Source organism: Zeugodacus cucurbitae, chromosome 5 (genome assembly GCF_028554725.1).
Source record: "Zeugodacus cucurbitae isolate PBARC_wt_2022May chromosome 5, idZeuCucr1.2, whole genome shotgun sequence".
Taxonomy (NCBI): domain Eukaryota; kingdom Metazoa; phylum Arthropoda; class Insecta; order Diptera; family Tephritidae; genus Zeugodacus; species Zeugodacus cucurbitae.
Window position 1 is genome coordinate 31,904,307 of NC_071670.1, and position 72,089 is coordinate 31,976,395.

A 72,089-nucleotide genomic window follows, 5' to 3' on the forward strand; every position below is an offset into this window, starting at 1 on the left:
AAGAACACCATATACATACATATGTATATTATATCGCTTGAATTCGCAGTTTCATATTTTACAACAATATTTTGACGCATGTCAAGCGAGCAGCAGCAACTCGACGGGCGATGCAGCAGTCACAAATTCCACCACACACAACTAAAAGCACGCCTGCTGCTTATGCGTTTAGGTAATAGAAAATCAACGGTGTTTTCGGTACTTTTTCTATGGCATCAACCGACAGCATCGTTCCAAAAGTTTCGGTATTTCATTCCTTTTCCAGCTGTATTTTTTCACCCGTGGCATGCCACATACCATAATAGCGTGTGCACTACAGCAGATTAGCTACAACAGCATTCAACAGCGAGTACGAGAACAAATCAGCATAGGCATAGCAAAACATAGCATATACATACATATGTATGTATATAACAGTCACTGCGGGGAATTCTAGCGGACACGCAAACTACGCCCACTCGGCCAACCTCGCAACCTGTAGGTTCTGTGGGAGCGAACGCGCACACGCGCTTCAAAGCACATACTATAGTGTATACGATTATATGTAAGTACGTAAATAAATATATATGTAGAAAAATGTGGCATTTCGCTCTGGGGGCGGCTGTGGCCTTGCCACGCATTTTCATCCCAGCTCAGCGGCCAATTCAATTCGTCTGAGTTGAGCAGTCAGGCGTTGGTAGCCGCGTTGGAGATGGTGTAGACGATGGCAGCGACCGCGACCATGGTGATGATGATGACGGCAATTTTGCTGGAGGTGGAGGCAAAGGAGTGCCATTTGGGCGTAGTTGTGTTGGTTTGAGGGTTCTGTGCTGGCGCTACACTTCTAACCTGACGTGCCCGAGCATTTTATTCGTTTATTCCCCCGCCATTGCTGTCGCGCATTCTGAGTGAGTGGGGAGTAAATGAGTTACTCAACTGACAATTGCCTCGCTTTCGATTGTGTGGTTGCGGGGAGTTGAATTGAATGAGGTGCTGCTTAATGCCGTTCACACTGGTTCACGGGATTGATTGGCGTGATTTGCCCTGAAAACACTTTTCTTTTACTATTTTGCGTTATATATATATTACAGGTTTTTTTATTATCAACACAGCGATCAAATATTTTTTGTCAATTTATGGCGTTTATTTTTATAATTTTTTAGTGCGTAGAATTTTTATGAAAATAAAATATGAATAATAAGAAAGAACAGTTAACCGCGCTTCATAAGTTGTATGTGCTAACTTTTAATATATATATATAATAAATATATATTTTGCAGCTAAAATTCCTCTGAAATAAATGCTAATGTGTTGAAGAAAGAAAATATAAAGAACTTAATTTTCTACTTAAACTTGAAAATTTTCTTTAAACATTTTTTTAAAGTTCCATAAAGTAAAATAACAAAAATGCAGAAATCAGAAAGTTATGGATTCAAATAATTATTTCGAATTAAATTGGCAATATTCATATTTTAAAATAATATAAGCACTCTCCGATAGAAAAATTAAGTTGATTTATTGTGGTAGTAAAATACCTACATATCTGTTGTATAAAAATGATCTTGGAGAATAAAATCTTCATATAAATATAAATATATTTCACACCAATGTATTGATTCCTTTACTCAACACCGGAAGTGTTCTCATAAATATTTTATTACTCCGACCAGAACGTTTTTATGTAAACAAATTTTGGAATTTACAGGATACTACAGTGTGTAGTAAGTTTTTTAATAAACGCAGCTAATACGAAGAAAATAATTTATTTTTGAATTAAAAAAAATGTGCTAGTGCACACGAAACTTTGTTGCTGCTGCTTTATTTTCTCCCTCAAATGCGTTGAAGTGAAATATCGCATTAGGTTACGACATTTGCTTTCTCTTTCACGCAGCGGCCATCGCACTAATTATAGGTTATCGCTTGGTTTGGAATAAAACAAGCAGCCAATTGGCGGATGCTTGGCACAATGGGACGTTGCAGCATGTAAATATGTTGAAGTGAGAAGGCAAGCAGTTAAGCAGGCGACAAGTTTCAAACTCAGCCGAGAGCGTAGAGCGAGCAAGTGAGATAGCTTGATGCGCCTGAAAACTGCTACTAATTAATTGACGTAGCCTGTTTTCGCACCACTACAACGACAATTTGCGGCACCAACACGCTTGCACTCAAAAGAGTGTATTTTGGAGGGGAAATGAACGAAGTGAGCTACTCAATTTTATGAATGAATGGTTGCTTGCGCAATTTCTCTGAGTATTGTTGTGGAAAATCTATAGTTAGCATGAAGGATGTCGTTTGAAAAACTGGTTGAGAGAGTTTGAGCGGCAAATGTTGATTTATATTTGCAAGAATTAAAAGTTTACCAAATTGAAAAATGTATGTTTGTAGGTTTTTATCTAAATTTTTTAGCTGAAATGTATGTACATATAAATATGTAAACAATTTTTTTTTTGCAAATGATAAATAATTTAAAATTATGGTTGTCTCCTTAAATCATGCAATATAAATATCAGTAATTCCGTAATATAAATTTTATATAACATATGTATATATTTTTTTCTAATATAAATATAAAAAATTTACATAAATATTTTTCTAAAATATCTTGCAGATGTACTTTCAAGTATAGATACGTTGTAAATTTTTTAGAAATATATTTTACTATTTGGTATGCAACGGCAACAAAACACAATTCTTTGTTTTGAATTTTTTAGATGAAACATTAAAAAAATTAGACGCATTTACTTAATTTCAAATTTGAGATAAAAATTAAAAAACAAAAAAAAACGATTTTAAAGAACAGTTTTAAAAATATCAGTCAGTTACTTTTGCAATCACTCCGCGAGTGCGCTCTCTCAAACACTACATCAGCAGAGGCGCTACTGCGGTATAACTACTCAAGCACGTGTGTATACATACTTATATCAAGCGAAAAATACAACACACATTCATTTGATTTAACTGCATATACACATATGCAAGTATTTGCCTTTGTGTGCTGATGAATGGATAGACGCGTCCCAACCACGTTTGCCAACCAGCCAGCCGCCTGCTGCCATGCTTCATCGAACGCCACCACCACCACCAGCTATCTCCTGCACGACCCCTCTTGTGTTTGCGTGTGTGAGCCTTGCTTGACTGGTCGCCGTGTATGTTGCGCTCGGCAGTAGCGAGCACCGGTTTCTTGGCACTGCAACGCCGTATTCAAATCCGATACGCGCCGACACAATACATTGTAGAGCGCCGGAGCGCAGCATAGCGAGTGAACGACAAGCGTAACCATCAACAATGACTGTTTGTTGTGCGCTTAAGCTGTAGATACAACGAACAGCAGCAACAGCAATAAAAAATAACAACAAATATACATATAATACTACGCCTATGTATCTGCTGTTTGTGTAGTTTTGTTTTCCTCCCTGTTGCTTAGCCGTTCGGTTGGTTGGCTCATTGGTGTGTTGGCTGTGTGGCATTTGCTGTTTCATTTGCGCAACATTCATTCGTTGGGGTGCTGGCTGGCGTCAACCACGTTATTGCTACAAAGTGTACGCGTGTGCGCTTGTGTGTGTTTATTTATGTGCATTACATTGTTAGTTTATGTGTTGCCTTTGTGTTTGTGACTGTGGAGAGCTTTTTTCGCTTGTGTCGCAGCGGGCAGAACAGTCACCAGCATTTGTACGTACAGCAACGACGCCCGTCTATATTTGCGCGGATTCTTTTTGCGAATTAACAACGCGCAAGTGTATTTCCAACAACTGACAGCTCAGCCAAAGGCGTAAACAAAAACAACAACAGTTAAAAGTAAAAGAGAAATAGTAAAAAATAGCATAATTAAAAAAAACAAGCAAGCGCCCTACGTTCACAGTGGGCCGGCCGGTGTAGCTAGTTGGTATACGCGTTCGAATGGCAGCCGCAGCAGTGCTAGTGACAGTTGTTGGGACGGCTTGAGCACACCAAGCAAATAGCGAGCTGCGTATGAATTTTGCGAAAAACTAGTGATCGCTAACTAACGCGTCTAAGGAACTAAAATTTTAACAAAAATTAAAAACGTAGTGAATGCGGGATTTTTTTTCGAAAAATTGCAAAAATTTAAATTTTATCAACAATTCATACTATGTGTATGTATGCCTCATCTGATTGCGCGTGGCTATTGGAAGTCGTCAACAAATCGCCTGTAAAGATCCTGCGTCGATAAGCCAAGACAATCGGTATTCACACGCATCAAGCCGTTTCGCTTTTGAGCAGAAGGCGCCACGCTGCGCACCACAATTCAACTACCTGTCAACGGTTTGGCACTTTTTGTCGGATTAGCAGACGGACAAGGGGCACAACAGCGGCACTAAAAGGCAATAAGCGAGGTTCCACCAACACAATAAGGATTTTTAAAGTAGGAAAACGTATTATTAGAAGAATATAATTGAAAAAAGTGCCCAGTTCACTGGCAAAAACACAAAAATTAAAAAATTACGAAAAGGACAATAAAAATTACAATTCAAAATCGGATGCGTTTCTTGTTTGGCATTGTTAAAAGTTGTATTTGAAAAGAAATTCTATTTGTACTGTTTGTGCGCCGGTGTTGCAAGTAGTGAAAGGACGCAGAACCAAAATTTGACGGATAGTTGTGTAAAAGAAATGGTATGTATAATAAAACTGTGCGATAAGTAAAAAAAAACAACAAAACAAAACAAAAGAAACATATAACTTAGTGCAGAAAGAAATCTCAAACAATCATATAACAAAGTAAAAAGTGCAACAACAAATACTGCATATTCAAATCAGCACAAATCGTAATAAACAAAATTTCACCTAACTCGTGAACAACCGATAAAGTAAAGTGATAATGTGAGAAATTTGGCAATTACTAAAAGAAAAGAAAAACAAAAGCGCGTATTCCCTTGTTAGTGCAGAATTGTGATTGATGATTGATCACTCATGACATGTGACAACTTCCTCAAGTTCTCGATAAATAAAAAGAAAAAATAACAAACACGTCAAGGCATACGCATAATCCTCCGCAACTGTAGTGCAACTCAAACAAATTTGTCATAATTAATTCGGCATTTAAGTGTATATTTCAAAGCGGATGTTTTAAATAACAGCTAGTAAATAATCAAACAAAATCAATTGTTGTCAGTTATCGCTGCACTCAGCAGAACGCTACGCAAAAATGTTAACGGACATGACACCGACGGCCGGACAGTTGTACGGCTCACAAATACCCGCCATGGGTATGAACATCGGCAATATCGCAACGCATCTGCAAAAACCGCAAGTTAATCCGGTAAGTCATTTAAGTTGTTTAGATAAGATTTTTTGAGGTTTATACCTCTGTTATAGAGATGTGTGAAATTGAGACCTAGTTAAATAGGGAGAAGTGGTAGATTTGGTACTTGCTGTTGTTTTTCGAAAGACTATTAAATATCTACAAATAATTCTGAAAACAAAAAGTTTCTTAAGTCCACTTTCACACAGGCAACTTCTGTTGCTAATTCTCGGGCGATTCTCTTTTGCTGTCGCCCCTTGCGTTCACACGAGCAATTCTTGTTCGACAACTCTGTTCGTGTATTTCTCTCATTCTCTTTCATATAATATTCTCAACTTCTTGTACGCATCGTTTCCAAGCAAAAAATATATATTTCATTAACTAATTTGTATCGTTATTCTCAATTTTCTAGCACATTTTAGTTATATTATGCATATTTCTATATGTATTTGCAAATTACATACAAAATTAAATGATTAAATTCAAATTTTCAAATATATTGTAAACATTAATTTTAAAATGTGTGCAAATGCAACACTGTTACGTAGCAGCGAACTGTTACGAATAAGAACACAAAGCGTGTTGCCTGAACACAGCAGACTCGGCACGATTCTCCTCTCCTCGTCGCCCCCTCTCCTATAAAACTAAGAATTGCCGCGACAAAAATTGCCCGTGTGAAAGGGGTCTAAGAAAATCCATGAATCAAGAAGAGAACCACTAATTTGTTGGGAAATAATTTTTATAACTCTAAATCATTCTCATTTAATGTATCATATTATTGATTTAAACATATATTGCGTATTTCTGTAATATTATCAGCCTTATGAATTAAAACAAAGGGCCTCCTTGAGACCAACTGTACAATTCACCTTTAGGTTTGGTTAGTTCACTAAGTCACGCATAGACCAGTTTTGGTCCTTACCGATAGCAGATGGAGTTCCGACACATGGTCTATGAGTAGTAATCATCCTTTAGAATGCTAGTGCTTAACTCGAATTTTAGATAACTTGGCTTCACTACCGATACCTCTTTCTCTCATACTTTGAGGTCCCAATTGCTTGCAGCGTCGTGCCTTGATTTTGACATCTCATGCAATTAATTAATTAATTTCTATATAAATATATGAAAAATGCTTTTGCTCCGACTTAGAAATTGTTCAATTGTTTTGATGAGATCGCGATCAGACTTCAGAACATGTTCAAAGAGATCACTGTAATGTTATGTGCCTAAATAGTAAAGTCATGTAATTTTTCGATTAGGTAAAATACAAAATGAAAATAAGGTACTCGTATTATGAAGTAGTTCATAACAGACCTTATTTATGTTCATATTTGTATTTTACAAAAAAGAATAATACCTAAAAAAAGTTAAAGTTATGTTCTTTTGCAATGGTTCTTAAAAGGTTTGGAAATTTAACTTTGTCTTTGCATATTGGCTCAATTTTAAGCACTTTTCTTAGCAATTTGGTGATATGATATAATATCAATATAGAATTTTCTTCCGCCATATTCCATATTTTTTAAGGATAATACTGATAGTGAAGAATTAAGTCAACCATTTTTTTTCTAATCACAGAATGACTGGGGGTAAATGTTGTTCCCTTTTGAACCATTAAATTGTTGCTTTGAGAACGGAACTAACAACAAGCTTTTCATGTTTCCGCTAAAGATTTCGAAATCATACCTTTGTAAAGAAGTCATTAAATTTTGGTATAGCTCGAAGCATTTCACTGAAATGTAGACCACTTCGCTAATGCTAGGTTTCGAAGCGGTATGCTCTGATTTTCAGTAAAATTCATCACTCATAGTGTTGTAAGGTTTTTTGTAACTATTTTAATTACATAATGAAAGTATGCGTGCTGAAATAACGAAAAATATTTTTTACTATAAATATAGATCCCACACTTGCCGAACGCGCTAATTAATGTGTTGAGCATGTATTTAAAAAAATCGTTTAGCAAATTGCAGTTTATGAGAGTTTTCGGAAAATATTAATAAGAAGGTAGTGTGAAAATATATGTATATATGGAGGTATGTAAATTCGGCAAGCGTTTATTATAGGCTGTAAGCCGCCAACTGGCTAACATAATGTAAAGTATAGGAAACAGAAACAGAAACACTGAAATAATTTATCTTAGTGCTACGGAGGTTATGTGGGGAATGAAAATAACTAATCGGAGAAACTATAACACCAATAAGTCATGATTAGCTTTGAAGTCGTAACATATAGGCTAGCTTAGACGCAACCACAGCGGCTAAAAGTAATATTAATAGCATTTATGACAACGGACTAATTAAATTTTAAATATAACTTGAATGCAAAGAAGGTTAATAATTTAAGAAATAGAGCTAAGTAACAATATTGAGTTCGAAAATGCCACAACAGTGAAAAAAGTAACATTAACATATGTATGTGTATATGTACATACAGCGGTATAGCCGCCAGATGCTCTAACGCTAACACGCAGGTATCGGGTATGCAAATTAGTAGTAAGCAGCCAGTTGCCACTTCAGGGAATCAGTAGTGAATAGAACATACCAGTATCTGTTACCATGTACTTACATACACATGTATGCACAGAATCGTTTGTAAACGGCCCGCTGGCGCTTTACACGCTACTAAAAGACTTGTAAGCTTCCAGCCAAATTGTGGCGAAAATACATTTAACAAGAAATATTTCACAAAATCTGGCCTATAAGCTTACACACATGTACAAACCAATACCTTAGATTAACATACTAGTAAAGCGTTACAACAGGCATGCCGGCGCTGTGGCATACATACCATATATTAAAATTAATACCACATCAATCATTTAGCAATCGAGGCGGTCAAGTTCAAAGCAACGCAAGCTTTGACTAGGATCAAGCCACCTATAACAGAGACAACAACGCATATTAGCACTGGGAAAAAATATGAAAATGTGAAAACGTGCACATACATACATACATACTCGTACATACAAATGGATTTTAGCTCGCAGGCACAAAAATTAAACGTAGCTTATAACGAGTGAAGTTACACATGCGCATTGGTTTTAATTAAAGCGTTTAACCGCGCCAACAAAACAAAGCGGCTCAGGCTCAGCCAGTAAGTAGATACACTTAAAACAACAACAGAAAGCATATGTGTGTGTTTATATGTGGTATGGGTCAATTCGAATTCGAAGTTAAAGATTTAGTAATTTTTTGGTGGCGTGTTTTGATGATTTAATTTTTTCTCATCATTTATCTTGCGTGTGTGCTTATGTTTAAAGCCTTTTAAGCAGTTAGTTGGCGGTGCGAGCATGAACGCAGCCGCACCGAAATGATAAATTACCAAGACAAACTGAAATTAACATTTTAGCTTTACACTCTACGGACTTTATTAAGCGCTTTATATATAAGCGCTTTTCTTGCAATTTCTTATAAAGACAGTGGTGTTTAAGATTACATGAGGTGCAAATCTGAATATTTTATTGGTGTATAGCGTTTAGTGACTTTTCCTTATGCCTTAATATTGTAAATCTTTCTAAAGAGTGCTTTCTCCATTGACGCAATTGTAACGCAATTCAAGGAATTTGAACTGATCTTGGAAAAGTTTTCGTTGTTCTCATTGTAAATCTAGCTTCTTAAGCTATTTTCTGTATATACTACCAACTTTCTAAGTGTGAATCGGTTTCCTTTCTTTTACAGTTATCTCCAAAATTCAAAAAAAAATTTATCAAAAATCTCAAAAAAACAAAAAAATTAACGAAAGTCGAACTATGAAAACTTCTATTGTGAGACAAGGATTTTCCAATTACATATTTGTTGTTGTTTTAAAGAAAACACAATTTTTCAAACCGAGTAGTAAATTTTATATATTTTAGACAAATATTATGAATACATTTAGAATTATTTTCACTGATAATCTTAATGCGACGTTAATATATGTATAAATACTCAAGAGAAGTCGAACCTCTATTTGAGGATAAAATATTATTTTTATTGAGGATAAAATTATTTATAATGTGTGAGAGAATGTAATTTCCAAAAAAAATGTTGTCTAACTTTATCTCCCTTTTTTGAACAAATCATTAAAAAGCCTTTGGGAGGTATATATCTATATCTATATAATTAATCATTCGTTAGATTTCATGTACTCTTTATATTTAAAATATTTTTTTAAGAAACGCCGTTTAGTTTGTTATGAGGTATAATGCAAAATATGATAATGGCGCCACAATATTATGAGATGCGCTGAATTATTTTCACAAGAGCTGGATAACAAAAAAAAAAATGAAAATTGAAAAAGAACAAATCGAAATTAACAATTACCTAACGGCTCGTTTGTATTTCCCATCGAAGCGGCATATAGAGTTTAACAAAAGAAATTAAGAAATAATATTTACATACGAGTACCTTACCATACCTTATACTATATGTAAATATATGTGCGAGCAGCGAGCACAAAATGCGGAAAGCATTTTATGAGGCGCATTCATTGATCGCGCCACAAACGCCAACTAAGCGATCGGTGTGTATTTACCGCTGTGCGGCTTTATAACAAAGGCAAAACCGCCGTGTCATTTATTAATTTTGTAATTAATCGTATTAAAAAGTCGAAGATTATTAAAGTAAATATGAAAATGAAAATCATGTAAATTATCGAAAAAGAGGACGAGTTGAGAATTGTGCTTGTGCACTAAATTGGGAGCCACCGGTGCGCCCACTACAACAGCACAACAACAAAAAATCTAAGCGCGGTGGTCAGGTGTGCGCTGCTGGAGATAGTGTAAGCGCCGGCAAGCGCTAAATATTTCCTTCAAACGCCGGACTGATTTTGAAGTCGCGCTCTCGCGCATTCACAACCGCGCGCAGACGCGTTAACCGCAGGTGGTGGCCCGGTGCTGCGCGATGCCACAGTGGCGACTCGTTGTCAGCGGTGTCTTTGTTATCAAACTATTATTTAATAACTTTTAATGAGTTTTCTATCCATTTAATGTAGCCGAAAATATGAATAAACTGCCGTGCGCGGCATAAGGCAGGGTTAAGCGGCAGCAGCCATTTGCAGCGGCGCGTTCAATGATTTTTTTCTTTTCACTTAAGTGTATAGCGCCACATAGCGTTGTATACGCCATTAACAAATGAAATTAGTCGCCATGACTTTGCTAAAAAGCGGGCAATTGTCGAGCTTAATTGAAAAGAGATGCAGCGCGACTCACTGAACATAACAAAAGTCAAATGCGCTATACGCATTGGTCTCGACATTAACATGGTTTCCTATGTTTTTATTACATTTTGTTTTTTTTTTTCGCTTATCTTGTCTGCTAAAAGTCAGCAGTCAGACAGCCAGTCAGCCAGTCATTCAGTTAGTTTTTCGTACGCATTCAACCACCAACGACTACAGCAATATATATATGTGTGTGTGTAGCTAAAAAATTGTATTAACTATAAGCGCTCGCAAGTAGATGATCGGCGCATCGGTCTGCTTGGTGCGCATGCACATCACTTCGACGCGTTCGAAATACGCCGCTGACTTGCAAGTTCCTTTGAGTTGCGTGGCAGCAGCGCAGCACATTGGTTATTGCGCGGGAAATTGTGGCACCAGAAAAGTCATAAATAGACCTATAAGGGAAGAAATGCGTTGGAAATTGCTTAATGCCGCTTGTGACTTTAGCGAGCGTTGATACTCTCTGATTTTTACATATCCACAAATGTCATGTAGAAAAAGTTGTTTTGCATGTTTTTGTATTGCTTGTATTATGGGCATCATTATGAATGGTTATTACGATATATTAAGGTGTTTTTATTATGAGTTTTACAGTCTGTTTTTTTCATGACTTTTTTCTTGTTGTTGTATGTTTTCTTGCTGCAACGCTAAATTTTATGACTGGTCATTGTTTAATTACTGCAATCGTGCTACTGATTGTCGTGATTATTGTTTTATTTTACTTACTTTAACACTTTTTACAATGCTCAAGTGGGCATGGAAAATCAAATAACTATAATTTTAATCTTGAGTGAGAACTTAGATAATCTAACTGATAACAGTAAATAATTTAATAAAGATAATTTGTTTGTTTTTTCTGTTATCACTGTGTTCTGATATCACAATAGATTACATATTAGCAATAAAAAAATAGGTTCCCTTCTTAATGATTTTTTTATAATATTGATTTTTTTTTTGTAATTTTGGTTTTTCGAAAGGCCTGTGTAAACTGTGAAATGTCATTAAATTTTTCGACTCTCAAATATGCTATATATCCCTCATATAAGAAAGAAGTTCCTGTCATATAATGGTCTCTATATAGGCATGAGCTAAAAAATTTGAGTATATTAAAGAAATTTGTGTACAGATTCCGCATTTTAGAATAGTAAAATACAAAAAAAAATAGTACATCAAACGCTAACCGTTAGAAATTAAATATTGTTTTTCATATTTCGTTGCGCATATTAACTCATACTTCAATAAATACAGCTTATATAAATTCTCAAACACTTCTAAATCTATAAAATATATATATACATGTATATCTACATCTATACAATATATATATAAATATATACAAAATTGAATCGTGAATTCCACACTTCTCAACGTTGAATATAAAATAAATTAAAAACATAAAATCATTTTAAATCGCAATATGCGGATTTGGCCAGAGACTCACAGAACAAGCTTTCAAAGCGCACACAGAAATATCGATTGCAATTTCAGAAATTAAATTTCTTTGCACGTTGCGCGATCTTTTGGTATGATTATCACAATTATCTGCAATTCAGACGATAAATCATTTTACTCTTTGTTGTTGTACTTGTTGCAGTTGTTATTTTTATTGTTGTTGTCGGCTTTGAGTGTGCGTGCGTTCGTTTTAAGTGCAATTTTTCTGTTATTTTTATTATTATATCATTTTTTATTTGTATATGTTACTTATGCTTGGATATACGGACGCTTATGGTATAGTAGTTGTTAAACAGAAAGCAAGAAATCAAAAGTGCTTTGGCATGTAGACAGCTGTATAGTTGTAGGAGGATGCCTTAGAATACATATAATATGCCTTTAATAAAATCAATTCAAGCTAACTGTAGAATTCTGTGATCTTATTCCTAAAATAGTTTCGAATCTAAAATTGTTGGATTCAGAATAAGTGCTTTCGTTTATTCGTTGTAGATTTGAAAAATATCGGATTTCCAATTTTGTAATAAATTTAGAGAGCTCGAGTTCCGCTAACAATTCAGACCGTCTTCAATATTTAATATTGATAACCACCTTAACTTGGAATAGGAGAAACAATAGAAGATTTAGAAGGACGGGTAGCCTGGGAACCAAGCGGTTTACTTATATTAGAATTTACTTTTTTCAATAATTCCATAATATTTATATATATAATCTTAAACGGTTACTTAATTTATGTATTTAATTATAAAGCAACTCAATTCATATGTTACAAGTTTAAAAATTTAATGTATTTTGACGTTTTGTCTTCGAAAAATCGCAGGAATTCTCTCTAGATGTCGAATAAAGAATTCGAAAAGACAAACTATTTCTAATTAATTTTAAAGAATGCTGTCGGGTTTCAAAGCCTTGGCGGTTACGCAGATCTGAAAGTCTTGGCATTTTTCGAAGGGAATAAACTTTAGATCTCCAGCATTTGTATAGTAAATGTGAGTTGAAGCAACTTCGAAAATATGTGTTTTCGTTTACGATATACGCCAATAAACGACCTACTTTTAAATAGTATCCTGGCTATTGAGTAGAGACATCTATCGGTCAAGCTATATTAGTCAAAATGTCTGCCGAACCAGCAACTATTTCGGAAAAGATTTATAGACAAAGATAAATACCAGTCAGTGGAATAAGAAGAGGTCTATGATAATCTTCTGCTTAAAATATTCTACGTAGAAATATTAACTACGAAAAGGAAAATGAGAGTAGAAATATAATTCATTAGATTTGGATCGAAAGTGCAACCATAGAACTCTAACTGTATGTATGTCTGTGCTTATAATTACTGAGCAATTTAAGTATTATTTTTCTTTATGACTTTTTCAAAACAAATACACGTTTCTATAATTTGTCCACTTAGTTCGCATTTGTTTTTGTTGTAAACAATGCTGCACTTTGCATTGCGCGCAATTTACCACTTTTAAAGAAAATTATTTATGAGCAGTGCTTACTCTTAATTACAATACTCAATGCGAAATAATAGCTATAATAATATTGACTACCTTTCAACACTCGGGCATGATTTTTTAGTTATGCAACAGCTATAAATAATTTTAATCAAGTCGTTTAATTAAAATACTCGTAATACTCGCATGCGTATATTCTCATGCTATGCCAGGCAGTTAAAGTGTCATGTTTATCTTTTACAACTGTGTAGCATACATAAGTCGTCAATTGCCTGTAGTAGAAATAATGTTCAATGGTGTCGCTTAATTTTCTTTACTCACATTATGTCTGTTTGTGTATAATTCTGATTCTCTTAAATTCTTTTTTGTCCTTAGGAAGTGTATTGTTTATTCTGCTTACTGTTGTTAGCATATCGACTTTTAACACATCGCTTTGCCAACCAATCCAAACCAATTTGTCGTTAGCAGTTACTCGTTCCTTCACTCGGCATCGTCAGTTTACACACTTTGTCCCAGTTTGTGTATTGAATTTCACTCGGCTGCCGCCACACAATTCTCCTTTTGGGTCGCTAATGAGCGTAATTACACTCTGAAATTAGGTTTTTTCAGCTCTTCTCGTTTAGCTGATTTTCACTGCCATTCCATAGCATGCTTCTACTACATACTGCAGACCCTTGCTGTCGAACTTTGGCAAATTATGCCTCATGAGCTCATACTCGGAGTTCATACAAAGGTTACTATGGTTGTACGAGTATGTGTGCTCTGGTAGTTAGGCTCATTGCTGTGTCAATCCTCATTTGAGCAGCTCTTCATTAGTGGACACATGTACATCAACGCTCGGAATGTCGAAGCACATATACGTATGTATGTAATGCTCCCAAATTAGCTGAAAATTCGTATACATTCACATGCATACAGGTCTATGTGCCCACATATGGTTTTCATAATTTTCATTTGCTTGCTCATATGTACAATGTTAAACTAATTTGACGTGTTTGTATTAACCTTGGCTAGCAATAACAAAAACAATAAATAAAATATTAACAAGGTGACAAGCGCTGACGTACGCCAATCGGGTGTGGCGATTAGTTAATGCGAGCAACTACTTGTCTACTTATATACATATGTACATACATATGTATATATAAGGGTATATCAGCAGTGAAGCGGTTTATGGGTTTGTGGTTTATGGGCTTATATTAGATCACGTAAATGGGAATTGCTGCCATTGAAGTAATAAATATATAATAAAGCACTGAGTGACTTTATTTACATATTTTCTATACGTAAATGTATATATGTATGTATATATATATGGAATATGTGATAGAATTAATAATTCTATTAATGATTTCAAAATAATTTTATTTTCTAAGATTATGAACCAAATAGGTTTTTGAAACGAACCTCCTATTATTAAGGAGTTCTAACTGAACCAAACATACCGTTTTTATTTAAAAGGTTATATTGTTAAACGCGGCTGGAGTTCAACCTTGTCTATGTATGGCTGATAACCAGCCCACAAAGAGATGTAGCGCAAAGAGATGATTTTCTAAAATATCCTTCGAAACAGTAATTTTTAAATATATTTAGGAACAAATATAAATAAATTATTGATAACTTTTGTTCTTTAAAAAATGTTTAATAAAACAATTTAATCTGTAAAAGATCTTCAAGATTTACCGATAATGTTTCTTGTACATATTTTCTAATACTAATAATTTTATATCAACAGCATCTAAAATTTCTATATAATTTTGAAAAAGTTGATTAGGTGAGGAATGACCATTTTGCTTGTTGTAGATCTAAAGTGTTTTTCAATAGGAATGCTACAAAAGTAGACCGATGGAACCAGCAAACGTCGCCTTATTTTTTCCCGCTTTTTTGACATTTATAATCAGTAAGGTTTGGCATTTTAGCATGAAAGGATATACGATCCAACAACGAGTCAACATTATTAAAATTTACTTCCGAAATTGAGCGTCCTGTCTTGTAAGATCAACAATTGAGCGTCTAGTGAATCCACAGGCACAGTACAAAATGTTCCCCTGCCAGTGAGACAAAGAAGTGACCGTATTGTGGAGAATATTACTGACGAATATCGAACGTGAAATTGCAGCAGTATCGGCCGACTTTTGTCTTATTGAAAAACGTTTTATTAATTTTCACTATCTTGTTGGTGTCACCACTACCCTCTTCGGTGACAGGGAACATAGATATTCTAAGACGCTCTTTAAAATAAAAATTTTGTATAATTTTAAGATATCAAATCAATTACATAAATGAAATCCAATAAGAAAGTAAAAAAAACTGAAGATAAAATATTTAAAAATTGTGATTCGAATATGTACATATGTCTATGTGCAATCTTTGACAACTTGATAAAAGAACTGTATGGTATGCATTTGCCAATTTAGCATGGCATAACGCATCCTTTTGCCATTTCTCCAACGACACAGATAAAAAGCCAGAAGCCGCTCGAAGACCACATTATGCTAAATAAGTGCTGCTGTGGCAACTAGCTGTTGGTAAATAATGCATAAATGTGTTTGTGTGCATTTGCGATTAACGAGCGCATCATTAAACACACTTGCAACGACTTCATTTATTGCTTTAACAGCTTATGCGCCACATAGAGCTGATTATGGGGCAATAAAAGTGGTTGGAGGGCAATAAAAAAATGTTGAAACTGAAAAGCAAATAAATTCAAAAATGAAGCGCGCACTTACATATGTGCATGTATGTATGTATATATTCATGATGCGTTGACAGCTACAAGTGTTGCACAAGTGTACATATGTTTGCCGAAAACCAAATGCAGCACTGCCTCTGTGGTACGCATATTGTATATTGGGGCAGCAATCAGGCAAGCATAACGCTCTTCGGTATCAAAGTAAAAATAAATCACTGCCTAAAGGGCGTAAATGAGCAGACGTAAATCATTTCACAGTCCGTGGATATTTATGAAACAGCGTTTCCCAAATTGTCAACGCATTTGGATTCAAAGGCTGGGGAGTTGGAAAAATAGCTGTGTCGTAAAAGTGTGTACTTGTTGCAGCTTTGTTGACAGTTTTAGTTCCTTTAATTTTTTTGCTTTTAATATATGCTTTGATTACGAGCTTGCGAAGTTTGTTTTATTTTTGAATTTTATGCCCCCAAATATTGACAGACACTCATCACCTACGGGTTTTTAAATTTTTTATTAGTTTATTTTTAATGCTGTGTTGAATGCGGGTGGCAACTTGTGAAAATAAACAGACGGTGTAAGTATTTAACAACCTGTAAACCAAGCTGTTTAAAAGATTTTTTTACAACCCGTTACAAATATTTCCGTTTCCTTTGACGACTCACTACCTTTATATTATTTTACAGTAGTGATGGTAGTGGACAGACCAAAAGACTTATACTTTGAGTAAAGAAGAAGTATAGTAGTATTACTGGTAGGGAGAGCTCTTAGCCCAGAGGAGAATCCTTTAGAATGACCAGAATGTAGAGCTTACGCCGAGGATAACACTAAGGCTGGGGTTACAAAAATTCCAATTTAAAAGAAATTGGTGGTCTAGGCTGGTGAAAACTCAGAAGTTCTAACTCATCGAGTGAGTTGCCTAGGATCATAAAGAGCCCTTTGAAGGCTTTTATGTGCAGCAGCTTGAGACGCTCTAAATCCCATCAAATTGTCGAAATATACAAAATCATAATCGCAATAAAATTTTTAATTACAACAACATAGCGTAATATTTATTGCCACATAAAGATGCATTTAAAAGATATACCGTTAAGCAAATGAACCTAGCTACTTAACGGTAACGTGGGTTTACTCTCAACCACGCGAGTATAGTCCCTCACACTCACATACATACATATTTATATCTCTGGATACTTTTGAACGCATTCGCTACGGTACTAGAAATTTTAACCCCTCACACATCATGGTCCTAAGTAGCCGTAACGAAAACAAATCCACTGACATGTCAGTTCAGGACCGTTGCACGTTTGTCTTTTGATATTTCATATATTTAAGTATATAAGTGTGTAAGTGAGCGGCGCATATGGCAGACCAGCGTGTATTAACTTCTAAATGATAACAACAACAACACCAGAAACAAATACATTTTGTGGCCGCCTGTAGCGTGCAACACAAAAGACTAGCGCTATGTCCTTTGCTGCCGCTTCAGCATCATCCATCCTTCGTGTGTGTAAAATGTCCTTTGCATGCACGCGCTGTACCACTTTTCTGCGCTCTGCTCTGCTATACCTTCATCACACGCTATTGTGGTTGCCTTTTGTTGCAAAGCTACTGTGCCGTTGTGCCTTTATGCTGCATTGCCTCAGCATTTGCCTCAGTCTCAGTCACACAGCAGCGTTCAACTCATCGCTGACCTTCTGTGCTCTTTTGCTTCTCTGCCATTCTGTGCAATTGTGATTTAGTGCTACACTTCGGTTTGTATGTATGTACATTGCAGCCCAGCTGACTAGCTGTCCTGATGGCATGAAGTAATTTCGAAAATAGCAACGTTTCGCAGACAATAGCTCAAGTACTTGAGATTATTGTTTATGTTGTGTCCTTTGACGCTTGTTGTGTGTGTTTTTTTCACATTCACTCTTCTTTGCTCTGTTTACTTTGCTTTTGTTCAGCTAGCTTAATTTGTTCAACAAAATTGTTTTAAGTTCGAGTTAACAATGTGCGAAATCCGCTTATCCGCTTTGTTCGAGTTTTGCTGTGTTTTGCTTTTGTCGGAAAAATGGCTTCCACCCGAAATTATTTGCTAATGCTTTGATTTTTTTTTGTAAATTATGGAAATCAAAACAAAAATTTATACTTTTTTATTCACGCTGTGACAAAAGCGGATTTACAAGCATTAAAGGTATAGGTATTATCTAGGTATCTTACCTTACAGGTTTATCAGTTTGTAAAAAAATGTGTACGACTCCATAATTATTGTGGAGATTAGTTGATATTTTGGCTAGATGATATCTTGAGCCTATGTTTCTATCTCTTGACCACCCTTGAAAACGATGGTTAATTCGCTTTGATGAATCACTATGTTGGCGATTTACACTTTACACTTAGAAATTTCCATAAATAGTAGGAGAAATGTTAAGAAGATGTTCACCAATTTAATATTAGCTGGTGATTCAAGGACCTTTATTTATTTTATGTGTATTTATGGATTTATGGCAAGACATGGATCGGAGACCGTTACTTATCGTCGAAACGTTTGAGCCTATCACAGCGATGTGTCAATCTCAGTCTTGCGAACGTTGAATATTGGCAAAAAAAAAACTTAATATTTCCACCTCCCATTCCTTCAGGATTCCTAAGTTCAATGCATGTAGCCTTTCACAGTCTTTAGAGAGTACTCCCTCTTTTGTGTTAAGTTGAGCTTTGTTAAAAGAAAGTACTTCAGTCGACTCCTTGCTTTCCGCTCAGAACCAAAAAGATTTCGTCCGAGCCAATCGAGCTGGTTCTGCTTGTTAACTAATGTTTCTCGAGAGATCGAGCGCTTAAACGCAATAAGACCGAAATAGCTTGTTGGCGGAAGGTCTCAATAACGGATTTTAAGACTTCAGCTTAAATCTGCAGGGCTGGCGAAGTAGGTTCTAAGGTCAAAGTATTAATGGTTGGTATCTGGTAAATCTTGTATCTAACGCAAGTCGTGTAGAGTTGTAGAACAACATTATATTACTAATTCACTTCAATTCTTTTTCTTCTGTAAAAGTTTATCATTTTTAACCATCTGTTGCAAGCATGATTTTACATCGATTTCTGAACGCATATTCCTAGCTTTCTTTTCTCTCTTTAATATTATTTTTAATAAATATCAAATAAATGCAAAATAACGCTGCATAATTCGTTGTCGCTGTGTAAGAGCAAAGAGCTCACAGGCGACGCAGGACTCGCGAAACAACCAATGTTGTTGCTGCTTCTTTAACATGAATAAATTTCGCTCCGAGCGCCGCAGTGTTTGTCTATGAATATAAAATATACAAAAGATAAATGCGCTGAAAACAGGTACAACAATTCAAAAATTTTGAGAAAAAATATGCAAAAGTAAAAATGGCTAAATAAAATAAAAGACTTGTTTGAATATGAAAAATAAAGTGGCAAGTGAATGCCTTTGCATTGGCGCACAATGCCACGTAATGTTTATGAAATTGTGTTGCAACGGTGTGCACGGCCATTGGTGGCTGTGGAACGTCAAAATTGCCTGGAAGGCGCCCAAAATGCAAAACGTACGCTCACACAGATTAGCGATTTCGCCGCGCTTCATCCCAACTCGTCGCAACCGCTATGTGGCTATGTTTGTACGCTGGTAATGGTGGTGTGCTTAAGCATTTTGCATGGTTGGTCGTTCCACCGGTCGTTTGCTGGTGGCATGATCATGTTGCGCAGACGCAGTGAGTTTTTGGTCGTTTTTTTGTACGCTTAGTGCCTTACTGTTCATACTGTGATCTTGTCAGTCGTCGACTCATGGACTTATGTATGCATGTGGCTGGCGCTTCGCGGACGTGTTGTCTTTTTCGAAATTGCCCGATTGACATTCTAATGCGATTCGTTTGGGATTTATTTACATGCAATATGCAACATTAAGAAATTCTTATGGCATTCGCCGGAGAAAAGCATCTGGCATGCTTGGCGTTAGTGTTGCACGCTGTGTTTATCTTCCTTTTTTATGTTTTTTTTTTTTACTGTATTTTGGGTTCATGTTTTCAACTTCCACAACTTGGTTCAAAAGCTTAAAAAATTTTAAACTTTCTGTCAAATTTCGAGTAGTTTTGTGTGTGTGTTGCGTTTCACTGCTGGCAGTTAGTTGTGTGCATATTACTTGCTATCATCGGCTGATCAGCATCGGTTTAGCTTTCAACAATCTTTTGTTGACGTTACCTTGTCTTACTTGCCATTATTACCGCTGTTGCCGTGCGTTAATGTTGATTATCCTGCAGCTCTGGCGCAGCAAAATGATTGATTTTCCATGGTCTCATGTTTTCACTGCAAGATTTTTGCAGGCGATTCAAAGTGATTCAACGCTTTAACAAATATAGCCAGCAGTATGAGAGCCACCACAAATTTCAAAAAATTGATTTTTTTTTATTTCATTTTCTTAATGTACGTATATTTAAGAATACACACAGAAAATTTCATAACGTTCCGGTGAATATTTTCAAAGTTACAAGCAAATCAAAAATTTGAAAAGGCGTTTCAGAGTGCTTGGAAGTAAGGTCCAAACTTTAAACGCGTTTTTCTCAAAATGGTGTTTTCAAAGCCGGTGACCAACATTACTCAAAAACGGCTAGACCGATTAGTCTCAAATTTTAACACGACCTTCTTAAATATATTTTTTAGTAATTAATCGAAGATTTTTTCTCTCCGATAAATATTTCTTTTTATAAACAATTTAAGGCCGAAATTTCGGTGAAGAATCGATTTTTTTTTTGAGAAATCGCCATTTTGTCAAAAAATTTTATTTTGCTTATTCCTTCGATTAATTATTAGATTTAACATTATTTTAACGAAATCCGTTTGGTTTTTTAATTTCGGATGATCCAGTTCCGAGATATAGTGGTCACCGCAAAACGTCTTTTTTGAGAGGAGCTCCTGGAGATCAGCTGTAGTTCTTTTTCAAATAAATATTTTTACTAGTACTAAGTCTTAAAATACAGTTAAAAGATACCATAATATGTGTATAAATTTTTGGATCAATAAATTAACGTCTAACTGTATATAACCCCTTAAACGATAGTCTAAAGAATATAGAGATCATTATATTTTTTGTTTAAATAAATCTATCTATTAACTCTAGTCACAGAGAAGTTACAGACATAAAATTAGTAAACCATTAGAATGCATCAGTTTTGAGTTCATTTCTTTTATATGAGATCTCTGAAATTAAATTAAACTCGTTCATCTAGTCAGTTTAGATCTTTAGTTGTATCGTCCAGAACAAATATTGAGTTAAAGAATAGAAAAGCATTCTTCGGTGTTGCTGTTCAAACGTAATTAAAAATTGTAAAGGCAAAGAACTAAAAAAGGAGAATTAAGAGTGTAAGGTGTTCGAAATATACCGAAATATTATTTGTTTGTGTCGATTATTATTATATTATGTTTTTGTGGTTGTAGCACAATAAATATTATTCTTTTTAACTGACGTAGACAGCGCTTTCGCGGTTATATCCGATTTACAACAGCGGGCCATTCGTTCTTGCTTCTCGCTGTTTGCCGGCGATTGGTAATACAAGACGGGAATAATGTAAAGTTTGTTTTTGATACTCAGTCCAAAGTAGCACCTGTTTGCAAGAGTGATTCTGCGATGGATTTTAAGGTTGACATTATTATTGGTGTTAATGCCGGTTCTAAGATAGACAAAATTATCTATAAGTTCAAAGTTATGACTACCAACTGCGATATGCGAGCCAAGTCCCGAATGCACTGACTGTTTGTTTGATACCAGGATATATTTCGTATTGTCTTCATTCTACACCAGACCCATTCACTTCGCTTCCTTATCTAGTCTGGTAATAACAGAACAGCGTGCTTATCTAGGCATATTTAAAGTTCTATATCTTTTTTCTGGAACTTAATCAAAGTGATATTTGTGTGTCAAAAATCATATTATTATGCTAAACCTCAAGTTCCGAAAATAATTGGAATACAGTTCTTGAAGATATTTCACAATTATGGTTTAAAATTAATTTGCGTTATATTAACCGGCTTATTTCAAAATTTTCTTTCGATAAATTCTTACAAGCTGTGAATAATATCATTGCAAAAGTTGGTTTCATTTGTTATGAATGAGAGTTCTACAAAAAATATATGTATGTATATGAAAGTCGTCGAACCATACTACCACCAAGACGCACAAACCATACATATGTACATCGCAAAAGAAAATAAACCGTACAGTACTCGTGTAACACACCCAATTCTTCCAAATGTAGCGATTGCACTCGCCAGCACAAATATGCAGATGCATATCGGAAGGGGGAAATACGTACGAATGGGCGTTGACGAAAAAATATTTTATTGCCTGCGAAAGCAAAAAATAGAGAAATTGAAATGGTGAATAGTTTATTTTCTGTTTTTTTTTGTTTTTTAATTTCTAAGTGAATGAAAGATGTTGTGTTTGTGTGAGTATGGCGGTTGTGGCATGGAAATTTTATTGACGTCGAGTCACTGTGAATCTATGTATGTATGCACATATATACTATATAATCCGACTACACATTTTACTTTTTCATATTTTAACATTTCCACTCTTTGAATATAAAGAAAAACGAAAAAAAAATGATTATTTAATTTTCCAAAATTTCCCGCATTACATAGGTACAGACTGCTACAGCTTGACACACTCCATTCATATTTTATATAGTACAAGAGTGTCTAAAGGAGATATTAATAAAAAATGTAGAGATGGCGCATAGCGGAAAATTTACATACACAATTTTCATTTGAGTTTTTTGTCTAAATTTCTTTTCAACAAACATTTTGCTAGCTGTTCGGCACGAGTGCTTGATTTTCCCTAACTTGCATGCCAGTTACACTGGCGGTGAGACAGTGGTTGTAGAGGGAAATTCAAAATTCAGCGTTAAAAGTTGCAAAGAAATTTTCGCTGCAATTGAAACGTAACGAAATGTGTGTGTAGAACACGCCCACTTTGCAACGCTATGTGACGTACGAAAGAATGCCACGCACGACGAAGTTTGGACGAAATGCGGCGACAAAGCGACGGCAAAGAAAAATGTTGTGTGAATCCAATTGATGTGCAGTGACTTCTTCTGATATATTTAAAATGTGTTCAACAATAAAATTGGCAAATTGGTCGTATTGCAAAGTTGCTTCGTGCAACAGTACTACTATGTGGCATGCATATACAGAGTTGCTTCCAGTTTCGTTGGAATTCCATTTACGTTTTATTTCAGCACCCATTCAAACGTTGAATTAACGCTTTAATGCATCACTAGTGTGTTGAAATTTCATTCAGTAATTTGTGTTGTGAGATTGCAACACAACTTTGTGGCGCATTGCGTTCTATGAACTCTTGAACTCCGCGCTGTTTGTCAACTGTCACGAGAAAGGAATGACAAATTTGACAATGGATTCTTTAGAAACGTTCATTTAGAGATGCACACATGAATGAATTGATGTAGTACTTTGCGATAGTGGCAAAGACCTAAGAGACAATGTAAACATGTAGAATTTTCGATATTTAAATTTTACATACATATATTCACATGATTTAGATTCTGGCATAGAATAATAAATTGAAATTGATTTTACTTTAAATTTTACCACTTTATTTACTTTGTTTTTGTTGAAGCTCTATCAACAGATTATCTCAAAAAGTAGGAACTCCATCTCTTATAGCATAGTAGGTAATTGGTTATTTCCAGAAATCTTTTTCAGTCACATTTTCCATTCAAGAATTGCACATTTTCGTTATGCAAATATGTATGTATACATAATTAACTGTCAATGTTGCACGCAACATTCGTTAATACTCATAACACAAACTGAAAACATCATGCTGACCTTTTTGAGTAAAGTAAAAACAAATAAAGCAAAATCTGCTAACCATAAACTTATTAAATTTACAAGCTGGCGCTTGCCAATGCCAAAAAATAAAAATGTCAATACAAAGTTGCACACACAATAGTGAATTGCAACACTGTTTGCGCCACAAACGGTCTACTTTTTAACGCCTTCACTCAGCGGCAAATACACAATGCATCCTCATTCACAAATATAAAAACCCATCCACTTCCATACATCAACGTCGTGTTATAAAAACGTCCAAATATATCAGCGCATTTTACGACACCGACAACTACAACTACGCCACCAACGCATGCACCCAGCCCGTCGAGTCTTTAGGCATATGGTCGCAATGTCCGAAATATGCTCGGTAGACTTGTCCTTCATTCGCAAGCGTTACCAATTTTCAAGACCTTTTTTATAGCCACGCGAAGTTCTTAAAAGTTCTGCTTCATTTCTTTCTTTTAAATCCCGCTCACCACTTATTTTTTGTGCTTTTTGCTTGCACAATATTTCGCCGTTCCTTTGCGATGAAAAATTTTGCAGAATTGAGTTTTTTTCTCATACCATATTCCCCTGTTGCTTGATGAGTTTTAAATGAGTTGGCATGCATTTTGGCGCCTGCCGCTTGATTTTATATTCCTTCGAGAAATTATCATCATTAACTCATATATTTACTACATTGAGGTGGTGGTATAATTATCGTTCTGCAGCGCGTAATCATTCAATGTCAGCGCAGGCTTTAGCGTAGTTTTCATAATTTTAGCGCTCAATATTTGCATGGTAGACCTAAAAGTTACAGTCACAAAAAGAGCTGAAACATCTTCGGAGTGGACTCTGATTATTAACGTAGTTTAGTGTCAACATATCGATATTGAGCGGAGCACTTAGCTTCCAAAAGAAATATTTTGGAAAATATAGATTTATTACCATAATCATTTTTTCTCTAAGAACGGCTTTAACCTGTCAGAAAAATTCTTTTTCTGAAAGTTTGTGCAGTGTAGATCTCCGTCATGTTTTGAAACAAAACCGGGTCAAAATTTAGATGGGTCAACAGTTCTCAGCCTAATTTGATTTAGTCACGTTAACATCGGATGTGTGAAATAGAACTTTAATTTCCTTGTTAAACTGTTTTCTGCAATTCGGCGCCAAGAGGCCCAATAGTAGAGTTCCTCTTTTCAATGAAGTATATATAAAACGCCAAAATTGACGAATCTCCTCTCCGGCCGATGGAGCAGAAAGTTGAAAGTAGTAACTGTATCGACTCTTGGTATTAGGAGTGTTCTAACGCATCCATATTTCGTCGCCGGTTTTGAAATAATGCAAAATTTCCTTCGGATTGTGATTAAAGAATGTGAAACACATGTGTGGGATGTGTCCCGGAATTTCATATAGAATATCATCCACGAGGTTTTTTGAGATGGGTCTATCGAGTGCTGATTTTGAAGTCTTGCGGTCCAACCACCCTCATAGTATATTGAGATACTTCGCAGATTTGTGGTTTTTTCATGTATTTATAATTGTATAATTTATCCAGACTTTCCACAACTCAACGTGACTCGGGTTACTTAAACTCTAAACGTGCTCAATGCACTTCTCAATAAGTAGTTCAAATTACCTGAGTTGTGGAAAACCAATAAATAACACAAAATGAAAACAACAATAAAGCTTTCAGAAAACCCGTGATTATTAAATAAATTGCCGTTAATATTCTTTAATGTCATAATTTAATTTTCAGCTAAATATTTCCTTCATATGAACTATTAAACACTATAATAACAACAATATTTCCTGCAATAAAAAGTAATTATAAGAAAATACATAAAAGTTGATGGCGAGCAAAGCGATTAGCAACGAGAAAAAGTAACCACATGAGTTAATTATGAACATTATATTTAAACTGTCACTTGATTTTTCACCATTTTCAACACAAAGCAATGGAAAAAAATGCATTTGCTGCTTAAAAATATTATTAAAATATATTGAACAATTAAATGCTCACGCTACAAAAGGATGCTGATAAAAACGAGGAAAATAAAAGTAACGCACAGTTAGTTAATAAATTAGCCAAAGTCGTATGGGCATGAAAACTGCAAGCTAAACTATTGGCAATCGCCTGTAGCGTAGCGAGGCGCGGTGAACCGCAAGTCAAAGTGTTCGCCAGCCCACAATAAGTGGTCGCCAATTTGAATGACGGCGTTTGCGCGCCGTCTCTGCACGGCAAATGCAGTACGTGTGTGTGTGCTATGTACAAATGTGTTACAAGATTAAATGAATCGACTTTTGAATTCGTGCAAATTATACCGAATCGCAAATGGCAAGGCTGTTCGACCAGCTGACTGCCATGCTTACAACTAATACGCACAGTGCTTACAAATTCATAGAAATACGTGTAAAAAATGCTCAGCAAAGACTGTCCCTTGTGACATCCAAATACTCCTAACGGTTCTTCATGATTAGACATTGCATGAGGAAGTGCTTGGATGATTCATCTTCGACTTCCTCTAAGCAACTTTGACAACTAGCGTCTGGCTTGATTCCTAATCTCACCGCATGTGTGCCTATTGGACAGTGAGCACTACAATGATTGCGGCGAGATGAGCCTTCATAGATGAGATGAGCCTTCATTTGGTGAGCTCATTCGAAGTCAGTGTGTCCAGCGCTTTAGCGCAAGTTGACCCTCCCTTGCAAGCTGGTCCGCTTTGCAGTTTTCAGCGACTCCACGGTGACCGGGTACCTAAAAAAGTCGGATTGTAAAGTAGTTCCTAATTTCTGATAAGGATATTAGACTCTCTAACCAGCTCAGAGCGTACTATCATCGAATTCAATGCCAGTATTGCCGCTCTGCTAACTTTATCTCCAAAATTATTGCTCGGATCGACTTGAAATTTTAAGATAACATCTAGATATCTAGAGAAATAATAATTTTTCAAGTTGTTTTGTTAGGATTTTCCTGTAGCGATTAGTTTAAGCCTGTTACTAGAAAATATATTATGTACATAATGTCATGAACGTTGACTACAAGTAGATACGAGATATGATCTGTTTTGTTGGGGTTGGGCACAGAGAAAGAGATGAACCACTGTAAGCGAACTTTATTATATTATCAAGAATGATCCGGATTTCATACGGTTCTGACCTCATGCGATGTAACAGTTTAAATCGCTGAACACAATTATATTCCTTGTGCCAGCTTTTTAGTTATTCGGCTTTTCAAGACACTTTTTTCAAGAACACTTTCATCAATTTGATAAGATTGTTTCACAGTGCAGAGAATTAAAAGACTGCAGTAACAAACACTACTCGCGCTACGTACTCCACTCACTCTACGTATGCGCTTATAATTGGTTATGCAAATCAATTTGCGCAATGACGCGTCGACGGCGTCGACCTGAGACGCAGATGAATTGCGGTGCAACGAGTACGTCGGACGAGTGGGGCCGTTACCAAAGTGATTGCGGCGTACGATGATAAATTGTGAGCGTTGCCCACAAACGTAAAGGGAGGTGCAAAACTTTGTTCTTTTGTTGTTGTAGCCAATGCACATATGCACATGCGCGCATTCAGTATCACAATCGTTTGCGGGTTCACACATTTTATCTTGAACATTTGCGCATATCGACTTTAACGGCGCAGTACCCGCGACTAGTAGCGCAGGAAACGGTGGCAACTGCAATCAGTGTTGCTCATTTAAATTAGTGATATTCGATTTGTATTTGCCATTCAGACGCATGCGCCACACTTGCCCGCAAATACACACACACACTATGCATTAATACAGACATACACATATGTATATATACATATGTGAATCCATGCTTTAGCTGTCCGATTGCTTGGCAGCCTGCCTGACTGGTCAGCAGCCAGATCAGGCGTCCAAGCAAATCTCCTGCTGTGTGCGCTGTTGCCGCGTTTGCGCCCCTTTGAAAGCGTCAACTACAGACGTGTATATCGCTACCTCATAAGTTGCTACTGCTTATCGTTGTTCCTGTTATTGTGTGCAGTTATTTTGCATATGTGTTTATTAGAGTTTTGGCGTTTCGGACTCTTAACTCCTTATTTCGCAGCCAGACAGGCTGTCCGCTGGCCGGCAGCATATGTAGCTTATGACTTTGGGTGTCAGTTTTGACTTTTTTTCTGACGCACACTTATGCATTTCAGTTTGATTCGTATATACATACGAGTGCGCATAGCAGCATTATTGTCAGCAACGCTTGAAATACCGGTAGTCAATTGCTTGGCAGTTAAGGCTGTACCAATTCATATAATAATAATAAATAATGCTAGTCTCTCTCAAAACTCGTACACAATTGTTGGTAGTATTTGTTAACTATCAAGCGTGTTGCGCTTATTTAAGCATTGCCAATTTGTTGGCGAATCGCTTCCAGCTTTTTTACGACCATATGCGAGGTGTTTACGTCTACTCCTCTGACAATTTTTTCATGTTGCCGGGCACTGTGTCATATAAGTATACGCATATATGGTGTGCATGTAGTTTGACATATGGATTTCTTTATTGTGGGCGTCGCCAACAAATTGGCTAAGCCTGTCGTTGGATATAAACAGTAGCCGAAGCCGTCAATTGAGTTTTCTTTACAATCAATATTAGCTAGAAATTTTCATTAACTTATTACTAATATTTATTTTACCCTTTCTATTTGCAGGTAAGTTTTTGATCCTTCCATTATACACCGTACGTTGGTAAGCGATTTTTTTAAATAATCTAGATTTTATTGACTTAAAAAAATTCAAAATTTATTGACTTAGACAGATTTGATATATTATTGTTTAGTGGACCTAGCCCGTATATTATTATTGGATTAATGGATTTACGAGTTTTCTTCTCTCTTTGAAGAGGTACTATTAAAGGAATTTGCATTTATGGTATCTCTACATTACAAAGGAAATTGATAAATATCAATTCATTTAATTTAATTTATATATATTTAGGGAACTCAGGATCAGGTTATATTTTCAACGCCCTTGAAATCGAAAAAAAATTGCGTATATTTATAGTTCAAACACTGTCTAATATGAAAGTGTCATAGTTATACATAATTCTAGAGGAGAGATTTGCTACTTATTGATACAAACGGGTTATATCACAGGAATTCTGACGCAACTAGTTTTAGAAAAGCATTAAACGATATTCACAGCATTAGTCTGACCAACTCCCTCTCAGAAAATTGCGTGAATGGAGTTAAACCACCACAAATAATAAAACAAAAGCTCGAGTTGTCTCGCGAACCAAAGCGATCTTCGAGCTACTTCGTTTTTGATACTGTAGTAAACATAATAAACTTATGTCTTGCCTACGATCTCAGTGAAATCCATATATCTAACACCCTTCTTTCTCTGATGAAACCCATTCGAAACACCTATTAAATGTTCCTCCCATTAGATGACTCCTCTTTCCATCCAAGCAGGGTATAGATAGCTGCTACCAATAGAAAACCAATTGGCTCGACTAAATGTTAAGAGTCTATTTCATCCTGCATTGTTCTTCTATTATCTCAATACTTTTAAAGAACTAACTAATAAATTGTAATATAGATGTAAAAATTATTAAAGGAAAATTTCTTCCAAGACCCGATAAGGAAGGTTTATTTGAAGAAGTCAAGTCAAACATTTTGAAATTTATATGTGGTTATAGTAACACATTCGAGTCCTTGGTTATTTTTAAAATATTTAATTGAAAAAATAATCAAACACATTTTTATAAATTGTGTATATTTTTTATAGAATTAACGATTCCTAATTATAGTTGTATCTATTAACTATTACCAACTTTTTTTTGAGACATTATTTGACTGCTCATATAACTCTAATTAGCATAGCAATTAATCAAACAGGAATAAAGAATTTCAATTATTTACAATATTGGTATGCATATTCTTCATACAAGACGAATTAAAAACCTTTAACCACTATACAATGATTATCAGTTGAAATCAGCAGCTAAAGAGCCATCGATCTGCTTAAACACCTTATGCAAATGTAAGAAGTTTCAATTTGAGCGAGCGCCTTAAAGCTTACGAGCTTGATTAATGTTTTCTTTGACACAACAAAATCAACAAATCATTTGTAAGCATAGCTTCTGAATACCAAAGCCGGATCTCGGTCTAAGTTAAGTTGTCAATAATGCAAAATTCAAATATTTTTCCTAGAGGCGATGGTGTATCAGAGAATATGTAAGCAGCTGACAACCTGCCGCCAGCAGCAAGTGTGATCTAATCAGTGATTTATTCAAAATAATGTGTGTGTCTTGATATGCTGGTGGTTTTGCTGTTTAAACTATTGATTAGCTTATATAACTAAAAATGGTTGAAATTTGATAATGAAAAAGGGGGGATGCTCATTACTTTCATATAATATGTTAATTGCTGAGGATTATATTATTCAATTATTACAAGGAGTTCATGAAACATCCGAAATTAAAGAAGTCGAATATGAGCACAATGAATTAGTATATTTAATAAGGCTTGCGAATAACTAAGTCAACTTGTTGAAAGAAAAATAGGAGTAATCTGGTTAAAATATTCCAAATGATTTGGTAGGAAAATAGCATAGATTTTTGGAAGACAGAATTCGTTGGGAGCTTTTTCAGGTATGATCCACATATTGATTATCTTGCGAATACTTCCATCGGACCGACATATATCTGATCCCCTCGCATTATTATTTGTTGAGTAAGATTTCCAATCGGTTAGTATCTAGCAAATATGGCGGAAGCAAGATGTTTTCACCCAGCTCCAACGAAGCGGAATGGCTATTTTCTCATTAAAATTGCTTAAGAAACCTCCTACTAAATCTAACATTAAATGATGTAAACATCTTTAAATTAAAATATGTTTCATTAAACCACACGTGTACAGCTACAAAACAAGTGTGAGTGAGTGATTATTGATTGCTAGAGCTAAGTACGATCTAATGATGCACTGATCTATTGGCTGGTAATGTGCGATCGACGTTCGATCAGGCGGCACTTAATGGATGCTGTGGTAAACGTAGAAACAATATTGAAAATCACATTAGGCGAAAAGGGGAAAATTATTATTTATGTAAGATAGAGAAGTTTTCGTATTACCAACTTTTATAAATGCCGGTTACGTGTGTGTGTATATTTAGCTTGTTTGAGTTGAGGAAGCGCTGTACTTGTCTAGACGTGAATGACTAAAGTGAATCAAGCAGATAAGCTTAACCAAGCTACTAAAAAGCAACGACAATGAAATTATTGACAGCTCATGACTTGCGCTAGCCTCTACCTAAAAAAACCGAAAAAACAGTTTTTGCTCGTTGAAAATCGTCAAATCGATTTGCACGTTTTTCCTTGTCGGAACTATTTTTTCATATTTCAATTGAATACCCATTATATAGCCTGCGGTCACTTACCGCCGCACATGCGGCCACCGCTGCCAGATCTATCGTCAACAACTTTTCATAAGCGCTCATCGTCAGTATGAACGTGTTGTGTTCTATTCGCCGCACTATTGCTTTTTTAGGTGACTGCAGTCACAAGCGGGCGAGTTAAAGAGAGTTTCGTGACGAATGTGGGAACACACGTTCATGGTAAATGAGTGACGCGTCGCTTCGGAAAAGTGGGTAACAACTTGAATTTATTGGTTAGACGCCTGTGGCACGTTCAAAGCGGTTAAGCTGGCCAATAGCAAGGCGGTACAACTAAACGCTGCCGTAGTGAGATAATCCGTATTTGGCGCTGAGGCAATGAAAATGCTACGAAAACTGAAAATGATCGCATGATCATTACACGTTCAACGCTGCGCTTTGGTTATTTGTAAAAACAAAAAGTGGAAAAGAAGATGATCTGCAGCAGCAAAGCAGGGATTGCTGGCTGGCTTTTGGTGCGAGTTAGTGGCTGAAAAGAGTTAGAAAATGATCGAATGTATTTAACCGCACACAAATCAGTGGTTGTGTGGCGTCTCACCTGTTTTTCGAATTGATTGAAGTAGGCGATCGCGAACATGACTGGCGTGCTGACGGACGGAAAAAACGGATGATGAGTCAAACGCTTTCAATGACTAGCTGATTGACTGGCTGGGGTAATGTTAAAAATGCAGCTCTAATACAACTGCATGTCCGTCTGATTGACTGATTTGTGGTTACGTCGTTTGTTGTGGGTTTCTGTTGTGGGTTGTGTTACTTATGATATGAAATACCAGAAACTGATTAATGAGTCCAAAATTGTTTGACGTGTGGTTTTAATAGTTAATCGCTGATTGTTTGTTGGTGGTTTGTTTCTTATTATTTTCGATATAAATATTGCCGTTCTTAATTGAATAGTTAATTAAATGGAAAATAAATTTAAAAAATTTATTTTTTATACCTATTATGTCATTTAGTCCACTTATGACAGTTCCTTGTTCCATTGGCTACTTCTTTGTTATTAGGATCATAGCTAAACAGTATAATTAAATACTATGTAGTGTGTTGATAAGTCATTAAATTGGTGTGATCGCTTTCAATTCTAAATCTTTTTGATTATGCCAGTCTAATAAAATATTTCATTTATGAGAGTTACTTGTTCGATTCGATTCTAGGATTAAAACAATAAAAACAGTATTTAAAAATTGTTTACTTAAGTAATTTTGTAGCTGAAACTTTAATTTTCCGATAGTCAAATTTTTTCCTTGTCGGTTTGAATTATTTTGTTAATTTTGTAGTTTAAAGCGGTAGTTTCCAAATAAATAGAATAAATTTAAAATGTTTAAGTTTAAATTTATATAAATTAAGTTTTTATTCTTTATCCTGGCATATTGCAATCTTACTCTAAATGTTCATTAATTTCCAGCTTAAATTTGGATACAAATAAACCCGTATATACGAACGCATCATAAAAAGTTCTTTCTTCCAAATCTATCATTTACACCATAATTAAAATAACTATCGCAGTTTTACAATGCCAAGAGAAAAACGAGAACTGAGAACTGAGAAACGCCTAATTTAACACAAAAGAAATTACTATAATAAAAACGAAACATAACACAAAAAGTATTTAAAAAACTACAAAGGTAATTTGTTAAAATGACCATTTCATATATCATTTCAAAGCGATTGGAATTCCTTTGGGGGACACACGACACTAGATTTGTGGAATTGAATGCTAAATACTTTATTTTCGACAAGCAACCAAATGTCTTTACATATCTACATACATACCTATGGCACATAATAGTATGTTGTGGTTTAAATAGTTGCCTGTGCCGATATTTTCAGTACCGCTTTTACTATAATAATAAAAAGTGTTTTATTGTTGTAGTTTCATTAATAAATAAAAATAACAAATACTCGGCAATTATTGACACGCAAGCGGCTAGCTGATGTAGACGTGCCGACTGACAGAGTTAGTGATGATGTTGATCATGATGATTATTTATGTATGTATGTATATATTTATATATGTCCATATATTTTGTAGATGATCATAGAATATCTGGCATTGCGTTAATCATTGTCTTTGCTGATGATCATTTAGCGAGCGTTGTTTTCTTTTTATTTACTTAATTTATGGATATTATCACTATTGCGATTACTAAGTTAATCATTGCGGTTCCTTTTGTGAATTCCGAATTTGCTTAACTATTTTGTCGGTTAAATGCAAAAGGCAACTTTATATTTTTAAACAAAAAATGAATATGTCAAAAGTCACGCAATCATTCTGCTACCGTAATAACAATAAAAGCTAAAAAGAATGTTTGTGGAAAAGCACCGTTGCTTTCGTCTGCGTAATTCCGCACAGTAAGAGGAATTTAGGTTTGCAAAAAAAAATAATAATTATTATACAAAATCAAATATATATATGAAAGCGATAATTTAGCCCTACTTGAATGGAATTTTATGTCAGAAAAATATAAAATTTATAAAAATTTGAATTAGCAAGCCAATTGTGTAAGACTACTGAGATATACTTGCCAGTTTATTTGCCTTGGCGACTATTACAAAACCTAAACTCTACAAGTCCCTCATCATTCCCGTCCTACTTTATGGTGCAGAAGCGTGGACGGTGTCAACATCCGATGAGACGGCACTAGGAGTTTTCGAGAGAAAGGTTTTGCGAAAGATTTATGGTCCCTTAAACATTGGTAACGGCGAATACCGCAGAAGATGGAATGATGAGCAGTATGTGTTGTTCGACGACATAGACATAGTCCAGTGAATAAAAAGACAGCGGCTACGCTGGCTGGGTCATGTTGTTCGAATGGACGAAAGTGCCCAGCTCTGAAAGTTTTCGATGCAGTACCCGCTGGTGGAAACCGAGGAAGAGGGAGACCTCCACTCCGATGGAAGGAACGGGTGGAGAAGGACCTGTCTTCGCTTGGTATTACGCCAGTCAAGAAGAAGAAGATTCTTACTAAATTTTGTATTGCGAATGGTTACTGCTGTCAGTATACTTAACAACCCTGAGGTTGCATTTTTGAAAAAAGTAGAAAACCATAGTAGATTTTGTGTATATAAATTCGTCGTTATATTACCAGATTCTTATTGATAAAAAGTACAATTTAAGTTGATTAATTTTGCCAAATTTAAAAGAGTCTGGGAACTATTTACTATTAAGGTTAAGGATTACTTTTATATAATTATTGATATTAAAAAGAAAAAAAAAGTATTCAAGGAATAACGATTTTTTGGAGATACATTTTATTTATAATTTATTTTCAGTAATACCTCCAAAGGTCCCATAATACTGCTTAAGACCAGTTAACTAATATTTACACATCTCTATACTATAATAATGGATAAGATAGTAATAGATAAACACTGAAAACTGGCGAGTGACTACTCAATTGGCTGTGAGTGGTTTTTGATAACCATGCATAATGTATATTTTGGTATACGGTTGTCTTGTGTTTTACACTATTGGGTTGTAAGTTCAGTTGGCTCTTAGTCGTACTCAAAACATTTATATTAAAATCAAATTCAGCACGTGAATAAAAAATAGCTAAAATGGTGCGCATAGAACTTCAGCACACACTATTTTTAGTTTTATAATAAAAATGCCAATTGCGGTAAATAAATAAAAGCGCAACGGTAATGTTTGCAAAAAAGGACTTACCGCTCGCTCGTCCTTCCCGCAGCGTTAATTTGCCTCATTTAGTAGCAAAGAAATGTTAATGGACTACGGAAGTGCGCCACAGTCGCTGCAGCGATGTCATTAGTGCGCTCAGCGCATTTATTTTGTTACAAATTTCTTTTTCGTTTGTTGCAAACGCATTGTTGCCTTTTAATGGCACAGTGGGGGAGGGGTAAATAGGGTCAAAGTGGGTCAGTGCGTGTGAATGAAACCGAGAGCGGTAATGTCGATCAAAGCAGCAGTGGCAAAGGAGCATTCCACGGCTACTGCTCATTTACCGCCTGCCAGGTCGGCAAATATATTGTTAATCGCTTTTAATGTACTCGTATTTGTTATTGTAATGAATAATTTGTTATTGTTTGCTGACGCTGTTGTAATTATATCTGGGGTAAATGAATAATGACGCACACATATACATTTTGGTAGTCGACGAAACCCGCTTTGCTTAGCACCGCTACCATTACCGCTCTACTTGTTGGCAATGACAGCGGCAGCAGTTCATGGCGCGCTTAGGTGTCTTTTCGCTGGCGCTGTGATCCTTGCGGCATGCAACATTTAAACAAATTAACGCAAATCAAGCGCAGATTTGCGCGCGGCACGAAGGGGTCCAGAAACGAGTGTGAGTGCAGCATGAAGCCAAAAACACATCAAATGTGTTGTGTGTGATGGTACCGCTGCGCCAATTATCACCGTAGGACGCTGTCTCGCATTAAAAGTGCTTGCTTGTGGCACAGCATCCACTGAGAGCGTATCAGTGGATTTTTAAGTGCTGAGCAATGCTTGTGTTTATCCGCTTTGTAGTGTGCTAATCCGCTTTTAGCTGATTTGGTTTTTGGCATATTCACAATGATGATTTTGGCAAAATTCTGTATGTCATGCTGCCACATAGCACAATCAGTTATTCATATATGTATCTTCTATATCTTTGTTTACATATACATATGTGTGTGTACAATTATGCAGAAATTCGCACTCACATGCTTTATATACCTTTTATTTTATATACACTACTTCCAATAACAAAAATAAAAACACAAGCAGCATAATTTCTTATTGTGTGCATTGTACTTCCAATTTAGCTGTGGCTTTTCTACGTTCGAGTGTTTGTTGTAGCCATAATCGTGACAACAATACAAAGTAAATACAAAAGACGCTCTTGAGGATCTGGTTCAAGCACTCATGTTAGGTCTTTCATGTGCCATTGTAGTGTTGCAAATCCTTCTTCCAACAGTTGTACAGTTATTTTCGTACAGGTTTTCAAAGTTCGCTGTTTTGTTTCAATATTTTTTCCAACTCACTTGTCTTCTGAATACTTTTGGTCATTATTGCTATGAAATTCCTCTTCAACAAATCGCCTTTTCAATGTGTTCTCAAGTACTTCTTTTCGGTTCTTGTTGTTTCAAGATAGCTTAGGCTCTGTGTACTTGCACTAGTTTCTTACAGTAGTTTCTTCTGTTTAGTGCTCCTCGTTAATGCTTTGTGTATTTTGGTAGCAAGAACTTAGCGCTTCTAATACTTAGTATAAACAAGCCAAAACATGTTTTGTCTTCATTTAGTCTTTTTTCGAATTGTTTCTCTATTTCCTATTGTCACTTGTTTGTTTCGAAAGATGGGTACTTGATTTTTGCTCTGTTCTGTACTAATCTGCATACAGAGAATCATAGTGTTGTCTTTCACTAGACTATTCAATGGAACTACTTGAAGTGTTCTAGTATAGTTTTTAGGTATCTTTAAATACAGCTGACAGCCTTAATATGGTATTTATAAACTGCCACAAAGCTGTCAGTAAATATTTGAGTAATGGACCCTTTAGTATATTTCTTATATTAAAATTAACAGATGATGTTGGATAGTTCGTAGTTGAAATGGTGGCTGTCTTCGATATGTCATTTCTCTGCTCTGCATATTTGAGCTCTCACTTTTATCAACAAATCTCGATATAAAAGTAACAAAAAAGTTGGTGTGTTTAATTCGATACAAGAGAATATATGGATTCTCTATTAAGTTTGTGTAAAGGTTGTAACTCTTATGTCGATCTTTTAGATGTACAAAGGTTGCTTATGGATCAACGCTTACCGACTACACGAGAGGTTCATTGATCCAGCGCTAGAACCCAATAATACATTTGATCACAGAAGAAAGAGAGCCAAAAGGTGACCTTTTTTGTGACCTCATCATCTCTGTATTTCCGCTATAATAATATATATAAAAAAGCAAATATTATAAATACTAGCATAAATAACTAAATCATTATATTGGTAAAGTTGGGAAAAATAGTGTTTTTTGATAACTCGATTTGCATTTTCAAAAAGTAGTAGTTTTGAACAACTGTAAAGAGACTTTGCGAAAACTATTGGTAGTTACAAAATTACTCCCTAGGTGAGTGACTCCAACAAAATTCTGATCACGGACGTATATTTTAGGTAAATATTAAACTTCTCAAGAAAATTATAAAGCAGCGTAACTTTTGAGTGCTAAGAACAAAAACAACAATTGAATGAATAGGAAAATGGTGATGACATGGAAAGCTCTCCCACTTGTGCTGATTGTGTAGTTATTTACTTTTACGTAGTTCTGCCTTTGAGTACATACTGCAGTACAATTTCGTACGCTGAAATGCAAAGTGTGTAATTGCAAAACTTTTGAAGTGTTTTATCTGCTATCGAACTTTTGTTGGCAAACACCATTACAACTACTACAACTATTTCAACTAAAACTTCAACAAATTCGAATTTCCATCGAAAGTGTGGATAATTAAACTAAATGCCGCAGAGTTGGTTCGAATGTGCTCCAAAGTGGCGCTGCACACACCTCGGTGTCGGCTATAGTTTAACGGTGTCGGAGTATAATTGGCTCCTACCAGCAAAACACTTGGCTCGTGATGGCTAGATAGCTGGCGTATATCAAGAGAAATGTGTATAGAAGAAATTAAAAAGGACAAGTAAAAGTCATGCGAACACAAAGCTATTTAATGTGTTTTAAGCGTCTACTCACTTACATATAATATTCGAAATGCTTGCATTACATACTTCGACTGTGGGTTCGTCTGTACATATGTATTGTATATACCTACATATGTATGTATGAATGTAAATGTTTCATGAGCATTTAATGGTGTTATCAAAATGCGGTTGGCGCTTAATTAAAACTGACGAGTGTCTAATAACCGGGAAGTGCAGCAGTATGCATACAACTAAACACTCACCTGGGAGTACACAACACTAAAATGTTTTGCTAATTGCAGCAGTATTTTCTGCACGTAGGAGAGCTGCAACGCCTCACTGCTCCTTTGGTATACATATGTATGTATATCTAAGAGATAAAGTTATACACTCGCAAACATACATACACTTACATATGTGTATCTCACCCATAAACGCACGGTGTTATAAACATATGCATTTACCGTTGCGGTTGTTGGTGTTGAACTGTGGCAGCTATTAAATGTTGGCTGTCTGCGCTATTTGACTTTAAATATGCTTTGATGAAATGTTTTTTCGATCACAGAAACATTTATAATTGCCACACGCTTACGCGTACTCATGCACCTATATTTCGTTCATACACTCATATGTATACGCATTCAAGATTATCTTAAAGCGTGTTAAAATATGCATATTCAGTTCATTCAATTACAAATCATACTGTTGTACAAAAGCAATTATTTTAATGGTTATTGGTTGTGAAGAAACACTTAGTGTATTGAAATAAAATAATGCAAATTGTGGTACTGTGGGCTTAAGTTGAACACATATTCACTATTCATTAACCATATTTTATAACGGTGTTGCCACTAATCGAAAAATAATATTACAACATGAAAAATATTTAATTATATATATTTAATTATATATATTAAATTTTTTTCGCTTAATAATTTTCCCATTTGTATTTTTTATTGCCAATGGAAAGAATTAATCATTAATAGCAATTGTGTGATTCTGTGCCGAATCTGACAGTGGGTAATAATATGTGGAAATATACTCATTTTGAATAAAATATTTTTTGTATGCTACGTTATGCTATATTATGCTATTCTGACAGGTGAATTTACATAGACAAAATTTACATGTTAACCGACTATTTGATGCCTGAAATTAAACCTCGTGAAAGGCATTTGATTTCAACAAAACGGTGCAATTTCATACACCCAAAATTTTATGTTTTGGGCCGGTCGTAGGGATGTGTAAAGTCTAAAATCTATGCGGACAATCCCTCTTCGATGCAGGCTTTGAAGCAAAACATCACGTGTATCATTCGCCAGTTACCAACCGAAATGCTCGAACTAGTCATCGAAAATTGGGTTCAACGGAAGGACCATCTTAGAAGTAACCGAGGCCAACATTTGCAATAGGTAATCTTTAAAAAATAAAAACCAAAAAATGTTCTTTCAATGATAATAAACATTCCCCATTTTTATGTGTTTTTTCTTTTAAAAATTAGGGAACCTCGAAATGGATGGCTCTGTAAATGTGGTATATATATTTTTGGTACCCTTTAATAATGCTTCAAAGCTCTAAAAATTTTTATCTAAATATAATTGTAATAATTAGATGTCAGTAGGATTGTATAGTATGGTGACTTCATCTGTGGTCTTTTTCTACAAACTAGTCATACAAACTCACGAATATCTCATATCAGAAAGTCATGCTTTAGGAACAGGGCACTTCATATAGAATCTTTGATTATCTCCCTAGTGATCCCATCTTTAATGGAAAAAACCAAAAAAGAGATGTGAAAATACTTAAACTATTCATAAATAAATAAAAATCGCAGTTGCATTACTTCCAAATAATAATAATAATTTTAAATACATTGCAGTATTGTTTTTATAGTAAACAACTTTGTTGAAAACATCATAAGACGCCTTTATCAACAACTGTACTAAAAGCTGTAATTATATGCAGGCGAATATATAATACTAGTAGACTATATATAATCATGTTGACATGCATTTTGCTAAACACATTTATATGTTTATGGGCATTCAATTACCGACAACTATTATTAGGCTTGACTTGATGGCCACATTTATGGCAAAAGATATTTAGTTATGCAACCATGAAACGGAAACATTATAACAGAAATGCACAGACATGTGTCTGTATGTAAATGCAATATTTTCATTACTTAACACAATTGCTGATATTATTTTTAATGATTTTTTTCTATTACCGTTAGACAGTTGTATGTAACTAAACTAGTTATTGCCAAGACTTGAATGATTATTATTTTTACTTCTATATTTTCTATTCTCTTTTAATCTGTTTACACATTTGCCATTTCATTTTTGCATACTCATTATGAGTGCTTAGAAATTTCACATTTCATTTTTATGACATGCTACTTACTATTGTTTTTTTTGCAATAAATGCTTGTGGGCGTGACAGCTACTTACTTCTACTTTTATATGTCTGCTTTCTCTTTTTGGCCTGTCTAACAGCGCAGCATGTTGAATGTGTAACTAAATGTGGTATATAAGTATATGTATATATATATATATGTGTATATGCTTATTACATATGTGGTAGTTGTGCGGGTTATAAAATAGAGTACGCTCATATGCCGAATGCAAATATTGCATTTGACTAATGTGCCAACAGGATTTTTACGACTTAATGACTTGCAGTAAAGGTTTTGTGTACGATTATTTTACGGCTGGCAGTTAATAAATACAATTTTCAGTTAGCGCATTTTATGAACTTCTGCAGAAATGCCTTTGAGGTCATTACAGTTAGCAAAGGGTAATTGGCAGCGATTTCGTCGTGTGCGGCGTGAGTTTATATGTGCTATACATCATTAAATTTGCTGTTATGTTGACTCGTTTTACTTGGTGTATTTGAAAATGCAACTAGAGGAAATTTTCAAGCATTCGCGTTTATTTTCGTATTTATGAATGTTCTTTGATAAAATGGTAAATTTAAGAAATTAACTACTTCCTGAAGAAAGAAGCTATTCAAGTAAACACGTGCTTATCCAAACTATTCAATGTGTATTCGATTTTATTGTTCCAAATAGCTATTGGTTTTTGGTATGATTACTAATAAAGGGTTTCAGACACTCACTCTCGTGTGATTTCTTTAACCTGATGCTGGAGAAAATAATACGAGCTGCAGAGCTAAACAGAGAAGGTACAATCTTCTATAAGAGTGTACAGCTACTGGCGTACGCCGATGATATCGATATCATTGGAAACAACACCCGCGCCGTTAGTTCTGCTTTCTCCAGACTTGATAAGGAAGCGAAGCGTACGGGTCTGGTGGGGAACGAGGACAAGACGAAATATCTCCTGTCATCAAACAAACAGTCAGCGCATTCGCGTCTTGGCTCCCACGTCACTGTTGACAGTCATAACTTTGAAGTTGTAGATAATTTCGTCTACCTGGGAACCAGCATTAACAGCAATAACAATGTCAGCCTGGAAAGTAAAGTCCTCTCTCGACGAACAAAAACCAAACTCTACAAGTCCCTCATCATTCCCGTCCTACTTTACGGTGCAGAAGCGTGGACGATGTCAACATCCGATGAGACGGCACTAGGAGTTTTCGAGAGAAAGGTTTTGCGGAAGATTTATGGTCCCTTAAGAATTGGCAACGGCGAATACCGCAGACGATGGAACGATGAGCTGTATGTGTTATTCGACGACATAGACATAGTCCAGCGAATAAAAAAACAGCGGCTACGCTGGCTAGGACATGTTGTTCGAATGGATGAAAGTGCTCCAGCTCTGAAAGTATTCGATGCAGTACCCGCTGGTGGAAGTAGAGGAAGAGGGAGACCTCCACTCCGATGGAAGGACCAGGTGGAGAGGGACCTGGCTTCGCTTGGAATAACCAATTGGCGCCAAACTGCCAGAAGGAGGGATACGTGGCGCACTGTTTTAGACTCGGCTATAACCGCGTAAGCGGTGTCTACGCCAGTCAAGAAGAAGAAGACTAATAAAGGGTGATCCATTTCGAGGTTTCCTACCTTTTTAAAGAAAAACACGAACAAATGTTGGCCGCAGCTACGTCTCAGATGGTCCTACGATCTTGTAAAAATTAGCCCAACACGTGAAATTACATATGTGCTTACCGAAATGTTCGATGTGATGGAAGTGGCGCCCTCTTGTTGAAACCAAACTGTTGCTTTTCTGGATGGAATGCGAGCTCAGCTCTTGAATCTCTTCGGGTTGCTCTTCATCTCAAATGCGGCAATTTTGATTGTTTTGCCAGAAATGGGTCTGAATAGAATTATTATTATCGAAAATGTCCGATCTTCTTGGAGCTTTTCAAGAGCACATAGAGCTAATTGATTCGGTTCTTGCGCAAGCTGTATATGTACGCTTTCAAGTTAAGAACTCGATACGTTCCATACGTTAGTACGAGTTGCTGCTTACGGCGCCGAATCGACTCTCCACGGTCTTCGTTCACACTCTCAGCTACGACTGCTATATTTTCTTCACTATGTGCTGGACTTGGTCTATTCGGTCGAATAGTATCCAATAATGAATGCTGGATATTAAGATGGGTTATGGCGTTGTGAATAGTACACTCAGTAGGCCGATTATGTTGATCATAAATTGAGCGAAGCGGCGAAACACATTCTTTACAGAACGTGAATTTTCGTAAAAAATTCTCACAATTTGTAAACGTAATAGGACTACGAGTGTTTTGTCAAAAAAAGGCTATTAAAAGAGTACCACTACTTGGATCACCCTTCAAATAAAAGTTTTTTTGTGCTAGAAATATTATTGACTTCATTGATCACAGCAGCCTAAATGTTTTGGTACCGAACAAAACCTCTTCTTTCTTCCTCTAGATATAGCTTTTCCTCTCTCCTCTTTTTGATTTAAGACGTTTGATCGTACTTCAAGCCACTAGGAAAATAATGAAATCTTATTTCAAAAGCTTTAGTAAACCAGTAATTATATTATGAGTTTCGAAGCATGGATACCATCCGAAATCAAAAATTGTAAATTGGACCTCATAAGAATAATCAAAATGATTTTTTTTAAATTAATCTTAATCACAATTAATTACCTCAATTCCTAATTGCATTATATTGCATTATCCATAGTAAATCATAGTTTTCATAAAAATATGACTATCGAGAATGTAGTATACTATGATCTAAGTCTATCCTTCTTATTAAAGTATATAGCGATAGAAAGAGCAACTACTTTTAATGTTTTCCCAAATGAAATCGTTTACAAATTTGCTTTCCCTTTCGCTGTGCAAATAATCGTTAAGAAATTAATATTTCGAAACGGCTTCTTGTTCATTCATGGCGCCAAATAACAAATAAACTTTAAGCACAAACAGTCGAATAAGAAATTAGGTAAATAAATTGCAGACAGTCTGACAAGCCCTTAACTGCTTGAATTCTGTATATACGAGTACATATGTTTTCGCAAGGCCGCATTCGTCGGAGGGCGAGCATTAGGCGGTTGGTTGGCTAACTGCCTGTCCATCCGCTAAGCAATTTCATTGGCAATTAAAAAGTTCATTGGCTATTGTGTTCATTTAATATGCCAGCCAAGCCCACAAGCGCAACCGCAAAGTGCTCCTGCCGCTGTCGCTACTGTTGAAAGCTCATGCACATTGGAGTCACGCCGGTGGTGCCGGTGGAATACTGCCCGCAGGAGTTGAGTGGAGTAGCTGCTAACCTTTCATTTGATGATTGTGCGCTCTGCCTTCTGCGCGTCGACTGCGACCCTTACTTGTAAGCCAATCGAGTGGTGTGTTGTTGAATTTGTTGTTGTTTCTGCTTTGTGGTCGCTTTGATATTAGCATACGAAGTGTTAACTAATGGGTGCAAACTGCAAAATTCCAAGTGCTTCCACGTCGGCAAGCAATAAATACAACAATAACAAAATTGTAGACAACACAGCATTTCGGGCGCTACAAACTAAGCGTGGGAATAATTATTGCCACTTATTGATGTGGTAGCGGTTATGGCCACACTCTAGCGTTTTGTTCGATTTCAATAAGTGCTATTGTTGCTTTTTGTTCCCCCCTCAACTGACAGCGCTGATGACTAAACAAACTTAATTTACGGCAAGCAAAAATTCATTTACTCGCTCACAAGACGTCGCGCAACCGCGGCCGAGTGCCGCATTGAGCTTGAAAGTTGATTAAAAATATATAAAATTGGCGTATGAACAGGCCAACAAAAAGTAGCAACAACCACAGCAACAGTAATAACGTAATCTTGCAAATCATGCTTGAAATATAAAGAGAAAATTAAATAATAAAAAATAAAATAACGTGGTTGTGTGGGAAAAGGGTTCACTATCGTCCTTACAGCTGTGCGGTGCTTTGAAATTTTTAATTTTCAACATTTCAACGCATGCGCGTTGCCCCATAGTTGTTGTGTTTGGGGGCTTCCTTGGAAAAACGCATTTAAGTTAAATGATTGTGAGCGTTGAAAGTGTGCATATGTGTGGCAGTTAACTGCTGGGTCAATGCATATCCAAACACACCAGACATATAGTGAGCTGCGGAGAGCGCTTCAGTTGGTCCGAAGAAGGCGCATTGTAGCGCGGTCTGCACTGCTCCAAAAACTCATTAAGCTTCGAGTTGCGCGTGGTACGAATGAAATTCGCTAAATAGCAACAACAACAATAAACCTAATAAAAACACAAAATACTATACAGCTGGAGCGACGTAGCAGTAGCTGGCATCAGTCATTTAACAACTTTGACCATAAAACTATATACATATGTTTGTACGAGATCCTAAATGTACATACATAAAAAAAGTGAAACTCAGTTGCCTCAACTCTTGAGAAGATTGAGTAGACAACGGAGATAAATGAAGTTGAAGGCAGCGAAATTTTTGGGTTCTTTGCAGAGTGCAAAGTTTAGGCTTCAATTGCCACTAGCTTGCAAAACCACAGTTACTTTGGTTGTTTGTGCGTTAATTCGTTACGCGTCGGGACAGCATTCATTTTTTGTTTACCCTCTTTCGCGTTTATCGGGCCCAAGCGTCTGATATTATAAAGATATATTTGTGTTTGTAAGCATACTTAATGGTAGAAAAATCTTCCCTTGAAGAAAAAATGTATATTTTATCCGCAAATGCTGAGTAGTATATATTGACATAATAAAGCGAGGAGGGAATTATAGCATTAAATTTAAATTGAATAATTATTAATTTCTTCGTTATCTAACCAAAATTCTTTTAACAAATATTTCACTAAGATTTGTTAAACATGTTCTTATTGTTATTATTGAAATCACCGAATATCGTTACAAACCACATCAACTACATATTTCCTGCAGGGCTATAAAAATGCAGCAGCAACAAAATTCACGAATTTGATCTTCGCCAAAGTTAACAGTTAATTACGCATCGTTTTTCAGTTCATGACTTTACTCGATGCAGCCTCTTTTAAGTGTCTTTTATGTGCCACGTTAATGCATTTAATTTGGGAAATTACAAAATATATTGTATAAATAAATTATGCTTGCACATACTTGTACATGGTGCATGTTGTTGTATTTAAATATACTTACTCGTATGTGACTACATGCATATCTTTATGCACGTGGAGTTTGAAATTTGAGTAATTACATTAAAATTATCGACATCACATTTGCAATTAGTCGAAACATTATCACGTGCTTGTTATTGTGCAGAATTTACTTGGCTAATGAAGTTTTGGGTACATTAAAATAGTTAAAATGAATGAAAATAGTTACAGTGAATGCGCCAAAATGCATATAAAACTAGAAACTAATATCCTCGTTTCAATTAAGTGACTTATGTTTATACTCTAGCAACATATTTGATAAAGAGAGTATTATAGTTTTGTTCACATAACGGTTGTTCGTAAGTCATAAAACTATATAGGGTTATATATATACATATATCAAAATGACGAGTTAAAATCCGGATGTCTGTCTGTCCTTCCGTCCGTCCGTATAAAATTATGAAATTAAGATATCTTGACGAAACTTGGTACACATGTTCCTTGGGACCGTGAGAGGGTTGCTTTCGAAAATGGGCAAAATCGGTCCACTGCCACGCACACAAAATGGTAAAAACCGAAAACAGATAAAGTGTCATAACTAAGCCATAAATAAAGTTATAAAACCCACCCTCCAAATAGGTTTTTTGTATATATCTCGCAAACCAATAAAGCTATATAAACCAAACTTTCTGGAGTCGTTTCTCTCACGTACCCCATCACAAACCATATCTCAGGAACTACTCGACCGATTTCAATGACATTCTGTATATAATATTTTCTTGACACCCTGATAACACAGGTAAAAAATGGGCGAAATCAGTTTACAATAGTGATGAGCGATATTTCACTTTGTAAATAGCAGTGATTTAAAATCGCAATGAAAGTTCACTAATTTGAGTTCGATCACTGTAGCTATAGAGAAGTTCAGTGCTTTTGTTCGATCACAGTACATATAGGCATTCAGTAATTCTAATTCGCTCTCTGTAGCAATAGCAGTTCAAAAAGTAGCACTCACTGTTCAGTAGCAATAGCAGTTCAGGATCACAGTAACAGTTTCAGTTGCGATTTCTATAATTTTTGTGCGGTGATTACAAAAACATAGTACTATTATAAAGAGGAAAGATTTGTATGTATGTTTGTAATGTTTGTAAACTACTGTGCCGATTTCAAAAATTATTCTACCATTGCAAAGCTACATTCACCCCGAGTAACATAGGCTATATTTATTGCTAGAATCTCAACTTTCGGAAAATAGTTCCCAGGTGAAGGTATCAAAACAACTCCTTGATGGAGAATCTTAATCTGAAACTGAAAATCGTCTTGCAAGTCATTCTCTTCGCATCGCAATCTCGTGCCAGAGAGTGGAGTAACAAGCGCTCGCAGCTGCTTGCTGAACAAAATTTCAAAATTTCCAAAGTACGCGCTTGAGGGCCGAGTGTAGAGCGTGTGCAGCGGCTAGCAATCACTGAAATCACAGTGATTTAAAAATAGCTACATCGCTCATCACTATACGCAACAATCATGTGGAATTCAACTTCGAACATCGTCCTTTGAATTTTTATGATCCTTTTTCTTCATATCAAAATCACCGGCATTTGTGGTTTTACATATACTTTTATAGTATTTTATTATAAGTGGTTATTAAGGAGTTATTTTTTTTCATATTTTTAACAAAATTTTCAATACTATTATATAAGATTGAGGGGGCTATCTCCAAAGTTTCGTTCTTAATTAATTTTTCGTATTTATTTCAACATTAAATAGGAAAATCGCATAAATAATATATGTGAAATGAGTTTATTAATAATATTTCAAAAGATGGGCGGATTAAGCTACTAGGGGTGGTACTATAATTGATACCATTCAATATTAGAATTACTGTTTCAATCATTCTTACTGTTTCAATATTCATGGAATTTAATGAAAAAGCAAATATAAAACATCAAACAAGTTTATAAATTTAAAAGTAATTAAATGCACTATTTAAATAGGACCAAAGGGTGTCAGATACCATTATCGAACCCAGCTGAAAATAAAACAAATTTCATTTAAATCGATCAAGCCGTTCAGAAGGAGTTCGGTGACATACACACGTATCGAAGAATTTTTAGAAAAAAATGAGCTTTAAATATGTATTTTTAATCTGCTTACGAAAACAAATGTTCAAATCCTTATAAATCCTGTATATGTACCTCTCAAGTACATACACAGTTATGTCTGCATATATTTGTTTCTAACACTGTTTGAGTGCTTTGTTCTTATAGCAACACAATAGTGTTCGAAACACAACAAGTGACAATGCAAATGAAAGATATTAGTAAACACAATAAGCTAATCAGCTACATGCATAATATATATATTTAAAAACGCTTATACTGGTATAGGCACACATATATGTAAATAAGTGTTATACAATCACATCGATGTAGCGCTGCATGATTGCCACCTTTTCGAGATAGCGGCAACAAGTTGCACATCAATAGGCGGTGTCATAATTTTCACAGCAGGTGCCACAACTAATGATTTACTGCGCAGCAGCAGCCCAAATAACAACAAATACAATGGCAATGAACAAAGAACCAACGATAAACGCACAATCAGTGTAGTAACAAATGTCAAAGTGACAGCCATGAGAGCCGAAACGAAAGATACCTGTTTACTCACAATATATGGTATATTGTACTCACCAACTAGGTAGGACATACGACCTGCTGTTGTTGTTGTTGTTGCAGATGGGCATTTTAATGAGCAATAAAAAGTGAAAAATCTAAATTCAATGTGGCACTTAAGCGCGCCACACAATCAGATTCTCGTTGATTGCCAGATAAGTTAGCGTGCTTGTTGTTATCGATCGCATACACACACACATACAAACACGTGCACCCTAGTATATGTAGTTGTGGTTACCGCTGGAGTGGGCGAACCTTTGATCTGATCCGCTTTGATTTGGGTGTGATGATGTGTGCTGTGGTGCGGACGATTTCAAACGGTTTGCATGCCGCTGCAGCCAGAACGCACAGTGAGTGGGCAATGTATTCGAGTTGGGCACAGTAGTGCCTTCCTCGCAGTTGTATGATTTGTTAGCCTCACCTTGTTTTCAAGCATAATTTGCCGTTGCTTCCATTACCAGTTTTTTTTACCGAAGTCATTTTTGTAGGCAGCAAAACCGTGGCAAATTGCTAGACAATAGGCTCGTTGTTATTAAATGAAAAGAAATTAGTGCGCAGACAGTTTAGCGACGTCCGAGTGGCGCCACAGTCATCAGAGGGTATGGAAGAAACGCCAAAATGCATAAAGAATAAGGTTAAATACGAATCAAGCGCCACTTTCTCTCTCCCTTACTTTCGTCCAATTTCCACATTCACTGCACTCTTTCAGACAAAACCGATTTGGATTTGCTGTTGACGGCTACCCGGTGAGTTGATGATGGTAAAGACTTTGATATCAAGCCGTTTGTGGCGGTTCAGGGAAGGGATTAGCGCAGTGCTGCAATAAGCAACACACATACAACCTGATTTTTGACCCGTTATGCATGTTTGTTTGTATAGACATTTGTAGTTCGAACTCGCTTTGCAATAAATCGCAAGTCCATTAATCGATTAATCAAATTAAATCGCAGACAATTGAAGTAAAGCGCATTTTTTTTGCAATGAGTGCCATGCTGTTTTGTTCGTGTTGTAAGGTTATACTGGGGTATGAACATACGAACTGCTATGTCCATACAGATTTTAGTGTTTTATTTGCAATATTACAGCTGCACCATAATTGCCTCAATTAAGCTTAAACCTGCACAGTTTCTTGTTTTCAACCATTTCAACCATACGGTGCCTTGGCATGCCCAGCAGCGAAATCTTTGCGTGTTTGGCTACGAAGCACCTGCCGAATTGAGTTTCAATAATAATTCTGATTTAATATTGCAGCTTATGTAAATGCAGTGTTAATCCATTATTAAGGTGCCAAAAATGGCAATATGTTCATTGGCATTATGACTACCGTTAGAAATCTAGAATCTCTATAGTTGTAGAATTTGCCAAGAAAATATTAATATCAGTAAAAAGTTTTCTTGGTTGACTTGTTGCACATTTAATATATCATAGAAAACCTCATCACTATTGGCAAAAACTGGTACTGGCGATTTTCACATACTTCTCTTCAGGCTAATTTTTCATATACAAATTCATTCGCGAAAATAATTTGTAGTAATCACTTCATGCCATGTCTTGATTATAAGGTGTATGCATAAGAATCTTCAAAACACGCTTCCGCAGCTTCTGGGGAATCTTTAACGATATGTGTGGCCTCGCATTTCCCGATCGAACATAATTCCATTTCTTTTATACAAAGCTGGTCGATTCTGAACGATTCAAAAGATTCAAAATAAAAAAAATGTGTCCGTCAACCCTGCTTGGCCAACGTTTGAATCGGCTCCAACTGATGCGCCGCCCACCTTTTTCGTTTGACGTTGTCGTAAGCCAGATAATTTTTCTAGATCGATTTTTTTGGATTTGAGTAACGATTCTATTCATATTCTTAAGTCAGCTATTGAACAAAAATAATCGATTTCTTTTTACTAGATCTATTATTTCAAATTTGGTTAGAGTTGTCGTTTCAGTCGTACATTAATATGGACTCCAAATAACTTTGTTTTGCAATAAGACTAAGTGAATCATGAAGACATTGCAATTTGGAGATATTATTTAACCTGCATTGAAGAATACAATGATAATTTTCCAGCAGGGTTCGCTTATATAAAACCTAAAGAGTTGAGCATGTAGAGAGACAAGCGAAGAGAGACGCAACAAGTTTATATTATTCTTACTTTGTTTATTTGTAGTTGTACTATGTTACTATAAACGCAATTAATAGCTGTCTTCAAATCCTTACTAATGTCGAGAACCACAAATATAATATATTTTTAATTTTTCTCTATTTGAATTATGCTAGTTGTTTGTTCGATATTTTGGAGTTAGTTAGTTAGTTAGAGTTTCATAGGGTTTTGTAGTTTCACAGTTATTACATCTACTTCTCGACTATCCGGCAATTGCGATGAAAAGGAGTCAGGTAATGGGGACTCTGTATCCCCAAAGAGAAAGGATCGCGTCCATGTTAGGGTTGAACGGTTATTTGTGATAACTGTAGAGGGGCACAATAGACATCAGGTCGCAATGCGTTCCCTAACTCTTAACCTACATACATATTTCTTAACAATTACGTAATATATTTCTTTTGAAAAATCGTCGATTGAAATTCGAGAATTCAAAATAAAGTATAATTCTCAATATCATTTTACTTATATTTTCCAATTAAACATTGCAAAACTTATGATTTATTATATCCTTGCCTGCTTTCTTGCCTTTTGTGATCCTTTTTCCATAGAAGCACCAAATTTATGACCCACTTTCGCTACGAGTATGAGTATATAGAATGATTTAAGCACGGGCGGTGATCACTGATCTCCTTTTCCACTTTTCTTACAGTGTAACAGCTTGTTTCATTAAATTCATAGTCATTATGCTGGGAGAATAGTGGGTTAACGATACAAGTCAAGCCTCTCTGGTTCACCTTGATGCCAGCTATACGAGATTTACCAGTAAGTGGTTTGTTAAGTTGGTGGGTTGATAAATACACACTCAGATACACGACTGCAATCGTGTAGAAGTAGTTACATTGAATAAGAGTACGTAATCGGCATTAGGCGCACGTGAGCGAGCGCCCACAGCATGCTCCATTGAGAATGGTGCGCAACTATGTATGCCAAACAAGTTGAATTACCTTGAAAATTGTGCGTCTAAACGTGGGCAATTTCTTTTAATTTAACTGAGTTCTTTTGCTCATTTTTATCCAGTCCAGTGTAAGGGAAAGGCTATAATAGGAACCCATAAGGTAACACTGAGACTACAGAGTGAACAGGAGAGAAGGCATGAATATTGAGGGAAAAGCGAAATTCTCTAACTACGTTCGCGTTAAGATCTCTGCTGTACGTACTTTGTTGCAACTCGACGCAGTGTGGGCTGACGCTCAGACGTAACACGCAATTATCTGCAAAATAGTAGCTTCCGCTAAAATTTTACTATTCCATTGGCGTAGTTTGGCGAATTTATCTTCTTTTTGCGAGTAAATTATTATCGAGCAATTGGTTGCCAATCTACGTAGTCCGACTGTGCGCTGCATTTTGCAGCACTTGCTAAGCTGCAGCAAGCCAGAGCGAACGTGTAAGGTGCGATGGAAGCGGATGCAGAAGAGAAGATGTTAATTTCGAGGCATTTCAGTGCTATTAATCTGCCGTTGTCTTTTTTTTGGCGCAATGCAGTAGCTGAAATTTGTGGCTGCCTTCCAAATATCTTTACGGTTTTCTTGTTTGTCTGCGGCAGGTAGTAAGCTGGGTAGACGGATTGCCAATTGGCAATGTCGACTTTGGGCCAATGAAAAACGCGCGACTACCGTGCGGCAGATCTTCGCTTGTTCGTCGTTATTGTTGTTGTTGCGGTAGTAATCGCAATTAATGCAATTACCCAATAATCAAATGCTCAACCGGCAGCAGAAGACTCGTCAAGCAGGCAGGCAGGCAGGCAGTCAGTAGTTAGCAATTTTCCCGTTAAAGTGAACTTGAACCGTTGTTGCCGAATTAAAATAAATGCAATTGCAATCGCAATTTCGCGCCTGCCACCGTTGACCGTTAGCGCATGTTGCAAACGTCTAAATGATGTTGCCTCGTTGCATGCGATGCAGTGGATTTCGCGTTGAATTGTAATTTAGCGATTGGCATTGCGGTTATTCGTAATTCATACGAATACCATGGAGGAGGAGGATGAGGAGCAAATACATATGTATAAATGTGGCATTTAATGAATGTGCGCCTGTGCAAACGTTTCAACAATTTTGATTTATTTAGACAATTTTGTCATTTATATATCGTTTTAATTGTAGGTTAACAGTCGGACAAGTAAAATGGCGGAATTTACTGCTTGACACATTATTAATTAATAATTCATTATATATGTTTGAAAATTTTCTTGTTTAATGCAAGTGAATTTCTTGCTGCGTGGCTATCGACTTGTTGTGGTTTGCATAATTTGCTGCAAGACAACTTTCAATTATTTTAATGCTCGAATGCTTTTATTGGAAAATGCAAATCACTTTACTTGAGGTAATGAAATTATTGAACTAATTTTATGTATATATAAGTAAGAGTAGAGGTTATATAAATATAAGAGATATTATATCTATGTATTGGATTAAATTGAGTTTTACTTATTTTAGGGAAAAAATTAAAATTTTTTAAAAAACATAATAAGTTATTTAAATATGAATTATAAAACTATGTATTGGATTGAATTGTGTTTTACTTATTTTAGGGAAAAAATTAAATTAAAAAAAAAAACCTAAGTTATTTAAATATGAATTATAAAACTAGGCAGTAATATCAGTTTTTATATTGTAGTTAATGAGATCACTAAGCTTTAGTCATTCAACCGAAATATTTACTTTAACGTCAACATAACTAACAGAATTCACTCATATTCATGTTATTAATTTTGGGAACAAGTTTTCTCGCATATTTTATTGATCTCTTTCTCATAAACCGACCCGTATGATATGTACGGAAAGATAAATAATTATAAAGAATATAATAGATTCTATATTAATATCACCCATTTTTTATCAAATATGAGGTGATAATATAACTGGAATTTTCGTTTTTTGATAAAAATATGTATATATAATATGTATGTACATTAGGGTGGCCCTTAGTTGTATGGAGGATAAAAAAAGTTTCTGGATTCTCGATCGCACCCCCTAGAAATATGCGAATAGTCCAAAAACTAGTATATACAAAGTTTTGGGTCAATCAAAAAAGGTTTAGAGGTTGCGCAAGGAGCTTGAAATCCTGAAAAAATAAGAATTTTTGCCATTTTTATATCTCAGACTTCCATATTTCAAAGTCACACTATCCCTTACTAGTTTTCCATACCGTAATAAGATAATAAGAATAACATTCGATCCGTTATAACGGTATATCACGAGCATGCGACGCTTGAGAATGCACCACATTAAATTTACTTTCGTATTTGTATTTCTGTAACTCTATCATCAATCGACCGATTTTTAAGATTGTGGTAATTTTGGAAAGGTAATAAAATGTAGATCTTATTACGGTATGGAAATCAGATAGTGTGGCTTTGAAATATGGAGACATAAAAATGGCAAAAATTCTTAATTTTTCAGGATTTCAAGCTCCTTGCTCAAACTCTAAACCTTTTTTGATTGACCCAAAACTTTGTATATACTAGTTTTTGGGCTATTCGCATATTTCTAGGGGGTGCGATCGAGAATCGGAATGCTTTGAAAAATAAGGGCCACCCTTATGTACATATGTATCATTCGCTTTCAGGATAGTCCCCATTCGATGTTATGCACTTATGCAAGTATCCAATTGTCGAAACACTTCTTAAACTTAATTTTTGGGATGGTCTTTGGCACTTTCACCTATGTTTGTAAAATGAAGACGGATATTCTCATATTTGATAGAAAAATGTATATACAATTTCGTCTATTTAAGAATCTGGAAAGTCACATATTGATTGATAACAGAAGTTAAATGTCTAGTATTAAAATTTATAAACATAAATGTGTGGTAAATATAGCCGACTAAATAATTAATTATATAAATACCTAATATTTAATATATATAATTAAATATTACATAATCTCAATAGCCTTTCAGAACATTCTCACACTCTAATTGGTATACTTGTATGTACGAACTGTAGGTAATTAAAAACCATGGTGAGAAAGCAATTACTTCGAAAACCATTCATCAAACACATTCTGGTACCTTTGACGCCTGACTTTCAGATTAAATGAAGCAAGGCAACCAAATTCGGCGCCAATCAAATAGAAGTACATTTTTACCAAGAATCTCAAACAAGTGTCAGGATTTACGATCTTTCGTTTCGCTTTCGCAAGTGCTGCTCGGCAATGAAGTCGAAAATCTATATCCTCTACTTCATGTATCTTCCTTTTGGTTTTTGAATCCGGCGCTATTTGGGATCTTAATGACTTCCTCTTCTTGACTCTTCGAAGACTCCTTTTGGGCACTGTTTGGAGAGTTGTTAGTGTGCGGCGGCGATTTGAAATAGAATGAATCAAAAAGTCGGTGTAGAAGTATGAATGGATAATTGGTGGGGCAGATGCATGATGAGGATTTGCTACTACTACGTTGGTTAGATTTGTTTGTTGTATGCAGTAGTTATTTGTTTGTGAGAGGAAATTGAGTTGGCGTAGCATTCAAAATTAGATTTTGTGAGCAAATCAGAATTTTTTTATTTTAACGTATAGTGCTTGGCGAACACCGTGTGTGACCAAGTTCTTTCGGTGTATTTTGTTGTATTTCTTCTTATTGAACATAACCAATTTGTATTCAGATCAGTTTGAAATTGGGTTGCCCTTCGTGGAATATTCTCACGCTTCTACATCAATTTGTTTAACTATCTTTTGATTGAGCTTACCGCAAAAGGTTGCTTTCAACTGTGAACCACTTGCCGTTAGTATTAATCTATCTTATGCATATGCTTTTTAATTAAATTTACATAGATTTCTAAGTTATATAAGTTCTACAAGCAATTTTTAATTTTCTGTCTTACTTTCATTATAGGATCATCCTAGTCTGCGTGGCACACCGCTGGCAATGTTGGCTGCTCAATGCAATAAATTGTCTAGTAAATCTCCACCGCCGCTTGCCGATGCTGCTGTGGGAAAAGGTTTCCATCCCTGGAAGAAGAGCCCCACTTCACCGTCGAGTAGTGCAGCTGGAGGTCAGCACTCACCATGCACCATCTCTTCCGCTTCTTCGTCATCGGGTTCTGGTTCGTCCAGCAGCAATTTGGGTTTGAGCGGGGTCTCATCGGCTGCCTCTTCACGCAGTCTGCCGTCATCCGGCATCAATACAATGGTGAACATCACAGCTAGGTAAGCACTTAATGCTATGTAACTTAAACCTTTACACCTTCCTTTTGTTATCCACAATCCCACCAAACCACCAATTGAGCAACGATACTTATAACTGATAATAATTTCAGCATTTATCCTTACAGTCGCCCGATATCTTCATCCTGTGCTGCTGTCAGCAATCCCTCAGCTTATGGTAGCGATCTGTACTTTCCGAATACGAGCAGTCCAAGCGGTGGCATGGTCTCCGACAATCACCACATGCATCAGGGTTTATTGGGCAAAGTGGAGGGCGCTACTTTCGGTTCGGTCTACTCACGTCATCCATATGATTGGCCCTTCAATGCGGTCACTGCATCAGCACATAAAGCGGCTGAGGCAGCAAGCGTTAATTCCGGCTGGTGGGATATGCACAGCGCTGCTGGTAGCTGGCTAGATATGGGGGGCGCTGGTATGCACTCAACCATGGCCAACTATGCAACAGCCGCCGGCTCGGACTACTCATCTGCGCTGTCGCATTCGCTCTCCAATACGGCACATCTGTTGGGCTCTGGCCAACATTTGCTGCAAGATACATACAAGAGCATGTTGCCCGGTCAAGGTGTGGGTGGGTTCTCGCTACCACACAGTTCTCCGTCGGCTGCCGCCACTGCGGCCTCACCGCAAGCATCAACGCCGTCGACACCATCGCCGCGTTCACAAAGACGTTACGCCGGTCGCGCCACATGCGATTGTCCGAATTGCCAGGAAGCTGAGCGGTTGGGACCAGCTGGTGTGCACTTGCGCAAGAAGAATATACACTCGTGCCACATACCGGGGTGTGGCAAAGTGTACGGCAAGACTTCGCATTTGAAAGCGCATTTGCGTTGGCATACCGGCGAGCGACCATTCGTTTGCAATTGGCTTTTCTGTGGCAAACGTTTTACACGCTCCGACGAGCTACAACGTCATCTGCGTACGCATACGGGCGAGAAGCGCTTTGCTTGTCCCATCTGCAACAAACGCTTTATGCGCAGCGATCACCTAGCTAAGCATGTGAAGACACACAACGCTACTGGGCAAGGTGGCAGCATGAAGAAGGGCTCATCGGAGTCATGCAGCGATTCGGAGGAGCCTGGCAACCAATCGGGCGAATCAAATGGTCTGAACGGTAGCAACGGACAGCAAACTGGTAACGGCAGTCATCCCAGCACGCCCAACTCTCATCAGTCCGGCGGCGGTGGCAATACAACACCAACTGGTGGACTGTTGGCCAGCGGCTTGCATCTGTCATCACCACACAATATGTCTGGCGGTTCCCCAGTCATGCTGCACGCTCAGCAACAACATCATCAACAGCAGCAACAACAGGCACAAGCCCAGGCGCAAGCACAGGCGCAGGCACAAGCGCAGGCGCAGTTGCAGCATCATCAGCAACAGCAACATGCGCATGCGCATTTGCATCATCACCATCATCATCATTTGGTTGGCAACTCGGCGCCCAGCCCGGGGCTAGATCATCACAGCACTTTGGTGGATATTAAGCCACCAATGGTTTGAGGGTCATTGGGACCCTTTCTCTTCACCAATTGAGGTGGCTATCGGAATGGGTCCAACGGTCTATTAATTCGACAACTAATGCGTGGCGTGAGGATTACATAAATATGGAAAGAAGGTCAAATTTGCAAAGCAGCAGCTTAAGCATGGGTTAAGTTGAAACATGTTGACATACAAACTCTATTGTAAATAATGCTTGTAACGATGTGTTGTTAAAAATATAAAACAATCAAAAATGCTAAACTCTATGTACAACTACCAAACTCTAAATAATATAAATTGAAATGCTCTTCGTTTCAAGTAAGCGGTAGGTCAAAATTTTGTAAATAGCTGCGAAATACATATATTGAAAGACCAGTGTTGTAAACATTAAGAATGTAAATTGTTCAAAATTGTTATGGAAAAGCGACACCACAAATATTCAAAAGCATAGTAAATAACAAAATGAAGAACCAAACAAGAAAGCAAACTTTCAGCAAAAATTAATTATACTTATTCATTTCGAAGTAAAATATCACTTGTAGTAACGGGTAATGAATAGAAAAAGATTTCTAGTCCAATTGATAGAAAATAAACAATTAAGTGTTGCATTAACTCAGCTAGAATCTGCTTATCGAAATGCTAAGCCGATAAATTTTAATCATTTGAGTCACCCTGTATTTGGCATGTGCTACTTCTACTTTTGATAATACATATGTACGAATATTATGGAATTCTTAAATATAATGCAATAACGGTTAAATGGAAATTTATAATTTAGCGTTGGGCTTTACTTGCTAAACTAAAATAAATAAAATCTTGCTGTACTCTATTTATAAAAAAAAAATAAATGAAATAATATAGCAAAAATACACTGCACATAAACACAAATGAAAATATTATATACTTAGTGCAAAGCTAGTTTTTGAATAAATCTAAAACTAAAGAATCTTAAACGTATAAATTTAATAAATATTGTTGATTTTTAGCTAAAAACTTAAATATTTAAATAAAGTAAAATTTATTGTAATAAACAAGTGCGACTGCAACTAAACCAATATTGCATATATTTAACATATACATTTAAAGATACTAGCTTGCTTAGTTTAAAAACCAAAATACTACTTTTTAATTTTATGGCATTCGAAATTAAAACAAAAGCGTTAATTTTATGATGATGTAATGTGGTGTGTAAGCAGTCAAAATGTGCATCTTCGTAAAATTGAAAGCATTCGTCGCTTTTGGCGCTAGATTTTGAAGTGAAAGATTCATCGTTTATTGTGCCTAACTCTGCAACAGCGTTGCTTTCAATGTTCCAAAGATGCACGATATGTTTGTAAAATACTTTTAAATATTGCAAAAAAATATTAATATTATTACGATTATTAAAAATAAATGTGCGCATCGGCATTTTAAGTAATTTCAATGTTGTTTTATTAATTATGGTGGTGTTTATGATTTACTTGGGTTTAAAGATCGGAAAGGATTAAGTACGTCACGTAAGCTATTCTGCAAATATAATGGTTACACAGTATTTACATAGAATTAAAGTTTATTTCACTACCTAAAATTGAAAATTTACAAGTTTAATTTAGTACATATAAACGTTATTAGAAAATAAAACTGTCGCATAGTTAAAAAACATCGATCTTCTTTGATTTAAAGTAACCTTTTAGATCATCAAAATTAATAATACTAGTAGAGACGACAGATGTTGTCCTACAAGACATTTCAAGCTATTAAAATATTAAACACTGTTTTTTTTGTTGGGACAAATTGGAATTTATATATAATTGTATTGAAAAGTTGGTACACCGACAGGAGCCACATCCATTTATAAAACATTTCCCAATCAAAATCAATTTTATATACCTTTAGACGGTTTCTATAATGTAACAATTGCGCCATCTTCTTTTAGCAAATATAAAACATCAAACAATTTTATAAATTTAATTTTAATTAAATTAACTATTTAAATTGGATCGAATGGTGACAACAAACCATTCTCGAATTCACCTGAAGACACATAACAAATTTCATTCAAATCGGTCGGTTTAGGGGGAGTTCAATGACATACACAAATACAGAAGAATTTATATATAAAGATTGATAAAATAGTGAAAAAGAAATTTTCTCCCTGTCAAATCCTCCAATGTATCGAAGAGTTCGGGTCAATCGATTCCAGCTTGTAAAACCTTCAACTTATGCATTTTTAAATTGAACTTTTTTTCTTCGGAGGCTATTATCGCATGTGTTTACACCATCTTGAAAAGTTCTACTTTGTGTATTATAAACAATTTGCTGCTACCTAACCCTTTATTTAACAGTTTGATTTCACTCCTTTTTGACACCTAACTACAGCATACTCGATCTAATAAACTCACTTAATTTCGTTGAATGCTCTCACAAAAAGATTAATATTGTCTATATATTGAATCTTCTTTGAATTTTACTTAAAAAAAAAAAACAACAATATTAATTAAAGTTTTAAGAAAATGAGCTAAACACAAATAACGCCACATTCGGTTCGGTCGTATAATTAGAAACTATAGTAAGAACTTAAGGATATCTATAAAAATTTTAACGAATTGGATTTAATTTTTTATATTTTGTAGGATAACATTTATTTTTAACAACATTGTCCAGTTTTTGTGGTAAATATTGGATTAAATGTTGGCATATTTGCATTGATTGCTGTTCCAGCTTTGTCGAATCGTTTGAAAGAAATCGTCATTATTTTGAGTTTTTTAGTTGTTAAGACTTCGTTTAACAGTTGCTGATAAGTTTTTAATTGTGTTGAGGTTAGGAATTTGTGAAGACCAGGCCAAAACATCAATATTTTGATCCGAAAACAAGCTCTCCACTAACCTTAAAGTATGTTTTGGGCCATTGTAGTGTTGGAAAATGTAATGGACTGGCATATTCTCAAGGAAATATGGTTCCATTACATTCTCCAGAATGTTTTATATTGATATTGGTCCATTATCCGTTTAACACCAACAATTGGGCCCATACCACGACTTCGAGGCCTAGGCTTTCCAGTAGGGGTTTCAAACTTTATTGTTTTATTTTTAATCAATTAATAACTCCAAATACCTTTATTTAGCAAGCAAACCTGTCTGCTACAGTCAACATTGACAATTTATCCTTTTGATAGGGCCTCTCTAATTTTTGGAGTTCATTACTTTTTTTGCCCATTCTAAAAACTAAAGCGTATTTAATTGTTGCTGGATCACTCACTAACTCACTTTATTGCGCCAGGTTCAAGAAAATCTGAGAATATAAAGAAAAAAGTCCGCGTTTCTAATTGTGTGATCAGCTAAAAAACACAGATCGGGAAAGAATTTTAATTTTTATTTTAATAACAAGTCAGCAAATAGTCACGTGTTTATTTAGCAAATACGTTCAATACCTACACTATTAATAACAGTGCTCATAATTTACACTTCGCGTCTTGCAAAAACTTTACAGTGATTTAATTTTTTCAAAAAGGTCGTTTCTAATTATAAGGCCACTACTGTATATCGATAGTGACCTTTAGTTCCTAGTAAATATGTTTTGTGCTAAATAAATCTTTCGAGTTCCGTTCCTGTATTTGTCTAAACTTTTATTTTACTATATTTCCATCAAAATGAAAGTCTTTGTTAATTAGTTCCTACAGTCAATGTTTAAATATAATTTTGTTTGACAATATTTAAAGATGTAGATGGGTATGTATTATACGTATATAATGTTAACAACAATTATAATAACCGTTAAATGTGTTATATAAACTAATTTTAGCTAAAATATATGCAAACGTTAAATTTTTCAATTTCAAGTAAAGATAAAAACGTAATTAACAGTTAAAATGACTTTCGATAGTTTTCTTTTCATTCCACTATTATTTCACAAGAACATCGTTTAGCCACTCAAAAAACTATTTGATATTTAATTGAAATGAGAGTCAAATCCTCTAAAATGGCCATTTAAATTGTTAAACTTTTCTATAAAAGCAATTATTTCTAATTGATTCGAACTCATTAGACCGCTGAATATGAGAATAATTTCCAATTAATTTCAATAACTGCTCAATGATCCTTTGCACTTCTCGTAGCCAGCCCTCCACAAAAGCAATAAATGCCGCTTAAATGTTGGTCCTGCCCAAAAAGGCAGTTTTGCCCGCCATTAACGACATTTAAATGTGCAGACAGTTGAGTGGAAATGTGGAGACAAGGGAGAGCTAGAGCTAGAAAAAATCCCAACCTGCGAATCATAATATCACCACCCATTTGCCACCCACTATTACTCAATAAAAATACCGAAATAAATAAATTCGTTATTCCCCTTGCGTCACATTGACGGCCGCACCGCAAAAACAGTGAGGGGCTGCGAAATCACGTCTAAATATTTGGCAATGTGGGTGGTAAATGAAATGAAATTCGTTTACAACAAGAATAAAGTGGAACAGTCGGTAACAAGGAAAACAGCAATGAAAACAGTTATGGCTAGACAACAACAAGTTAAACAGGATAACGGCGAAATTGCACTTGAAAATGCCAAGCCTAAATCACACATCCGCACAAAAGTAACATTCGAGCGGTATGGATGGGGTCATATCCATAAAATATGTTTTGGTTCAAGTCGCATTAAACAATCTCTAATAGCTTTGAAAAAACTTCCACTCCCCAGCTTACAACAGATGCTTTTATATCTCGGTGTGGCAGCAAGGAGGATGTGTTGTAGTCATGCAGGATATGTTAGCCTTTGAGGGTGCATTGGAAATGAGTCGAAATATTAACGTGCTTTACATTACTTGCGGGGGAGCATTGTTGATGGTGATGCTGGCAGTTTATTTAATGTTTTTAAGCTCTATTGAGACACCAGAGGTTTAACAGTTATAAAGTGAATGAGTGGATGAGGATTTGAGGGTATGATGGTGCTTTTACATAATGCAAGTTAAACACATTTGTTGTTGTTGTTTGATGTTTGTGAACTGAAGTGATTTAAATTTTATTAACGCGGATTCGTTGTGCATTTATCGGAGATTTGTTTTTGAAATGAGAAACAGATTGCAAATTGAATGTATTTGAATGAATTTGATGGTATACAATTTGCACAGATTAATCCGAGTGTGTAAAGAAATAATTATTTGGTGGTTGAAAAGTTTAGTTTTTAAGTAAAAAATATAAATTTCTATTGCTTTGGGGTTTAATATCCAAGAAAATCACAGAGCATTATATGCCATGATTTTGAGATTTGATAGAATGGATTTATATATCCTTCCATTATTTTTATGCTGAATTTACCGATTGAGTCAAAAATATATTGATCAAAATATTATACTATAGACGGTAGTTTATACGGTCTAAAAATAAGAAAAATCCATATACAGAGAATCCCGATTATCCGAACATCGATTATCCGAAAGGACCAAATCGGTTGACAACCACGCCTACTTTCGATATACCAGAACTTTGAAGACAATCTGAATCGCTTACTTTAAAATATATATAGTGTACTAGTGGAGATATCGGAACAAAACTTTGCAAAAATACTGCGTTCATAGTGTGAAATCGTACATCTAAAAATCGTCGTAATCGGACCATAAGTTTTCAGTGCACAGTGGTTCCACCATAAGCCAAAAATCAAAAAATCCATCTCACGTTTTTTTGTCAAAATATATACCAATGTCCAAACTTCTTATTTGCAAACCAGGTTTTCCCACAAATCTAACGGTACTTTCTTTTTTCCTTTAAAGACAAATATGAGCATTAAGGCCAATATTCGAAAATAGTAGGTCTAGTAAAAAGAATCTGTTATTTTCAAAGATATGACTTTTGTCATTTATATCTCGCATTATGAAAGGCGTCACATAGGAATATTGACTCGATAGAAACTTCGGAAGCTTGTTTGGAAGGTCCTTTTGCATGCACCTTATAGTCCAGGCCAACACCAAGTTATTATTACGTGATCCTGTCTATGGCGAACTTTTAAAAATATACTCTCCTAGTTACGAATGCTTCTGAAATAGTGGCTTTATGACATTATCTTCAAAATCTCAATAAGTTGTTAAACAAAACTGAATCGAATCGAATCTTTCTAACAGTGCTAAATAAAACCTTCAATTTAATGCAAATTTATTGAATAATATCTCCTGTCATCAAACAAACAATCAGGGCATTCATGTCTTGGCTCCCACGTCACTGTTGACACTTAACTTTGAAGGTGTAGATAATTACGTATGCCTAGGCAACAGCATCAACACCGATAACAATGGCAGCCTTGAAATCCAACGCAGAATCACTCTTGTAAACAGGTGCTACTATGGACTGAGTAGGCAATTGAAAAGTAAGTCCTCTCGCGACGAACAAAAACTAAACTCTACAAGTCCCTCATCATTACCGTCCAACTTTATGGTGCAGAAGCGTGGACGATGTCAACATCCGATGGGACAGCACTAGAAGTTTTCGAGAGAAAGGTTTTGCGGAAGATTTATGGTCCCTTAAACATTGGCAACGGTGAATACCGCAGAAGATGACGACGCAGACATAGTCCAAAATGGACGAAAGTGCTCCACCTCAGAAAGTGTTCGATGCAGTATTCGCTCCGATGGAAGGACCAGGTGCAAAGTGACCTGGCTTCACTTGGCGCCAAAAAGCAAAAAGGAGGAATGATTGGCGCGCTCTGGTGGATTCGGCTATAATCGCTTAAAGCGGTGTCTACGTCAGTCAAGAAGATGAAGACTTAAATTATCTTCGTGATGAATTATTAGTTTAGTCAAATGTGAATCACGGTGTTTTATATGGTAAACAAAAGAATTCAAATATTATACTTTAAAGAAATCAAAAAGGTAAAAAAAATGTTTTTTAGTGTGATCCGAAAGAAGTAGAAAGAATCCGATGCTGAATTTTGTGGCCGATGCCGATACCAAGGCCGATTAATCGGTCGGTCTCTAATACTAATGCCCTATGAATTCACTATTTTTACGTTCAAACGGCTAAGAAAGCTTGGAAAGAAGGATATGTTAACGTTATTTCAATCTATGTACTGCTTACTAGAGGAGACATTACAAGTTTTTGTTCTAATTATAAAGGCTGTTGAATGGCTGTGAAAAAATTAACTGTATTAAATTGGTTGATACTTTGCTTTTTTCCTAGATGATTTAAAATATTTTTCTAGTATTTTGGTGAAAATTTCATAGCGATATCTCAGCGGGAAGTACTTATGGCCGGCTTCATACAAGCGGAACACTGTGTACTGCTTCAGTAGAAAATTGCGGTGAATTTCTATTCTCCTACAGAAATAAAGATTTCAAATCAAACTTGCAACCATCAAACGTCCTTTGAAAGTTCTCCAATATATCATCAAGAAAATTGTTATAGATGTCTATCCAAATGTTTGGGGGCTCTCAGAATTTTATTGACTTTGACAGTGACTGTCACCAGTGAAGTTTTTCAACCTACTTTTTTTTAGATTTACTTTCAAGAAAGGTGAAACTCTTTGGCTCTTTAGCTAGAAAATATACATAGAACAAATTGTAGAGAATGTGACGTAATTTCTATATTGGTTGGAAACATGAACGTCACATGTACATGAAAATATTATAACAAATCACAACAGTTAGTAATACGAATTCTGAAAAAATCAAATATTTTCAAGACATGCAAATAAAACACAAGACAATTAGTTGAAAAAGTGACTGATACCAAAAATGTAAGGAATCTATAATTATACTCTCGCAACAAAAGTTGCTAAGAGAGTATTATAGTTTTGTCCACATAACGGTTGTTTGTAAGTCCTAAAACTAAACGAGTTAGATATAGGGTTATATATACCAAAGTGATCAGGGTGACGGGTAAAGTTCAAATCCGGATGTCTGTCTGTCCGTCCGTCCGTGCAAGCTGTAACTTGAGTAAAAATTGAGATACCTTAATGAAATGGAATGATATGGAATATGGGCGAAATCGGTCCACAACTACGCCTACTTTCCATACGTTTCAATTTTGAATCCTTCTGATTCGTTCACTTTCTAATGTATACATAAGGAACCGATAAAGATAGCGAAATAAAACTTTACACAAATACTGTATTTGAGCTATGACATCACTTTTGGAAAATTTGTCAAAATCGAACAATCATGATATCAAACAACCGAAAATATAGGTAAATCTCTAAATAAATTGCGAGAGTATAAAATGTTCGGTTGCACCCGAACTTAGCCTTTCCTTACTTGTTTTGTAATACTTTCAAATGATGGAGATATTTGTGGAATTACACACATAACATTGAAATGATTATGATTATAAATATATTTCATTAGGTCTTTCAGTAAAAAAACTAAATTAATTAATTAATGTGTTTTTTTAATAAACGACTTGATAAGCGATATCCTTGGTACCCAATAGTGACTGACCGGCAAATGATCCGAACAGTGCAATTGCCAGACCCAGACAGAGAATATTGTTATTCAAAATTCACATAACACCTTGACACAGCTTTTAGGCGGAGAAAGGGGCTCACAACCTCTACACTGGCTACTACCATATACACATACATATTTTTATACGTATGTATGTATGTATATCATTAAGTATTCGAATCAAATTTGGTGAGCACCAATACTTTTATTCTACACTGTAAATATTTGTTTAAGTTCGATAAAAGCGATAAAAAAAATGCTATATATATAAATATATATTATTGATACCGGAAGTTGGCTTTAAAATTGTAATCACAGAGTTTGTTTCCCTTAGTTTAAGGTTAAGCTTTCACAAAAATTGGTTTGCAACTACAGTTGATATTGAATATCGATTCCAAAAGCATTCCAACATTTGTTATTTTAAAATCTTGAAAAATCTGCATCTCGAAATATTTCACATTCCTTACATTTTGCCGATCTCCGAGATATTTCAATATCGGTTCCTTCAAACTTAGTTATTTTATTTTTTATTTTTCTGCTTTTCTGGGAATTTTGAGATTCTGTCGCATCTGCGGCAATTAATTATTACGCCTGCTACATAGACATCTTTCCAAAATATATATACATATATGTATGCATAAATCACAACCATAAATTAGTTGTTTTTAATTACGATTATTATGACGATAATGGTGCATTTAACGCGTGATAAACATAAATAATCACGTCACACAAACGCCAAAAAAACACAGCAAATACAAGGCCAAGTGATAAATAAAATCAGAAGCAACTACAAAGCGACACATATGAGTACTACAACGCCAAATCACAGCCAAAGTGGCGCACAAATGTGTATGCAAACACACACACATATCTACACATGTGTATATGAAATTTTACACATTTCCTTAATGAAAGCAATGTGTGAACATGAAAATACCAGTAAAGCCCATTAAAAAATTCCACAAAAGTGTTGAAGTGCGGCCAGTCGAAGCGCCGCATTGCGGAGCAGTCAAATGCCGAGATTGCGACAACCACAATATGTACGAGTACATATAGATTTATGTTTTGAATGAAATGTCTTGCGCCCGCGCATATTTAACCACTTAGCGATGCTTAGGTTATTCACAGCTCCCAAGTGCTTAATCATTCTCAGGACATCCTTCTGTTCAGCCAAACACTGCTGTTGACATTTTTGTCGCTGCGCCGCCACCACATGCGCCATCAGCCTCAATCCACTACATATGTATGTATGCATACATCCTCTATTGTCAGCGCCCTCTTCTCCCAGCGATAGCTTCATTAGTTGGCTTGTCGCGGCGGTTTGTTAATTATTTAATTTGTGGCGCCACCGTTCACGCTCAACTACCGACTGTCGTCGACTGGTAATTGAAGTTTGATGCACAATTTTTCGGGTATAAAAAACAGGCAGTATTTAAAAAAATGAAAATGGATAGTCGAAATATGTAAATAATTTTCATGTAAAAAATACGAAAATTAATTGAAGACACATTCATTAATCATAAGCATGTCCTTGCCATATCCTGCTGACACTCGTAGCTAGTGTTCATATAGGAAATATGCTTGCGCGCTATTCAATTCGTTGTTCTTATGTGATTGGAATATTCAATAAACATATATGAAACTGTATACACATACATACATATGAATAAGTTATAAAAAATGCATTGCACTCGTTAATGCCATAAAATAAAAGATGCTCTGCTACTGCGACGGATTTGACACTTTCTATAGCTATTATTTTAATTTACAACTTGTTTTGCTGTCATTTCGGTTGCGTTTCTTATTGCTTTCGTAGACCCACTGCTCCTTTGAAATCTGAATACATACGTATCATACTACATTATTTGGATAAACGAGCATTCTCCCCCTTAGCGATTCAGCAACGCACCGAACAGCAGGAGTCTGTTACTCATATAAATACACGCGGCATCCTTTTGTAGAGACACAATTGTGAATACACACACGCGCACTTTAATAAATTGTTTATACGAGTGTATATATTACAATACAAGTGCTCGTATTCATGTTTTTTGTCCTTTGGTCTACTCCACGGGTGTCGCGAAAGCATTTGACACTTTGCCTTGGTCAACGGTTTAGTTCTTCAGTCACGCGGTTAGATTGTGAATATCGTCGTTTCGAATTTCGATTTAATTAAACGCGGTATGTATTATTAGTAGTTGAAGTTATCATACACTTCTTAAATTATAAAATTAAAACTCTCATCAAAATAACAAATCATAAAACTCATACATACATAAATCATTTTAAAATTTCGGCTAATTTCTAAGTTTTAGAGGTTTTTTACAAATCAAATTTACTTTTCGTGCTTTTCGACTCCAAGACAATACTTCGACTTGATCAGCTTTCTTATTTACGATATGAACTAGTTCACCATCTTCGCTAAATTTGGTCGCCGTGATATTTTTCTTTTCCTCATTTTCAGGCATTGACAATTTTATTTTTACTCAAATTAAACGTCATGGCATAAACAAACTCTTTTTTTGAAGGCCCCAAAGTATCACGCTATCGAACCGGTATACTATAATTCTGAATGGTCGTTACAAAGCATGCTGGATGGAAATTATCTCAAGAATTAAGCCATATTCGATTTCTGAGAGAAGTTCGTTCATAGTTTGGCCAAATACTTTTCTGACCTTCTGTAAACCAGTACTATTTTCCGTTTGTAAAACTGAAAAAAAACTAATGGAAACTGATTTGGAATTATGGATGAAGAATAAGTAATACAAATATCCCTTCAAATGTTACTATTACAAATTATATTGAGGTGGACAATGAGTTCTGATCAGCCGGATTTATTTATAACAGATGATGATATTGTAGAGCCGAATATTTCAGACCCAACGAATATGACTTCTAACGTCATGGAAAACTATAAGGATTCTGAAGATGAAATTATTCTACCGCCATCTAAAAATTATGTAACGCGTTCCTTTGAACCGACTACATAGCACTAAACAACTTAGAATCTATTTTCACTGAAACAAACAAGCAAAAAAATATACAGTAAACCAAAAAAGAGCTTATACACGAAAATGTTTTGACTTTGAATTTACTTATCTCTTAAACTAATTAAGATTTTGACTTGCATCCAAAAGTGAGTGCGTTTTTATTAGTTATTTGAAAGCACTTAAAACTTATTTTCAAAAATTAAGTTTACTTCCAAAAAATCAAAATAACTTCGATTACAGAAGCAAAAAGAAAAAAAAGTTTTGTCAAAAATTATAGAATACATGTTTTAACTTATGTCCCAAACCAAAAATCTTTATGAGAAGTAAATAAATAAAACTGCGTAATAAAAATTTTTTGTTGTAATGAAAACTGCTATAACTCGGAGTCTCTCTAACTCGAAGTTTTTTGTGGATTATGGTGATTCGAGTTAAGGAACTTCAACCTTAAATTTTTTACCTTTACTTTTTTTTATTTAAGTAAATAAGCAAAAATATGGTATTTCCTACATTTATGTCAAATTTCATGTCAAAATATTCATTAGAGTTTGAGATACGTGTCGTTTTGTGAGCTGCTAAAAGTGAGTTTTTCGTTTTTTGCGATGTCGAAATTTGTTGAGCAAAGAATTTGCATTAATTTTGTTTACGGAATCAATTTTCTGCTGCGGATACGTTGAGGATGGTGCAGAAAGCCTTTGGTGATGAGGCAATGCCTAAAAAAATGTTTACAAGTGGTATAGTGAGTTCAAAGCCGGCCGTGAACGTGTCGAAGACGAAGAGCGTCCAGGGCGACCATCCACCTCAACAGACGAAGCTCACGTTCAACAAATCAAAGATTTGGTGTTGAAAAACCGTCGATTAACTAACACTCTTAAATGAAATTGGCATATCGAAAGGCTCAGCCAATACCATATTGAAGGATGTTTTGGGCTTCAAGCGCGTCAAATCTCGACTGGTACCGAAAACATTGAATTTTTTGCAAAAAATTTCGCCAAAAACTCAGCCCATATCGTTCCGCAACCACCGTATTCACCTGATCTGGCGCCGTGCGACTTCTGGCTGTTCACCAAGCTCAAAAGACCGCTCCGGGTACACCGTTTTTATACGATAGAGGAGATTCAAGCCGCATCGGGAGGGCATTACTTTGAAGGGGATTAAATTGATTTGGAAGAATAAATAAAGAATTTTCAAAATAAATACAATGTCACCTTATTTTTTGAATTAGTATTAGTATTAATATTATTTTTATTTTTCTTTCTGCGACGAATTAGGTTATTATCTTGGCTTAAAAAAAAACTAAAGGAAATTAGTTCTCGCTTTGAATATTTTACAAAAAAAGTATATCAGAATACAATATTAGAAAATAATTAATACTATCATTAAAATTACTTTAACAAATACAAGGGTGTTTGTGGATACGTCCAAAATTTACCTTAATTCATATAATAACTTCATTTTGTTAAATATGTTCAATTTTACATTTATGGAAATACAAATTCGACATTTTGTATTCCACGCATCTCTTTAATGAGGTCGTTTACAACTGCGACATATTATTTTCATGCTAATATTGTAACTTATAATTTCATTACAATGAAACCCAATACACATACGCACATTCGTATGCGAGTTTTTAACAAAAGTGAATAAAAGGGTTAGATATAATTGCATTGTTGAAGCATTTGAAAATGTGGTTTTTCATTGCATTGCATTCAAAATAGTCGCGGTTGGTTAAATACAAATTATAAGACTAATATATTTGTTTATATGTATGTATATATGTATAAGCCGTATTAAATGAAATGAATTGTATATAATGGGAATTTAATTTAAAGCCGTACACAGTTGTCCGTTTCAATAGTGGTAAATGCACGTACAGTTATTCACCCACTTATATACTTATATATTAACGTATGTGTATATATAGGCATAGTTTCATGCACTTATAAAAACAAATGTAAATTAATAACTACTTATATTTTGATATGCAAAGCAACGGCACGCAACAAATTTACTTGAATAGACTTAGAATTTACAAATGGCCATTATTACAGTGAATGTAAATATTTTTTATACGTATATATATTACAAATGAAAAATAGATGAAACTCTATTACATCAAACTATCCAATTACACTATACGATAAAATCGAATCGTGAAGTTTAAGTGAGTATTTTTTTTAAAATGTCGCGTAAAATTAAACAGTCTACTTTGGTTGAGCGCAATTTAGTCATACATCACCATTTACAAGGAAAAACGGAGCGTGAAATAGCAAATTTTGTGAAGAAAAGCAAATCCACAGTCCACGATATTATTACTAGATATAATCGAAATGGATCGGTTTCAAATAAGCAGCGAGAGTCCAAACCTAAGAAATTATCAACCAGAGATGAGAACTTTATTTTAAGAGATATAAAACAAAGGCCTTTTACTTCTGCACCCAAACTAGCTGCAATGGTCGAGGAATCTTCTGGTACTAAGGTTAACCCAGAAACTATAAGAAGAGTATTACGAAAAAATGAGTTCCATGGTCGAGTAGCAAGAAAAAAGCCCCTAATTAGCAAAAAAATCAACATGATCGACTTGAATTCGCTCGAAAATTTATGGATAAAGATTTCACATATTGGATAACGGTAAATATTGACAATAAGAACGTTTCTATAATTCTAAGGTCGATTTTTTAGGTATTATTTACAGACGAGAGTAAGTTTAATTTATTCGGATGTGATGGAAGAGGTAAAGTGTGGCGTAAAGTAAATCAAGAACTTGATGCCAAAAATTTAAGGAAAACAGTGAAGCACGGTGGTGGCTCAGTAATGGTCTGGGGGTGTATGGCAGCTGCAGGAGTTGGAAATTTGCATTTTATAGATGGCATAATGAACAAATATGTATATTTGGCGATTTTGAAGAAAAAATCTGGTTGAATCAATGCCGAGAAGACTACAAGCAGTAGAAAATCGAAAGGGTGGAGCCACAAAATACTAAAAATTATTTTTTGTGAGTAAACTTTTAGATACTTATGTCTTTTACGTCTTGCCCGACTTTCAATGTGAGGCGAAAAAGTGGCCTTAGCACAGTTTTTGTTACATGCGTTAAGTTTTATGTTTCTTTGAATATATAATTTTGTTGTTTTTTAACAGTAAGACTTTTTTTTAATAAAATAAAAAAAGATCGAGTTGAATATCTTTTTTCATTACAATTTTATTATAAGTTGAAATTTTGTTTTGCGCTTGCCCGACTTTCAATGTGAGTGACTGTATATATTTTTTAAATTTCAAAACCTGTGGCACTGAAAATTATCTATTTCGTGAATTTATTAATTTTACATCTGTTTGTGAAGCCTTTGTCTTACTAATTCAGTTCTAATGGCGACCTACACACTCACTTCACGGAATATGACACGGAGTTAAGCTAACACTTAATAATATCACATATTTTAATTTTTATAACTATTATCAAATTTTATAGAAATTTGAATTTGAATAAAAGGTTCACGGGAAGAAAAATTATATCGAGTAAAATAACCGGATTGAAGATAAGAGCAGCAAATTTAATTGGCTTTTAAACAAAAATTCTAAACTTAGCCTTGACAACAAAGTTTTGATATATAAGCCGGTCATAAAACCGATTCGCATGTTGGTATTTAACTGTGGGATACGAACCGTGCAAGTAATATTGATATAATGCAGATGTTCCATTTGTTAAGAGCAATCACGTGTTCACCATGGTAAAGGGTGATTTTTTAAGAGCTTGATAACTTTTTTAAAAAAAAAAACGCATAAAATTCTCATCGGTTCTTTATTTGAAACGTTAGATTGGTTCATGACATT

General features: G+C 35.4%; 1 protein-coding gene across 2 annotated transcripts; it reads left to right on the top strand.

The window, feature by feature from the left end:
• The first annotated feature begins 3,185 nt into the window (after window positions 1-3,185).
• LOC105213943 (transcription factor Sp9) lies at window positions 3,186-57,230 on the top strand. Of its 2 annotated transcripts, none has more exons than XM_011187058.3 (3): window positions 3,186-5,251; window positions 55,060-55,373; window positions 55,484-57,230. In XM_011187058.3, exons 1-3 carry the CDS (start codon window positions 5,138-5,140, stop codon window positions 56,889-56,891), a joined length of 1,836 nt encoding a protein of 611 aa, XP_011185360.2. In that variant the 5' UTR covers window positions 3,186-5,137; the 3' UTR covers window positions 56,892-57,230. The 2 variants fall into 2 exon arrangements, with proteins under 2 accessions (XP_011185360.2, XP_011185361.2); XM_011187059.3 differs by having other exon boundaries at window positions 3,190-5,251; window positions 55,499-57,230.
• The last annotated feature ends 14,859 nt before the right edge of the window (window positions 57,231-72,089 follow it).

Coding starts and splice junctions, on each gene's coding strand:
- LOC105213943 (XM_011187058.3), top strand. CDS start 5,138: ATGTTAACGGACATGACACCGACGGCCGGACAGTTGTACGGCTCACAA. Junction 5,252..55,059: donor AAAAACCGCAAGTTAATCCG/GTAAGTCATTTA, acceptor CTTTCATTATAG/GATCATCCTAGTCTGCGTGG. Junction 55,374..55,483: donor ATGGTGAACATCACAGCTAG/GTAAGCACTTAA, acceptor TAATAATTTCAG/CATTTATCCTTACAGTCGCC.